This window comes from Manacus vitellinus, unplaced genomic scaffold, assembly GCF_001715985.3.
Source record: "Manacus vitellinus isolate BGI_N305 unplaced genomic scaffold, ASM171598v3 scaffold_69_pilon, whole genome shotgun sequence".
NCBI classification, from domain to species: Eukaryota; Metazoa; Chordata; class Aves; order Passeriformes; family Pipridae; genus Manacus; species Manacus vitellinus.
The window spans coordinates 796058-858917 of record NW_021940749.1 but is presented as its reverse complement, the minus strand read 5'-3'; the positions used below and the strand labels follow the sequence as shown (position 1 = coordinate 858917).

General features: G+C 43.6%; 4 protein-coding genes across 5 annotated transcripts in view; 1 reads left to right on the top strand and 3 right to left on the bottom strand.

The window, feature by feature from the left end:
• Positions 1-2235: 2235 nt before the first annotated feature.
• Positions 2236-24751, bottom strand: ANXA5 (annexin A5). Of its 2 annotated transcripts, none has more exons than XM_018083900.1 (13): positions 24697-24751; positions 21325-21366; positions 14598-14682; positions 13481-13575; positions 12985-13098; positions 10808-10898; positions 9791-9870; positions 9332-9388; positions 7028-7121; positions 6603-6698; positions 6052-6110; positions 3845-3967; positions 2236-2764 (listed from the first exon to the last, which is right to left on the bottom strand). In XM_018083900.1, exons 2-13 carry the CDS (start codon positions 21331-21333, stop codon positions 2702-2704), a joined length of 966 nt encoding a protein of 321 aa, XP_017939389.1. In that variant the 5' UTR covers positions 21334-21366; positions 24697-24751; the 3' UTR covers positions 2236-2701. The 2 variants fall into 2 exon arrangements, with proteins under 2 accessions (XP_017939389.1, XP_017939388.1); XM_018083899.1 differs by lacking the exon at positions 24697-24751 and adding an exon at positions 21470-21565.
• Positions 24752-44617: 19866 nt separating this feature from the next.
• EXOSC9 (exosome component 9) lies at positions 44618-50053 on the top strand. The gene is given in 14 exon segments (XM_029964045.1): positions 44618-44878; positions 45287-45316; positions 45319-45360; positions 45363-45385; positions 45997-46116; positions 46209-46311; positions 46751-46888; positions 46991-47073; positions 47385-47517; positions 47969-48057; positions 48246-48392; positions 48739-48929; positions 49235-49313; positions 49807-50053. Coding segments are annotated over 14 exon segments (1518 nt in total). The 3' UTR covers positions 49886-50053.
• A 2217-nt stretch (positions 50054-52270) lies between these two features.
• CCNA2 (cyclin A2) lies at positions 52271-56548 on the bottom strand. Its single transcript, XM_018083866.1, has 6 exons — positions 56411-56548; positions 55855-56078; positions 55113-55317; positions 54272-54385; positions 53873-54006; positions 52271-53452 (listed from the first exon to the last, which is right to left on the bottom strand). The coding sequence occupies exons 1-6, from the start codon at positions 56546-56548 to the stop codon at positions 53401-53403; spliced, it is 867 nt and encodes a 288-aa protein (XP_017939355.1). The 3' UTR covers positions 52271-53400.
• Positions 56549-59022: 2474 nt separating this feature from the next.
• BBS7 (Bardet-Biedl syndrome 7) overlaps positions 59023-62860 on the bottom strand; it is a 17790-nt gene continuing 13952 nt past the window's right edge. The window contains exons 16-19 of the mRNA XM_018083857.2: positions 62344-62453; positions 62136-62239; positions 60542-60665; positions 59023-59712 (exon numbers count right to left, since the gene is read on the bottom strand). Of these exons, the coding sequence (XP_017939346.2) occupies positions 59576-59712; positions 60542-60665; positions 62136-62239; positions 62344-62453 (475 nt within the window). The 3' untranslated portion in view covers positions 59023-59575. The remainder of the gene's footprint in view (positions 59713-60541; positions 60666-62135; positions 62240-62343; positions 62454-62860) is intronic.

The window sequence follows — 62860 nt, the reverse complement described above, 5'->3', positions numbered from 1 at the left end:
ATGTTTGACTTTTAGATGTATTGAACACTAAATCAAAAAGGAGTTACTGCTTAGAGCTCCTCATGCATAATATTGCCTTGTTCATAAATTATTGCTTTCAAGACAGGTTTGAGTAAATAAATGCCCACAGCAATTCCAGCTGTCAGAGTGTGGAAGTGAGATAAAGAAACAATAAGAAAATAGCACTTCTCAGGAATATAAATAAAGCAAAATCATAATTTCATATGCATCAGTAGAAAACTGAGGGGAAAATCAAGTAAAGAAGTTAATAAAGATCACTTTTCCCCCCCAATACACTATGTCTGCAATAGTGCAAAGATAAAGGTGTGATAAAAGCAAATAAAGAGTTTAATATTTCTCATGGTAAAATAGTAGGTCCTAAAACACTTTCTCCTGTGGGAGGAAGAACGACAAAGAAGGAAGGGCAGCAGGCTCTTCAGGCAAAACAATATTTGATTTACTGAAGTTTGCTTTAAAACAGATTCTTCATGGATAGCAAGGGCTGATTTCAGTGTTCATGCTCCAATTGGCTCCTGACTTAGCAAAGAGCTTGATAGGATTTCTCAACACAAAGTTGTGCCAGAAACCAACAGAACACAGATTTTCATGAACCAGAATTAGAAGATGGAGAGGGAAAAAAACCCCCAAACACACCAATGATTAACTTTTGCCAAAGGAAGTAATTAATTCATTGGCAGCTGTAGCTTAAAGCTCTCTTAGGAATGTGCTGTACTGGAAATACCAAATTCTGTATTCATAAAAGGGTGTGACATACTAGATACTAGAAATATTATAATTCAATAACATTCCTTCTATTTTAATTAGACTTCTTAAAGAAAGTTTAATTACTTCAAAAGGGAATTTCAAACACTTCTGCCCATTTGCATCCTAAAACTTTCTGTAGATGTCTGATATTATACTGACCCCAACAACTCCTGTTCAGAGTTACTACTTACAAATTCTGGCAGTAATTTAGATCGTTCCATTCAAGCCGCAAGCATCAGGTTTGTGACAATGTTCAACCCTTGCTGGAAGAGCTTCACCAAAATCTATAAGAGGACTGATAACAAATCATGAAGATCAGATGCTACTTTCCTAAGAATTCCAAAGGACCTGAAAGAAGCTGAAAAATTAAATATAGTGTCTAATCTCTGTAGCAGTAGAAAGCAGTGCCTTAGCAAAGATTTCTGTGCATGATTTTGCCTTGGCAAATATTAAATCACTTTAAAAAATTACTAAAAACAGTAACCTACAAACCCCCAAATCCATAAGTCTTAAATTCGGACAAAAAGAAGCAGGGTGGAGAAAGAATGAAAGTGAGAGTGCATGAGCAGGAAAGAGGGAGTGCATGTCTGTGACAGAATGGAAAACAAAGAAAGTTTGAGAGTGGATAAGGCCTTAGTTGACATATTTACTTCTAAAAAGAGCTTTCATATTATACATTGAAAACCAAGTACTTCAGTAGAAGGAGATCATGACAGTACTAATTCAGAATTACAATGCAAAAATTAAAACTTTATGTTTATTCAATAGGAAAGTTTTAAAGGCCTTAATAACCTGTGAAGAATCAATTTGAACAGGACTATTAGAAAGTGCAGTTTCCACAGCTGATGTATGGGACTAACTGATAAGCTCAGTTTAGAACCAGGGTGTTCAGCCCTTATAAAGCATGAGACAGAAGCCTCTTTCTTCTCCTTCACACGTGTCAATTTAATTTTCAGTGCCAGTCACAGATGATGAACTAAAGCAGAGAATTTAAGGCAGCCCATGTGACAGGCTGGTGCTTCTCTGAGCCTGTGCTTTGCTCCCTGCTAACCTGATGAGAGTGGTGCTGCAGCCATCCTCTTGTCATCTAAGATCCCTGAAGGACTCATCACTATCTTCCCATCTCTTCTTCACTTGCTTCCATCCCAGAAATCTTTGGCTGGTCCTACAATGCAGCATCTGCTCTACTCTGGCACTGTGCAACAGCTTCCCTTCCTTCCTCCAGCTTTGGAGAAGAGAGAGACAAAGCAGCACAAAATGAGAATGCAATGCCCAGTAAGCATCAGTAATTTGGTTTCCCAGCTACACTGAACAGCAGCACCACCATATACTAGGCTAGACAGGAAGATGAAGAGCTGCAAAACATCATATATGTCCTTAGAAGCCTGAAAAACAGTAGGAAATATTTACCAACAATTTGGAGCAGTGATATCATATGAAAGGGAAAATAGATTCAAAACCACATACAACTGTGATAAGAGGGGAAAAATTTATTGGTCCTTTAGATTTCCAATGATTGCTTGTATTATGTTCAGCAAACTCATTCAGACATTACATACAAAGGATATCTTTGCTTTGGTTGTCATGTTAGAACCAGCTTAACATTTGGTGGAAATGTACGCAAAAAAGGATAATCTTCAAACAATTAGTGCAATACATGATTACTTTTTCCTATTACAGCAAAAACACTTGCAAAGAACTTGGTCCTCAGCGTCCATCTTCCATGAAGATGACTCTCATATCACCAAAGGCACTTGAAACTCCTGTAAGTTGGGATGTGGGGAAGGGATCACTTGGCTAACAATATGCTCATTCCTAATAAGTGCAATGCCAGTATAAATTCAAGCAGCCACAAAGCATTAAGGTATAAAAACTTAGGTAGACATGCCAACTATGGGGTGCAAAGCTGGAGTACAAGAGATCCTGGGTGTCCCCGTTACTCATCATCGCCACCGCAGAGCAGCAGCAGGGCTTTCCTGTAGTCCCCAGACGTGTCTTTCTGTGAACACACGGAGCAGTCACTGTGAGTCACCAACACACACACCAGCCAAGGAGGGCCCCAGCACAGCACACCCACAGGAAATCCACAGGGATGACTCTCCACTCAGGAATGACACGAGGAAACCCTCTGCCTCTCGTACATTTACACGGACAGACTTTCAGAAACATAAAAACCTCCAAAAGCTTTACTGTGACTGAGCTGCCCAGGGTTTATTCAAATGCATTTATCTACAGGGAGGAAGTCCAAAGCAGAAGCCTCAAAGCAGCACCAAAAGCAACACATTTAATGAGCAAAGTGCACCTGCGGTGGCTTAGAAAGGCCCCAGCCCTGCTCCCGGCAATCAGGGGGAAGTTCTGATACAAAATCCACAGGACAGTTGTGTGGGCAGGACTGGCAGTGCCAAAAGCAACTCCACCCAGCCTAATCAAGGGAGCATAATGTCAGGAATGATAACAGAAAATTGTAAAAAGTAGCATTTAAAAGTAAAACAAGAAGAAAATCCCAGGGAAAAAAAGCATTTTGGCTTCAACTGTGCAGCAACAGCTGGTTCTGCATTCCTCACTGGCTCTTTCCTTTCCTGCTCCTTTCTATCATTCAAAGGAGACTATGATTCAGACTGGTTCCACAGTGAAATGCTTTCCACTTGAAATGGTGTCAAAGGTTCCACACCACAACCCAAGATTTTAACCTCAACCTCACAATAATTCAGACTCCCAGCCCTGATGCCATTTTTCTGGAGCCAGCACCCTCTCTGAAGCACTGACTACAAGGCACCCATGCAAGAAAAAGGAAGTGAAGCAGCAGCTAAAAAGGGTGTATGAATAATTGTCATTTCAGAAACCCACAGCATCTGTCCTAGTGAACACTGGAAGGAAACCTTTAGCTTCCCATAAGAAGTGTCCCCTGCTTAAACAATGCAATGTGGTGCTTGCCAAAAGTGCAGACCCACCACATCACTCTGAGTTCAATGTTTCATCCAGCTCGACTCACATCCACCTCCTCCCAAGAAAATACACTGTGACAACAATGCCACCTCAATCACCCCTGTGTTCCCTGACAACAGAACAATCATTTTACCTGAATCATTTGATACAAGGATTTTGCAAAGTTCTTCCTGAATTCCCGCCTAATATCCAACAGATCGATTTCACTCCTGGAAACCATGACTCTGATCAGGGTGTCATCATCAGTGCCAGCCCCCTGCAGACAAGAGATTCAAGAGGATTCAAATATGAGTTTGCTCTGGGCAGCTGCAACAAAACAACAATTACAAACAACCAGGGTACAACAAGAAAGCAACAAGTGGCATCTCAAATCAAGTCCGTATTACATTCCAGCTCCAAAACAGAGAATACTGGGACAGTATCACAAGACATTCACACTGCAACGTGGAGAACAGAGGACTGACCCTGCAGGGTGCTCTAATCCCTGCAATTCTGTCAAGTGCCATGTGGTCAGACCTCTCATTTCATGTTTCATCTCACAGGCTTCAACTGTGAATGCCCAGATACATGCCAAATAACCCAGTCCCAAGGTGACACAGCAGGAGAACTGATCACCACAATCAGCATCACATATAAATCAGCCTTCCAATGTACTCTGAGTCTGCAGAACTGCAGCCAGTTCTGCAATGGGGCACAGAAATCCTGACAGTGACTATTACAAAACATGTAGCATCATACAGCAAGACACAGCAGAGCAACTTGTTCCATGGACCATTCAGCTGTTTATTATGAAGGCAAACTTTATAAACCTTTTCCAACCACACAAACATGCTCCACTCTTTTATTCATCTTGATTACTTCAAGCATTTCAAGTTCCTGTGCTGGCAGTCTGGGCAGACTAAATCCTGCCCCTGTGCTCAGACAAGGCAGACTCCACACAAGCTGAAGCAATACAAATGTCCATGTGCTGACCTGCTCATGCACCTCAGGGAAGGACCTGGCAGAGCCCCCACGATCATCTTCAGGGTCACTCAATCCTTGGACTGGGTGCAATATTCTTGGATTACACCTAAAAATGCCCTAAGGCTGCTCAAAAGTTATGCCATGAGTCCAGTGGTTTCTGAGTAGGATTTGACATTAGAATCCCGTAAAAGCCGAGCTCTGCCCCACCTAATCATGAAACCAAACTCTGCCCAGTGTTGAACTTTGTCATGCCAAACCGATAAATTAGAAGTGCAAACTCCTCTGCCAAAGTAATAATTGATGAAGAGCTTTCTTAGCTGAAGTGCTTAATGATTTTTATTCATTTTAAAAAAATTAATTGGGGACCTCATCAGCAGATGTTCATCAGGCTCCTCATAATAAAAGTGTACAAGAATCTAAACCCTCCAGGAAAATCGCATTCTTTAAAAAATAAAAATGAATAAATAAGAAAAAAGCAATCCTCCTCATACAGCTCAGCATACTGGTATAATAGTTTGTATTTTTCACCTGAACCCTATTTTACATTGGTATCTATAAAAGCAGTAAAGCAACTTTTAAAAATTAAGCCATCATTTTGTGTCTTATCACTAATTCTCATGCTGACACCTCATCAACACAACCATCTGGTGACAAACACACCTTAAGGCTTTCCACCAAGAAGAAGGAGGAATTCCTCAGGGGAGCTGGGAACTTGCCTGAAAACAACAGACTACCTACCTTAGCTTTAATTAATATTATCCACTGGGAGTTAAAAATACAGTTTTCCCTGCTTATCTCTTCCCATCCAAGAGAAGGCAAAGCCAACAGAAACACAGATGTGTTGCTAATGTGATTCCCCTGCATAAACTCTTGTAGCTGTTTAAGCCTCTTTCCTTTTCCCTGATGAGTTTTTTTGCCTTCTCAAAACAGGATGGGTAGTAATTAAAACATATTTCAAAGCTAACTCTGCCTTCAGTCTGTAACTACCTCCCAAACAAAGAGCACTCATTTGCACAGTTTACAGTTTGGGTTTTGGTCATCTTTACTTCCTCAGTACATCCACCACCTGAAGACATTGTAGACTTTATTCAGCTGAAAGTGCCCAGTGATGTCACCAGATATTTTCTAATGTAACAGCATCAAGTCAAGAAACAGCTGATGAGACCATAAATGATTTACAGTCTGACATACCTATGAAGAATTCAGAGTAAACCTTATGAATTGTTTGTATCCTCTCTCACATCTGCATGCCCTGAACCTTTTGCAGATACTTAGTTGCCAACAGCATCCTGTTGGCACTTACAGTGAAAGAAGAAGCTAAGAACAAGCAAAAGGGAGAGGAATTGTAGCTGGAGGAGATGGAAAACATGTACATACCTTCATGGAGTAATACAGAGTCTCAGCAAAATAGGCAGGCACACTTCGGATGCATTTCACTGAGAAAAAGGCAAATGATTGAATTACTGGCTGTTATTCAATACAGGACAACCCTCCACTGCCAAGGCAAGGTGTGTGTTACTGGGGCATTCTCTGCAGTGTGGACAATTAAGTGTCCAGTTGTCACCTGCTCTGTTCCTCTGTTACAGCTCTTTGGGTTCTGGGAGTTAGAATATACCATTTATTTCCAATGGAAAAGATACTTTCCTAGTCAAATTCTACTCCCTGATACAAATTACCACCACACTGTCCTAGATGAGCTGCCAGGAACCCTAAATTTTTGTCTCACATGCAGTTCACCACCTCCCCTCCAGCCCCCCCTCTGATAAAGGAGGAATAAAGGCCTATTCTCTAGATACCAAAATAGACCCCAGGTGATTAACTTCCAAAAGGAACCGTGTTTTCATGCCACTTCCTGTAACAACTGCCATTTAAAGAGGCCTGGCAGTAGGCAAAGAAGGCCAGTTCTAGATCTATTAAGACTTAATTACCAACTGCCAAAAGCAGCTTCTCCAAGTCACCAGAGGTTTCCCGGTCAATGGTCTCTTCAATTTGGAAGCCAGAAATAGTCATGTACTTGTCAAACACTGCAAAACACAAAGTGTCCTCAGTCAGGTGCATGGCCAGCACTCCTCCCTGTCCCTCCCCAGTGCAGGATAATGCCATCTAGGTGTCATTATCTGTCCACTCATTCTTCTCTCTGTCCCAGTTTCCTCCCAGATGGTTAGCACATGACACATCCCAGCACCTTTATTTCCAATGGCCTAAACATCCCAGTCAAACAGACTTATGAATAGATAAGGAGCAGGGGAAAAAAAAGTATTGTCTCTTTATGAACAGCTAATAGAACTATGCACTTATATGTGAGCTGGCTTTCAGCAGAATTTTCCAGGCACACAGGAACCACACCACCTACCCCTCCTGAGGTGGGAGACGCTGCGGGTTCCCAAGATGGTGATGAACTTTTCTTCATCTGTTCCCCATTTCAGCTCCCCAGCTCTAAACAAGACCTGTTGGGAATTCAAGAGATCAAAACAGCAGTATTTGTCATGTGTCCACACTCTCTGTGGAAAAGCTCCATTTGTCTCACTCTAAGGAGCATTAAACTTAGTAACAAGCTATAGCTGGAGGGGAAAAAAAACAAAATAAAATTGCCAAGCACTGAACTCGTCTTAGAAATAAAAGAAATAATCTGGAATCGACTGTGAAAGTATTTACATGAGTAATGCTGCTTAAGGCCCTCAAATTGACTGCACAAAGCCCTGAAGTTTTCTGGAACTGGCATAATACAGCAGATAAAATCTATTCCCAATACTGCTTTTTCTGCCCTTTTTTTCCTTCCCTTTTTAAATCAGACTAGGAAAACTTTGTCACACATGGACTCTTCAGTGGCAGATCCAGGCTAACTTGGCCCAGGAGAAAGTTTTCCAACACGGAGGGGAAGATGGATTCAGAAACAGATTTGTGGGCTGATAATTCTTAGTCATATGAAGCCAGATTTTTATCATTTAATCATTTTAGCACATTCATTGCTCTGCAGGCAAGTAATTCTTGATGTAAAGACCAACCCTATTCAAACCACATTTGTGACTCTCCATGCTCTTTTTAATACCAATTGTACAGAGTAAAATAGGGTTGGAGGGGAAAAAGCCCTCACTGTAAGGATATTTAATTCAAAAAATATATGCTAAGTTCTCCAAATGAATACCAGCACTCTCCATCCAGTAGCAAATGAGCAGTCCCAGCACAGCATTTAGAAATTCCAGGAAAACGTTTCTTTAGAGATACTACAAGTTGTAAATGACATTTTATGCGAACTTTAAGCTTTTACCTGCCTTGCCACTGGGCAATACCCAAAGGGTACTTCAACTGCATAACTTTAAAGAAGTGATATTCACAAAATCTCTTCCAAAAAGTTAAACTTTCTCCTTCAGGCATTCTCAGAAAAGTCCCCCAACTGCTTTGAATTAATATTTATTAATCACAGACTCAAAAAATTAAAAATCACCGCTGAGCAAATATTTTGCCTTCTAATGTATCAATCCTTTCCAGAATATCATGTGACTCAAGAAAAACACTGAAAAGTCAAAAACAGTCTAACATTTGCACAGTCATGCACCTCAATTCTGACCATCTGTACCTGGCAACAGTAATTATAAAATTACTGAACCTGTTCCAGCTCTGTTGGATAGTGAATGTAAAGTCCATTGACTCAAGATCTCAGCTCAAGCCAAATGTACACAGCAAACCACAGAGATCACTTAGAAACCCAGGACTCTTTCAACATTTAGGGGTGGTGCTCCCTAAATTTAGATGCTCATTTCAACTCAATTAAAGAGGCCAAAAGAAATCTGCCTCCCAAGACTGACACTTTCATGAAGCAGTCTAGTTCATGATTCAAACACTTGTCCAACTAATTTTCAAGCTGCAATTTCCACAGGAAATTAACTCTAATAGCAGGAGAACAATGCTTTCTGAATTTAAGTAACAAAGGACAGGCCTGTGCCAGTAAAACAGATTTTGCCAGTCTGTCTCCCCATCTTGCTGTGCTATCAGGGGAATGCTTTATTGATCTGATATTCTGCTTTTACTCCTTGTCACCTTGAACAACCTGTGTATTTTCTTCCACTTCAACAGTCAATCTGTGAGAGCAAAATGTCCACCCCAGAAATAACTGAGAAGAAACGTGCATTAAGAGAGTTGTAACCAAATGGGTGAAATACTGACCATCACTACAACTAAGAATAAACCAAATGGCACCCAGCAAGAGACTGCACCAAGGACACCAATTAGCTGCTGGTGTTCCTTTTCATCCAGAGCAAGGGTTTGGAGAGCAGTCATGGACAGTGAATTAAATTCAGAGAGCAGCTCAAGTCAGATATTAAGGAATGAGCTGTTCATGGCTCTGAGTTTTCCAGCAGTGGGTCCCTCAGCATCACAAAACCTCAGCAATTATAACTCTCCCTTTCCAGTGACCTAATCACTGTTTCATTCAGGCATCTCTTTAAATAGTAAGCAGAACAAGATGTGCCAAAAATTTTGATCCCATTGTTTCAGATTTTCACACTTCTTTTATGCAGAACTTATAAAAGCACAGGAAAACATATTAACAAACACACAGAGAGAACCTTAATTTCTCTCTCACATTTGAATTCTAGCTGTATACCCTCTTTGCAAGATAACTTGTAGAAATGCCCCAAAACCAAAGTCATTCACCCACCTGAGCATCCTGCTCAACAAGACCCTCATCAACTCCAACATCAGGATCTCTGTTCGCCTGAAGAGAATTTTTAAAAGGTGTTAAATTGAGGAATTGAAAGTTAAGTCAGAAGCACACTTATCTGTTATACTCAGACTGTAAGAGTTACTGTGAGAAGTCAACCCCTAATCCAAAATCACCTTATTTCTCCCCTCTGTTTGCACGGGTCTGTAGGAAATAAATGTTCTCTTCCCATTTTGCCTTCAAAACCCCACGTGGCAGCATCTGCTACACCCGTGGGCATCAGTTCAGTTCTGTGGTATGGAAATGACTCAGAGCTCAAGACTGACCCTGCCAGTCAGAGGAAGTGACTCAGCTCCAACCCTGCCTATCACCAGGCCTATCTAGAACCCAGCTTAGAAAGCACAAAGTGACATGTGTCTGTAGAAGGGACAGTCACACACACAGCAAGACACTGACCTGCAGCAGGACCACCAGCATCCTCTGGAAATGGCCTGATGTTTCTCCTGTGATCTTGTCCTCCAGGTTGGCCTCATACTCTGCAAAAGAGCAATACCCACTCACCACCTCACAGGCTTCCTTGCTGTTTTGAGAAGAAAGCAAGGAAAAGCAAAAAGTTCATCTGACTCACAGCTTGTAGAATCATCTATCAGAAACATCTTTAACAGCCAGGACATATTCTGCTTTCACCTACAACCCTACTGTATCAGAGGTGAAAACAGAGCACCTCACCCCTAGTATCAGGAGCAGATTACTCAAAATATTTTACAGTACAAGGTGACATGCATAGATTCAGCTCTTGAGGATACAGATCTGAATTTAGGTCAATATATGGCAGTCTCAACTTACAAAAACCATGAGCCCAGACAAGTCTAGTACTGATAAATTTTGCCCTCAGAGATTCTGAGTTTGGGCTCAAAATTTGTTAAGCCATGAGAATTTCTTGTGTGGCAGGAATCTGCATAAAGGTGAAAGAAATATGTTGAATTAAACACTGCCTTAAAAAAAACAACCCCACAAACACAGGGTAAAAGCACTCCCGTGGGCAGCCAAATAGTTGCACCTGCTTTTGCACAAATGCATTTGAATAGAACACTGAGAAAAAGGCAAAAAATCACTTCTGGTTTTTTATGTAATCCCACTTTTCTGGTTTCCAATTACTATAAATCACCTTTCAGTCAAAAGGATGAAAATAATGGGTAGAAGAAATGCATTTTGAAAGAATTCTAACTATAAAGCACAAAACACCATAACCTGCACTCATAGCCCTGAAATAAAAACTATTTTAGTTTTACAATTTAATTTCTTTTAGTTTTCTCCTTAGTTTCTTTCAATATGAAGTTCTGCAACACAGCAGGAAGAATTCCCTCTTATTGAACACATCCATCTGTTCACAGATAGAACTTATGTGAAAGATGAGCTAAAATCACATTAGGAGGACTGAAGGGAGACCCTTTGTTTTATACAGAAAATTACCTTGCAGATAAACCTGTTTAATCTGCTGCACTTCTGCAGGTGTTCTGGAGGCAAGAATTTCAGTCAACACTTTCTCATTGGTTCCTGCTCCCTGCAGGGGTGCAAGTATCAATCAGTTGATGGAACAGCAAAAGGGAAACACAAGTTTCCTTTGGCAATCAAAAGCAAGCATCAGTTCACGCACTTGGACCAAATAAAGAAAAAATATTTTCTTCTTTCTGGTATATTGTGGGGGTTTTGAAAAGAATTTCTTCCAGTTGTGACTTGACTGTTTTCGAAGCCAACCCAACAATTAGCAAAGGCTCCCTGCTGCAGGACTCAGATGGGCCCTTCCATGTTCAAGCACGGCCTCAGTTCTTTGCTGCCACAGTCAATGAGATCCAGAGAAGTGAGTGAAGAGAGTTAAGTTTCCATCTCAGCTCTAGTTCCTGTGCTGTCTGTCATCAGACATCTGTCATCAGGCAGTACAGATACACACAGAGCCACCCAGCAATGATCCCCACCCTTCTGGGAACTGTGCTGTTAAACAAACCCTCTCTTCCACTGTGAACACACAGAATTGGTAATCCAGATAGTTTAGGCTGCTGCACTCTAATTACAGCAGACACAACAGACACTCTCACTTTTACAAGGATAAAATCCACAAAAGCCAAGCCAATATCTTGTTTCCACAAGTCTGACTCTACTTTGTATGAATAAGCCATTGCTCTTTTGCTTACAAAGGAGTCATTTCACAAAAGCAACACTGAAATGCAATACTGAGCATTTTTTTGCTTCAGTGCATTATTTACAACCTTTCCTGTAAGAAAAGCATCAAGTACTAACTGCATGCAAAGATATGTAACTGCACACAAAGCCATCCAAAATACAAGCCTGCCAGGTTACGTGGAATCATTTCCAAAACACAGACTGTTTCAAGAATGTGCCTACTCACCAGGTGAGGTAGGTACAGTTACATCAGCTCTAATCTAAGGAGCAGCAGTGAAAATTGATGGTTCAACCTTCAGCACAGAGTTAATGCTCACAGTTATCCTGTACAAAAGTCCTCTATCACATCTCCTTTTCTGTTATCCCCCCTTTGCTGAACTGCAGCCAGTACTGACATCCTTTCCTGTGCAGGCACATTCTCTGAAATCGTGTGATCCTGTGTTTAATATCTTTTTTTTTGTAAGTGACAAGAACAAAACCACTCTTGTTTCACTATCTCTATTCTCCCTCCTACATCCACCTGTTCTGTCATTTCCCTCTCAGTCTTTGACTCCTAGATCAATAAGGGGAACTTGGAAATACAATTTTTTTTCTTTTAATTGACAAGGCCCTTATCGGTTTCTTTGTCAGGTGTCATCCCCCCTTCCCCCAATGCACATAAAGACATCACAGAAATGTCCAGGACTGAAGTTTCTGTTGTCTCAGCTACTATTTGCTGGGTCACAGGTTCATGAGCACTTGCTTGCACAGTTGACTAAAGCCTACATATTAACCAGCTGGGCATCAAGATCTTTGGAGTTTACGTGGAAGTGTCATTCAACAAAGCACTACCTTACACTAATCAAGTTCAACGGCCTCTACTTAGATTAATTCTGTGAATAATTCATGGACATGCAATTCCTGAAATTCCACAGGCTGATATCATACAGGGGAAAAGAAAGAAAAAAGCACATGGAAGAAAATTTCTACACATCCATATTGTAAATTGTTTGTTTACCTGGCCTGCACAGAAAGGCACTAAAGGCATTCAGTCAAAGAGAAGTGTTAGGAGGGTAATCCTGAGAGGGCTATCAACTCTTCCCTCTCTATTACTGAAGGCAGCTTTTAAAGCACATTCAATACTACAGATAATAACTGCTCACAATTTTGGTGGACACCAGTTTACACTGGCCCATCAATTTTGGAGTTGTGTTGCAATCCACCGGGGCAAAACACTCTCTAGCTCTAAATTACCTCTGAGTTATTAGGATGAAAAAGAAACCAGGCCAACCCATGGCATTAGCAGGTGTTAGCATAACTTTCCTAACTTTTTTAAAAAAGCTACTTCTATTAGCATTCCCCTTAGCAGCCAGAAGTTCCTCCCAAAAAAACCCCCACAAACAAAGAAAAAAACCAACACCAAACCCCCCCAAAAAACCGGAAGAGTATCAAGCATTTCATGTAACATTAACTCCCCTCCCTCCTCTTACCTTGATGGCATGCTTCAGTGCATGAGCATCAAAAATATATGCTGGTCTCATCAAAGACACCATCAACGTTTCAAATTTGCCAGTAAGTTCCTTTTTCAGGTCATCCACAAGATCCTAGAGCAGAGCAAACAGAGCTGTAATGAAGAAGGACTAACCATTTTAAATGGGTGCACGTGAGTCTGCAAGCTAAGAGACTCTGGAGACACAGCAAAAAAAGCACAAGGGACACATTTTTGTTTTAATTGGTACCTCAACTGAAACAAATAAAGCAGAAGAAAAGGATACATGGGCATAGGGGAAACCCAAAACACAGTGTGATTCTTTTAAGGATATGGCAGGGTGGAGAAGAAGGGGAGACAGAAGCAAAACTATATTTGCTTTCAAGGAATGTTTTACAGTGTTACACATTCACATGATGAATGTGCCTCATAGTTTTAAGTAATCATCTTAAGCCACAACAACCAGCTCATTTCCAGAGGTATTTTCTTCATCTTACCCTGCCAAACAAGGTTTTAAAGGCAGATGCAATTTCTTGTCGCTGAGCATTGTTTCTGCTGGTCAGGATCTTCAGCACAGTTTCTTCATCAGTCCCTGAAGTCAAAAAGCACAAAGAGTTACAAACACACTCTAAAAAACAAACAGCAGTGGCACAAACTCGAAAGGCAACGGAAGATGCTGTGAAAGCAACAGCCTACTGACAAACAGCAGAAGCATTTAAAATAACAAATGTCACCATAACCCAAGCTGAGCCACCAGGTTGGGTGTTCTGCTGTTGCAAAAATATGACTGGAGGACCTATGTGTTGTTTGTTCTCCATCAGTCTCTGTGTCAGACTGTGCTCCAGGCACTAACAGCAACATTTAGTCACAGTCTGTATTCCACACAGAAGCTTTGGGCTCACCAACAATCTGCCAGCTCCCAGCAAAACTCAGTCCAGTAACCCCAAACAGCCCAGAGTACAGAAGTGTGGAGCTATTACCCATTTTATATACAACAGTTTGCAAGGTAGTCCTCACTTTTGCCTGTAGGCTGAGGTGTATCACATGTATTTCCTTCCTTCCCTTCCTTCCAGACGTGGCTCCAAAGAAAGCAGCAAATCAGGATTTGTTCTCACAGGGGAGTTTGGGGCCAGAAAGCTACAGTGTGAGTTTACAGACCAGTGGTTAGTCTGCATTCCTGCTGTGTGCTTGTATTCTTTTTCCTGGGATCTGTAATGTGCTCACACACTTCCAGACCGAGGAGGCTGTTGCAGATTTTCCAAGCAGTTTCTACCATAGTGCCATAATTCTCCACAGCTGTTGCCTGTAAATCCACAGTCGAGCTACTGTGCTGTAAAACTCTGAGCTGAAAAGCCTATGGAGTATCCATTTTTTAATGGGGAATGTGCAAACCACCTTTTCCCCCCGTCATTCTAAGCTAAAAATAAACATCCTTGAGAGCAGCACAGTCAAAACCAGGACACGCCCAGACCAGTGCACTCCTGGGGCTGTCATTCCATGGCATGTAGACACAGGCCTTACTCTCATTTACTAAGATCAAAAAATGAGTTCAGAAAGGATGTTTTTGGAGGAGAAAGAGCCCTTTCCTTTTTGTAAAATACAAATTATCCTTACCCATTCCCTTCATGGCCTTACGAAGAGCTTCTGCATCAGCTCTGGCATCAAAAGGAGAGAAGGCTGTCACGGTGCCTCTCGTGTACTAGAGGGGGAAAAGGGGTCAAGGGGAGAGAGAAAAAGCCATGAAATAAAATATCACATCTTGCAGTTCTCCATACATGAGCTCAGACCAAATCTGAATCCACAGTCCAAAGCTGATAGCATTTTTGTTGCAATTATCTGGCCAAATTGCAGTCTGTGGGTATTTAAACACAGTGCCCTCAAAAGGTCCTACTACAGTTTTGCTCAGTGGTACCCCAGTTAAATTTGGGTATATTTACATGACAGTAGTTTGCAGAATTGGTATTTACAACACTGGAAACTGCGTGCAGGAAAATTACTAAGAAGTTATCATTTGCTGAAGTAGCTTGAAAAATTAGTTGCACAAATCACATATGCTAGGAAAGCTGCACAAAGATCCAAGACGGGTTTGGAAACAAGAACTTCCTGTCCACAAGAAAAACCTACTGGAACTTTCAAGCAGCATCATACTGATTTTTTCTACCACCTTGCAAATGAGACCTACTGAACTCTGCAGTGGCTTTCAATTTTTCATCATGTTGCTTTTGACACAAGCAACTTCTTATACAAGTGACTCAGCCACATCAGTTTACAGCTAAAGAGAAATAACAGTTCAAACATAAGGATCAGCTTGTCCAAACAAAAATAATTCCACTTGGTTTCCATGGAACATGGCTCCTCAGGGATTTTCTCTTTGGATTAAACACAAAAGGATACTCATCACCCTTATGGAAAAGTTTTGCCTTTACTTAAACATGATAGTTCAGGAACCTATATACCATATATATGTATATAGCACAGTAGTTAATTTATAAATTATATAGAGTCAAGCAGTGGTCAAAAGGGGAAACAGCTGGGCTTGGGGAACAGGAAGGTTTTTCCAACAGCTGAAAAAGGGAAATCTCCTGTAAGCATTGCTGTCCAAATGTAACAATCAGTACAGGCAGGGCATTTTTCCACTCTCTAGAAAGAGCATGAAAAGAAGTGCCAAGACACCTCCTGAGCCTGGCACAGATCACTCCACAGGCAGCAGAGCCATGTGGCCTCTGGGCTACAGCCCTTCCTGAAGTCAGCAATTTCAGGCACTCCCTGCCCTGCTCTCCAGTCAGTGTACTCAGACAGGTCAGACAGAGGAGCAGAGAGAACAGAGCAGGGAGCACGAACCAGATACTGCCCCGAGGTGCTCCTGCCTCTCAGACCACCTCTATGTCACTGCCAGCAGACTCCCCACCCCTCCCACTGCAGCAGAGTAATGAGTTACCTTTATTTCTGATGTATTTTGGCAGATCAGAACACAAAGTATCACAGTGTTTAACAGTAACAAGCTTCTTTTTGGTAGATGCTTTCCAATACCCAGCTTTACTCAGAGCGCAGCAATCCCACTGAAACATTCTGCTTTTCCCATTACAAGTGCAAGTTTTTAGGCAGCACTTCGAATTTAGGCAGAGCAATATGTATTAATTGTCATCTTCCTAGCTAATTCCAAAGGCTACCATGAAAAAAAATCTCAAGGATTTGGGATGCAGTTTTATAAATCGAATTTAATTTGGTAAATCAGCTAAAGACTGAAAAGCCTCTCCCTCCTCCTCCCTTATTACCACACCAGTCAGCATGGGGTTATTTACAAGTGGATTTCCCACTGTTTTGTTTCATATCATCTTTACATAACTAATATTACAGAACTACCACAATTCTCCTTTGGAAATCACCAATGTCAACAAGCCTCAGAGGATGCAGTTACTGATCCTTAACTTAAAGTTTTCCTTTGCTTATCTTGTTCCAAGCAAGTGAAATTCCTCTTCACAATTCCTAAGTCTTGTGACAACAGCCCAACATTCCTCTGTGGTCATTGTAGACAATGTATGTGTGAACACTAAATGCTACAATAAATCTACCTCTGCACTACTATTCCCAATCCTTCATAACTCTCTTTTCAACAGCACTGCATGGAAAGCCTCAACACACACCAAGCTTGATAAATAGCTCCTGAAAATCTTCTGGTGCAGCTGAAGTCTGAAGGACTTTCCTTGGTGCCTGAGCACTGTTTGCGTTCCAGGCATTCCCTTCTGATGAACAGCACTGGGCTGATTTTTCCCTACCTGCCACAATCACCCTCAATCAGAACCTGAGCCACATCCCTCTTGCAAGCCAGAAGTAGTGCTGCAGCTCTGCCATCCAGCATAACAAGGATCCACATCACCTGGGTACCAGGAGGGAAGAGCCGTCTCCTCCTTCCCAAACGTGGCACTTTTGGGCCAGAGAAAGAGAGGGCAAGCACCTGTTCTACCCCATCATCACTGACTGAACCACTGCAGGCAACTTGTGGTCACAGCAAATCTGAAACAGGAGCTACAAACCAGACATTTATAGCAAAATAACAGATCCATACGAAAGAGTTTCTGACAAAAGCCAGACACTCATTTATCAAGACAACTCAGCCACAGTTTCAACACTAAGTAGAATATAAACTTTTCTTGAAGCAAAATGGCTCTTGCAGATGGATTGCAGCATCACAACTGCTATGCCATCTAACCCAATATGAAAAATGATTAAATGAAAGACAACTATTTAACATTTTTTTACAAACTTCATATTTTATTCACCTCTAGAAAAATCTATCTGGTTTTAGTATATCTAAAAATGCTCCTTGCCACCTATGTAAATAGATACACAATAACACTACTGCCTTATAGGTCCCTTTTCCTTTGGTTACCAAGTTTGCCATCCAAAAGAACTCAAAGCACATCAATGAAATGTGGAAAACACAAACAGTCTGATAGAAATCCTTTTGTAATCTTGAGCCATCCTTTTATTAAAGGATGGCTCAAGATCACAACGCCCTACACTGGGCAGTTAAATGCAAAGAGAAACACAACACACAAGATCTCCACAGAAAGTGTATCACAAGATTGTAACACCCAAAACTGACCCACATTCTTTTCTGTCTACATTCCCCCATACACTGACTGTTGTTAAGGAATCATGTGTAGTGCAAGTGCAAATTGTGATTCCAAAGTAGAAATCACAGCAGCTTATATGTTCTCCAGACACCTCCCAATGAGACCAACAAAGCCCCTAGACAGACCAAATTAGCATGAAGAGCAAAGGCAGAGGGGGAAAAAAAGAAGGAAAAGAAGACTTCAAAGCAAGAGATGATCTTGCTTTAGAATTTATGCCCGTTCAAATGAGTATATTCACTTTCTCTAGTATTTTTGTTTAATTCTAGTCTAGCAAAAGTTTGCAGAAGGAGAAGATACCTCTCAGGTGAACTGTTTCTAAGGAGCTCAGAGCTAGGTGAACTTCTCCCAAGAGACAATTTGATGTGGCCACATAACCTGGCAACAGCATTATCTGCAAGATCAACAATAGCCACTTAACGAGGTTCCTCTTAATTTTTCTCACCAAGCACACAAAATATTTCCCACCCACAAGATTCCACATTTAGCCACTGTTCAATACAAAGCATTCATATCAGCAAACAAAGGCCATACTTGAACTGATTCAGACTTCTTCCTCTATCCTTGCTCTGTACCCACCACAGCAAGATCTTATCAGTCGGACTTCTCACAGATAAAGAGATATCTCCTTTCACAAGGTTGTTCTGCAGCAACAAAAGCAGCATCTCAAAAATTTGCTGCTGCAAAGCGCAGTGTTCAGTACAGAGAATGTGTTATGAGAGTTCTGTGGGTTTTTTTTAAAGCACCTATCTGTTTACAAGATGGCACAGGAAAACTGTGGAATGGCAAGAAAGGAAAGGGAGAATATTTACCAGCACACAGGTTGACAAAGAGAGAAGGTGTGCTATTTTCAGCAGACAGAAGAGCCCACAAGGTCACATGCTAGAAGAAATGGAAGCCTGTCCCAAGATCTCTTGCACAAGAAGAGCCACCTTGCAGACAAACACAACGCAGTGTTCACTGCTGAGCTGAAAGCCTTTGTGGTCATTGGAGACCACACAGAGATCCCAGTTCAATCTGAGCTTTAAAACTCACATCACAAAAGAAATATCCCATTATTTCATTATATTCTCACCCAAATTTCAAGGGCAATACAATGCAAATTACATTGTGAGTGGATGCAAATGCACAGCTCTAAAGACATCTCTACAAAACACCTCTCTAAGTCCAGCACTGCTTCAGATTGTCCACAGAAACAGGAGTAAGCTCTGGTCAGCAGACTATACTCACATCTGCCCCACTAAATTTAAACTCCTGAGAAAATACGTAATTACACAACATCCGTGTTGAACTCTGAGTCAGTACACCATGGAGATACCACAGACAGGGAGGAGGGAAGCCAAAAACAAAAAAGGAAGGCAGGGGGTGGGAGAATGGGAGAAGAGCAAGCAGCAGCAAGGTAGGAACCGATGGAGGGACTTTTGCAAAACCACTCAAAGAACCTGTCCTCACAAATAACCTCAGCAGAGCCAGAGAGCCACTTAGGGCCCAGAGCTGAAAAAGTGTTTGTACTTTGGAATGTGAGACAATCCCCTGAAGCACTACTGGAGCTGGCAATACTATTCCTGTGCTCCCAAGTCACACGTGCACATTGGTAGAACAGGAACTCCAGATTTAGCACAGAGCAGCCACACCTTCACCAGCAGTAAGGGATCCTTTCCTGGCAGTTCACAAATGGATACACAAAATACTCCCAAGTCCACAGTCAGGAAAAAAAAAATGGGAGTAGCAGACCAAAACAGATCAGCCCCCAGCACGCAAGCAGAAAATAAGCTTGTTGCTCTTTTTCCAGACTTCTGAACTAGCAAACACAGGGTAGATTTCCCAGCTTTTCACTGAGCAGGAAGAGATGGTACCATGCTCATCTATACAGTAACAGAGCACTGCACATACAGATGTGAGAGAAAAGGCAGCTTGTTAGTGTTCCTTCAAAGAAAGCAGAAAAACATGGCCATGGAGAGACCAGTCTGTGCAGCACAGCACAGCATGCTGTAGTTTTCCTACAAAATGAATGACCCTTTTTGTTCTGGACATGGAACACACAAAGTTCCTCAGGTCTTTGGGCAAAAAAAAATAAGAACCTTCCCAGAACTGAGCAAGAACAAGGACTTCAGTGACCAAGACTCCAAATATAACTCACCTTCTTCAAAGATTTTATTCTTCAGTGATGCATCTGGACTAAATTGGACTTTGTGAACTCTGAACCTTTAGTTGTGCACATAAAGGGCTTCTGTCAATTGACACTCAACATTTCATGATTAATGGGCATTTTCATTCTTGCCACTATTTCATGACGCAACAACATTTAGAAAGACACCTGCCATGAGGAGTAGAGTTTCCTCTTCACTTTGGTTTTTATTTTTATAAAATTAGGCTAAAAAGCTTTAACACTCCCAGCCTTTCATGGCTGCCTAACTGCACAGGCAAAGAATACTACTGAAGTAAAAAACATCTCTGAATGTGGAAACTGGAGAACAAGGCCCACCTAGTACAAGACCTCAGGGTTCCCATGACTTTAACCTACCACCATCCACCACAGCTAAAAACCCAGCCTCAGGTGTCACCTCAGGCAATAGAAAATTCTACAATGTGAAGACAAGACTAACTGGTTTGCACTATTGAAGAATGAAATATTCCTTTTAAAAAGATTCAGAGTTAAAGTTGGAGTGTCTGTGGAACAGACAAGAGTATTGCAAATTTTCATACTTTTACTAAAAAGAAGTTACTTTCAAGCCTATAAGCAATGCTACATATTCTGTAATAAAAGGCTTATTGTCCAAGTATATCCATCTGGTCAGATGTCCTGCCCTGGCATGGGTAGGGGTCCCTGTCCTCTTAAGAGGCATCCTACAGACCAGGACTGTTGTTTAAAGAAAGAAAAATCCCTTCTTTATCCCTCAAAAAAAAAAAAAAATCACCAAAACTAAACTTTAAGGATTTAGAAGAATACTATTTAAAGCTTTTTTTCTCTAGCAGTACTCTTTCTTTCTTTATTCAGAACTATATCCAGAGTATGAGTTAACATTCATGGGGGCATTAAAACACCACTAATCACTCCACTCATTAAGTGAAATTACTCTGACCTTTGTGAAAGCACTCACACACTTTAATTGCTTTCACTTCCTACAGCCCTCCTAAACCCGCAAACAAGCCATTAAACTCCTATTTTACTTTTCAGAGCGTATGCATTGGATGCAACTATAGAAACAAACACTGGAGTCCGCATCATTTTCCATGTCTTCATCCAGGCTCAAACCACAGCAACGGAAGGACAAAAAATATCAAACAAAGAACTGCACGAGAGCTCCAAGGCTTCCGGAAAAATTAAAGTTAGGTATGGGAAAACTGGGGACGGGAATACCGAGCCCCGAGCCTCCGCTAGGCACTGCCACGGCAGTATTTTTTCTCCTTCCTCTTTCAGTGGAAGGAGCCTCCACCCAGGCGCGCTATAAACACAGGGTACCGAAAACTTGGCCAAATTAGTGGAAACTGGCGAAAAAAAAAAAAAGAAAAAAAGTTGTGTCTGACGCGCGCCTCACATGATCCCCGGCCCCCGCCCGCCCGCGTCTGCCCAGCTCGGGGATGGAGCGGTTCAAGGGAGCCCAAAAATTCAATCCGTGAGGAGTAAAAGGAGACGGATGAGACGAGGATGTCCCGGGAGCGGCAGGGCAGGGGCCGCCTTAGCCCGGGGCTGCCGCCCTCCTCACCTTCGCCATCTCTGGGATCCTCCGGGTGGGGCCGATCCGAATCTGCAAAGAGAGATGCGACAGTGAGGTACAGGGAGCGACAGGGAGGGACAGCGAGGGGCAGTGGGCGCCCGCCCGCCTCGCCTCCTCCGCCGGCGCCCCTCACCTCCTGCCGCTGCTTGAGCCGCTCCGAGCCAGCGGGAGCACCGAGTGAAGGAGGAGGGAGCAGCGCCCGCTCCAGCCCCGGCTCTTGCCTCACCCGGGGGCCGGGCCAGGCCCCACCCGGGGCGGGAGCCGAGGCACGGCCGCCTCCCCGGGACCGCCTGGAGGCCGGGCAGCGGCACCCTGCACAGCCCCGGGGCTTGCTCCTCCATCCCTGCTATGCCATGGACGGGTGTAATTACTGCAGTGTTTCTTAGTCGTCATAAACGTTTTAATAGAAAAGTTACAATGTGGATAGATAGGCTTCAGCAGGTCCTCGAGGCCCCTCCTGATGAAATGGATGTAGAAATGAGTTCCCGTTAATCTGAAGGGGATCATATCCCAGCACTAAAGGGCAACTCTGAAAAGAAGACATTTAGTAAAAAAAAAGCAGGCATTTCACTAGCCGACCTGGGTTAGCCTCCAAGTAAGCCAGGTTAGCAAAACAAGCACAGCGCTGGAGCAGAGTGTAAGGGCTGTAGCTCCAGACTATCAGCATGGCAAGAGTTTGGGGTGATGACAAGGTTTACTTTACGTCTTCCAGCAGGACCATTTCACCAACCCAGGTACAGAGAAGATATCCAGTTTGCGAGAGCAAGGCGGATCAGTCTGCATGGCCACTGAATGAGCTGTTTCATCTAAAGCTGCAGACCTGCTCCCGCAGCCGTACAAGCACAATCCAGCTGCGTGTCAGATGAAAGGAGGAAAAGTAACTGCAATGCAAATGGAATTTACTGTCTGTGCCAAAATAAAGCACGAACATCATCCTGCTGTGTCAGCATTTTAACGTGTTAACAGTCAGTTCTGTCTTACAGTGAGTTGTGTCTACCTCAGAAAACACCGACAGAAATGCAGATCGTGGCATAAATTCAAATATTTTGTCCAGCATTTCTTGTTGTCCCAGAAGTGCACATTCAGTTCAGCAAAACCACAGGATCCACCCAGCTGGCTTCCTTTGCAGGGCTGAGAATCAAATGGTTTGCTAAAATGTCCCGATTTATTTATTAAGGTCTGATTTGAATCTAATCCATTGAGGTAGCATTCCACACATGCTCAAAGGTGCATGAAGGGAATAGTGAGCTGCTCATAACATGCATGTGGAAATGCACCTATGGAATAGTGTAGAATAACAACATTAAAGAAAACATTAAGGATTATGCAGTGGTTTTAAAAAAAGAGCAGTTGACATTGAAATGGGTTGCTTTTAGTTTAAGCACAATCTTGCTCACTCACCCAACTCTTTCTGCAAAATTAAGTCTTTTTTTCCCCTTACACATTATATCCAGAGCCAGACACAGGCCACACTGGACCATATTCCAAGCTTTACCATCTAGAAAGGGCACACATAAGGAAATGCAGTGGGATCCAACTCAGCCCTGTTTAACACACTCCAAAACGCTGTCAACCAGAATGAGGCACATAAACACAGCGATAACAAGGCCTCCAGTGTCACAGGTGTGAGCACAGCCAACAGAAGCCAAGCCTCCTCAGTGACTCAGATGCCAGATAAGGAAAAGTTATTGGGTAATGTGAAAATTTGAAAAAAGCTGTACCAGTATCGCATGAACAATTAATAAGACTCTAGAAACTAATAAAGCTGTAGTCATTGCCACTTAGAAAGAGGTAAATAGAATCTCTACTATAGTAAGTACGTTACTTTTCCTGATACAAATGTATTTATTAAATTTCACAAATGAAACAAACCCTTGCATAATTTGGAAAAAGGTGTCTATTTGTCTAACATTATTTAGCAGCTAGCATGTGACCACAGGGAATGTAACTGTACTGCCTCAGGAAGACAGCAGGCTTACCTCCCTCCCCTCCCTCTCCTTGCTGCAGCAAGCCCCTCCTGGATCCCAGCACTGCAATCCAAGCTTTGAACCCCTGGCTCCCTATAATATCAAATATAGTTTAAAGCAGGCACTGCAACACACAGTTTCTGCTGTCCCAATGAAAATGCTGCAAGTGTGTCATGTGTATAATAGGACATTAAGAGGTAAAGGGGAAAAGCTTGTTTTCTCACCGCCTCTTCTCATACCTTCTGATTTAGGATGGGTTCTTCTGGATTGTAGGATTTTTGCCTCCAATGCCTTATTTAGTATCCTTTCTATTTTATAGCAACTCTCAAATTTAAGGAAATGGTCAAACAGATGTATTGAATTCCATTTTTCCCTTTAAACTTTGTGTTGGGGGTTGTGGATTTGTAATCAAATTAACACATGCCTTCTATTCCGCAGTAAGTGTCCCTGTGTACACTTTGCTTCCCATTCCCAGTGGCAGAAGTCTACCTTATTTCAATTCAAGGTATTTGAAATGGTTTTCCACTCTTCTACCTTTGAGCATCTTACACACAATAACTCACCATTTTAATCTCTGTGCACAGTCTTACTCTTAGCCAAGCATGAGGTAATGTTCAGTCAGTGGAAGATAACCTTGGGATTTCTAATCAGTGAAGGACAGAGGAAAGAGTCTTGGATGTGAGAACACAGAATATTTTCCTGCTCTGGAAGGGGTCTGAAACACGTGATCCAAGATGAATTGCAACAGTAGGAAAAGGTTAATCAGACCTTCTTGCCAACAGATGACGTTAGGAGTAAAAATCTACTCCAGTCAATATAAAATGTTATCAATGTGTGTTTAAGCACAGAAATATTTGCATAACTTCATGAAGCAAGGAGGCCTGGGGGAGCAGGGGGAAATGCTGCAGTGAAATCATGGGAAAGATTTACCAGAGCATTCAGGAAGAGCAGAGGTTTGAAAAGAAAACAAATCTGATCATCACAGCATTTCAGCCTTTGCATCAATTTGAGCACAAAGGGAAGAGGCAGGAGTAGCTCATGAGCAAATCCAGAATGAACCTGAAGACATGAACAAAACTAGAGGGAAATGCATTTTGCAGTGACTGCCTTCAGTGGAAACAATTCAAGTTCAGCTAAAACAGTTAGAGATGGTGAGTCATAAGCACCAGATGACATGGTGCAAGTATTTAACCCGACAGCAGCTCTAGTGGTCAATAGTGTTCAGCCACAAGCCAAAAGTCAGCCTTCTAGATTTAGTATAATTCTTTTTCTTGTTTTTTTTTAAATGAAAATAAATTTTCACACAAGGAAAAAACCCCCAAAACATAGCAGTCTTTTCACCTTCCAAGCCCCTCCCTGCTCTTTGTATCTTAAACCACTACTAAAATCATACCAGGATGTAACAGTCTGCTTCCCAGGGCTGCTGCTGGCACAGTGCACTTCCAATTCTTCTGTGACACAGAGCTGCAAACACCTGGAATGAGAAATAGCAATAAAATATGAGAAACAAAGTGGCAGTGCCTTGATGATGTATTTTGCTCTGGCACACACACTGTAACTTTGCAAGTAGGGCCCTGTCAGTTCCCAATCCACTTCAAGGCAAACTTCTTGTCCATACAGAATGAAATTCTGGGGTTGGTCCCAAAGTTACACTTTCAAAGGGAAAGGAAATGCCGAATCCAGGCTGAATGGGCCTGGATTAAGGGAGCAGGAAGTGTTCAGCAACCAGAAAGCTGAAAAGCCAAAAATCCCAAACCTCGGGATATCCCGCACCTCTTGGCCTCAGTTCAAGAGCCTGTGGGCAGGATTGCACCTTACAGAGGACAGAACGAGTGTGCACGTGCTGCCCAAAGCACCATGAGCTCAGCAAACCTTCTCACTGCTGTATGAAATTCAGACATGCAAGCAGGTCTAGGCATATTTATTTAAAGTAAACAAGCAAGTAAGTTTTCCCTGAGTGCTGATCATATTAGAGAGTCCAAAATCGCCATCACACAGCAGCTACCCGACGCAGTTGTTACAGTTGGAACTGCACAGATATATGAAATAATTAACTTGGTCTGGGCTTTCTAATAAGAGGCTGGAAAATGCTTTCAAAGTCTGGTTGTAGCACTAAAACACATCCGTGTGTTTTTCCAGAAACAACGTAAAAGTCTTAGGGGCTGAAAAGTTAGCACAAGATCAGTCCATTTCAAAAGCATGCCCTCTTGCAGTTGCTGTCAGCAGCAGACTGCCAGATCATGGAAAGACCAATAACTTCAGGTTTTTTTAATAAATAGAGATGGATGGTTTGCTGTCTCAAAACAGTCTTCCAGTGGGTGTGCTCATCTCCTGCCCAAATGCACCATACATCATGTTGCTATCAATACTATCTCAGAGCCATTATGTGACTCTACACCAGCCACCTTTAAATGCATTACAGAAGAGAATAAAAGAGCAAGGCCCATTTAAAGGCAACTTTGCTCTGCTGAAAAGGGAAAGGTCCTTCAGTTTATCTGATAGAGCTGGAGCACAGGAATCGAGTTAGAGCACTCTTCACACGATATAGAAAGGCCAAGGCCTGTTGGTGTCCTACTTAAAATATTTTCTCTTAAAGGAAATCCTACTGCAAAATATTTTAAAAGCCTATTGTAGAGGCACTGAAGTGCAATAGGCTTACTGAGGGAGATTTTCAGGCTTGGGAAATTTCATGGAGCAGACAGTTTCCATATGGACTTATGACCGAAGATCAATCTGAAACGCTTTTCCACACTTTAATGTCTCTTTGGAATTGAAACAGTCAGAACTGCTTGATAAGCCACAAGTCAGAAGCAAAGGTGAAGGAGGGAAAAATAAAGCAATTTCAAGTTCATGCTTTGATTAACACTGACAGAGGAGAAATGGCTTTTGTTCCAGTCTGGTGCCAGTATATGGCAATTTCCCAGTGCCTCGTTTCCCTCTGCTCCTACTCAAGGAGAGCAAACAGTTCAGCACAAATGGAGAGCTTTGTGCTGCACTCCAGCACCTTGAGGGGAAGGTATGAGGAGAACAATAAGCAGTAACACTATGAAAATAAGAGAGGAGAGAGGAGGGTTTTGCTGCTTTACAGGCAGGGTAAAAAGTTCAGATTTTAATGCTGACAGAAAGTTTAGAAAATTCTTTCCATGCTGCACGTTCTGGCATCAGGGGGCTGCTGAAGGACAGGCCAAGAGTACAAAGCAGAAGAAGATTATCTTGTTTGGGGTTTTTTTAAAGCACTTTGAGAGTTGCTTTGGAGACTAAATATTGGTTTATATTCCACCAAAGACAACTTCCTGTAAGTGATTCATTACTTCTAATCCACAACCCATTACAGAGCAGGGCTCTGTCAGATTCTTGGTTTCTCCTGGGACACCAGTACAATGTGGGAAGGTTAATAGGAGGTAAGAGCATTCATACCAGTTACAGCATCGGGCAGCTGAATTCGTCTTACTGGCAGACAGTGTTATTTTCCTTTAGTCAGAGGAGGTGAAGGTTTCTTTGAAATTGTCTTTAGACTAAGACACATCACAAGGATGTCATCAGTGCAATAATCTCAATTCAAGCAAAGACAAATCACTTGAGCCAGATTCTAGTCCATACCTTAGGCCCTGGATGCTAATCTTGATTACCAGGACAGCTCTGCAACACTACACTAAGGCAGGGCTTGATCTCCAGGCTGCCTAATCCGGCCTGAGAAACACAATTTGCATCCCTAATGACCAGTGATAGGGACTCCTCCTCTGGGGCAAGGGGACAGAAAAAGAGCCAGGGGCTTTGGTTATTTTTCTGCACTTCCAGCTGTTCTGCACCACAGTTTATCTTGAGCACATCACTTAGGGTTTGTGCTCTACACACCTCCACACAGTGATGGTGTATGAGGGCACAGCCCATCAATAATAGCAGAACACTTGCCCCCATCCAGGAACTTGTGTGCAGATTTTAAGAGCCATTGCAAATCTTTGGGGGAGCACTAAGTAACTATCCAGAGTAAGAAATGCAAGTTCAGAAAGTAATTTCCTTTAAGCATTAGGCCATTACTTCTATTTAGGAAAGAGGAGCAGAGAGAAAAATAATTGAGTTATGTTAGCTTAATGGAAATTTGAGAAATCTGAGGGAAGAAAATAAAAATCATCCATGAGTGGTTGTGTCCCTCTCTGTGGAGGAGAGAAATAAGAAGTTTAGTTGAAATACTAAATTCCTAAAATACTTCTAAGTGAGGTCCTGTAACAAGACCTTTCTCATGAAGGGGCCTCCCATTAGCACCCCCCCACGAGAGTCTTGAGACACAGGAACACCATTATCTTAATTTCCAAATGGAGAATCCAGGTAAGCTGAGGCTCAGTGGTTTCCCCAAGGTCAGAGCAGCTGCTGGTAACTGAGCCCAGGTTTCAAGTCACAAGCTACTGACTTTGCACTGCTTTGTTCTTTCTCCCTTTGCTTTGCCAAAGGACCTCAGTGTCACTGAAAGCTGTCTCCTTGGTTTACATATTGACTGATGAAGAAGAAAAGAACCCATAAATTATTCTAAAGATGCCAGGAGAAGAAGCACCTCCACACTCTGCATGGCTGTTCTTATCTGAAACAGCACAAGGCTTGATTCCCATAAGTAAGAGCAGAATCAGGCCCACAAAATTTGAGTTTGATTATGAGGAAATAACCAAACACAGCCTACATGGACTTGTTTTCTCTTCAGCCTTTCATTAAATTTCTAAAACATGTTGATCTCAACCTTGCAAGTAACTAATTCAGCAAAACCCTGAATAACAGAGTGCTTTGATTGCAGACTCTGTGGAGCCCACACCACCACCTAGATATCCCAAAGTTTTATCAGGAGGCACTAGTGTCTTACAGAGCTTTAATGATTTGTCTGTGAACATAATTTCATTCTTTCTGTCCATAACTTCCCCTATATCCCCCAACACTGGATGCTCAGTGCTCCTGTAAACACAAGAAACACTTCTAGCACTTAGCTTGAGACCTCTAAAGCCCCTTTCCTGGTTTCTATGACATGTTTTGATACCTGAACTAGGACAAATCTACCTAAACTGCCAGCACATGAAACGTGTTTCACTTGCTCCTGATAAGTCACTGCCAATGCACACCCAGACAGAGACATTCCAGATTAAAATTGCTCCATTTCTTTATTTCATTTTGAAACTTTCAAAGGTGAGCAAGCCACTCAAAGGCTTAGGCATGGTCAAAGCCATATGAACATAAGACTTTGGGCATAATCCTGTATAAGAAAAAATTCCACAAACCTTCTCTCACTCGCTGCCACACAAGGTCGAAGGGCCTGCCACAGTCTAAACCCCAACCCTGGCCTCAAGAAAATGTTCAGAGACATTTTTAAATAGCATTTCTTAGCATTCTCCTGTTCCCACTTTGATCATTGCCAGGCACGAGGTGTTTTTTTTCTCCATGGATTGCTGGTCCTACTGTTCAAAAAATAGGACATTGCCAGTAGTTTAAATTTCTCACCCCCATGACATTTTTAAGAGCTGACTGTATGTCAAAATGTTTCTATTTTTCATAAACTAATTATTTGCCTGAAAATAAGCTATAAGTTTGGGAGAAATGTCTGTGGTACCATTCCTCTAAAAAGCCTCTGCATCTCCTCTTTTGGTGGAGCTTTTGTTACCCTTATTCACATTTTCAAGCTTAAAATGACTTATAGCATCCCAAGAACTTTAAGTAGTGGTAATCACAGCAGAGCTTTAGGTGAACTAGAGCCAAGTTAGGGCTCAGGAACACAGCAACAAATGACATCCTGATGCAAACTGCAATTCCATTTACTGAAAGGCGTTCCCACTCCCCACTCTCAGCAATAACTTTTATTTAGCTGTTATTCAGGTATTCATAAAGGAAAAAACCTAGTTTTCTTGATCATATTGACAGCTTTTTGTAATGCTATTTCTTCCAGAGAAGAGGGATGAACTGATAGTCAGGGGCTGTGGGTCCTTATCAAGATTCACTATTAGGCTGCTATGAAACCCCAAATCTATTTTTCCAGGAATGATACAGTTTAAATAATATTTACTCTTCATAAAAATGCCTTGATGCAAACCTCTACAGAAGAACTAATAACAAGCAGTAAATCCTATGCTATAGATTGAAATTGCCACATGTCCCCAACCTGTTACCAGACCAAAAGCCAGAATGGTTTTTGGCATTCAGATGCAACAGGATAAGCACATTTGCAAGGGCAACTAGAGACTGCCTGATGTTAAATGTCATTCCCTGCCTCCTGCTTGCATGTCTTCAGCTTGTCTTTTTGTTGTATCTGTTTCCAGTCAGTGGATTGAATGACTTCTCATGGATTGGCTGCTCACTTGACCATATCCCAGGTAATCAGACCACTAAAAATAAAACTTGCTCAAAAAAGACAACACCCAAATGCAAACATGGAGATAAGAAGGAATGAGCCAGTCAAATCATCTTCCCAGAAGGAGAAAAGAGAAATATCCAGACCTCACTATCCCCTGGGATATTTGCCTGCACATGTAGCATCAGATCAGTGAAACTGAGGTTGGAGAGCGCTAAAGTTGTGACACAGCTTTCCTAAACACAGCAATTCTTGCTCCTCTCTAACTGCACACCTCCCAGTTCTGGACTGGGGAGAGGGAGGAAAAGGGGAGGAAATTCCTGCCCTCATCCCTCCAACACTGTTAAAACCTCCAGGCCCTGCAGTGGCAGGATCTGCAGCAGCAGGCTGTGGGCTGTAGGAAAAGGTGGCACAGTCACATCTGTGCAATGGCTCCTGGCAAACCAGCACCATTAAACTTGGCATCCAAACTACCAAACAGGAGCAGATGCATTTTGTTCCTTTAATAGCTAACCTTTTTCCTTTCCAGTGTTCTATTATTTGCTGAAGACAGCTGCAGACTTAAATTACCTTTTCTGCCTTCAGCCAAAATAAATAAATATTTATGGCTAATTAGGACTTCCTTTTCAGGGTTGTGAGTGCTCACCTGGCTGAGCTGCTGCAATAAGAGGCAACACCTCAGGTGCCAGAAGTGATCCCAGCTGCTGTGCCCCCAGCACAGGGGGAAACCAGGAAACACAGACTTCACAGCACCACCAGCCTCCATCTGCAGCATCTGTGAGGGCAGGAATCCCATCCTGCCCCACATCATGGCTCTGGGGGGCAGAGCTGCAGATACAGCTTCAGCACGAACTACAAGGGCTCTCAGGACAAACTTCCAGGGGCTCTTGGCAAAAGGATCAAGAAACAGTCCTTTGGTTTGTGCTGCCTATTTTTGGAGCCCTAGTGTATATAATCTGCATGAGGGCAGCACTGAGTGTCACCACCTGGTGGTATTCCGCAGCATAATTCCCAAGCCCTCTGCTCAGACCCGCACAGAGATGTGACATACGGCACGATTCAAGCATAGCTTTGCCTCAAAATTATTTTTAAACCAAAGGAACCCACAAAAAAGCACTTTATGCCAAATACCTCCCACTGTTAGTAGCTACAGAGCCGAGGGCTTGGGTTTTGTCCAAGGTTTCATTAAGATGTGTATCCCAGTACAGCAGCCGTGCTATACAGCAGTTCAATACCAACTCACCGCAAGTTATTCTGCTGAGTGCAGCGACAGAGAAGGATGGATGCCTGCAGTTCGTCAGACTCCCATTCCCAGTCACCGTAGGAATTTTAGTTAAACCATGTTAAACCAGTCTTAGTAGCAAATTTTTCAAAAAGAGCTACGGTAATAGTCAAAGGGGAAGTGAAAACATAAATAATGTAAATGCTGACTTGCTGAAATCCCGTATTTCAAACACGAAGTAGTTCCGGGGATTCTGAAAGCAGTATAAACCTCGTAGAAAAAGGGACATCTAGTGGCATTATCCGGGACTTGCAGGGGGAGAGACGGGTCAAACACTCCGTGAACACTGTGACAAATCAGAGGGATAACAGTAACTGCACATAAGAGTCCTCCAAAATCCTGACACAGGATACAATTTTAACCCAGGAGTTCATGCGAAAATTACCCTTTCTAAGTAGTTAAAAAATACCATCAAGTGATCAGGCAGGTATTCCACTTGGTGGGTTCTTCTTTTATCATGCTCTTGCACTTTCTTTCCCTTTTTCCCTCAAAACCAGCCAAAAAGTTTACATTATGCCATCCTGCTGCATCTGAACTATGGATTCACACTTGGAAGCACGATGGTTTTGCAATTACTTCTAGTAAGTTAAAGGAGAGAGTTCTGGCATTGGGAAAATTTTTTATTTGATCCCAGAATACTTTTGCTAACTAAGCATTCCCAGCAGCTGGAGGCAGATCCCCCACCAGCTCTGTTCTGTGCAGGATGAAACTGTGAGCAGGTTTCTGCAAGTAGAATGCTCCATACTGGTGGATAATCTCATGCCAAGAGTTTGTCTTTAATAGTGAGGAAAGCTCAGCGCCGAGCTGGAATCCAACACAGTTGCAGTAGGATCAATACGGGAGAAAAAAAAGGTCCTGGAGTTTTTTGGGGTTTTTTTGTCATCGATCCTTATTAAGATTTACATTTAATTTTGGGTTAGGTGTTACTGTTGAGGAAATCAATGTCATGCCCAAGACACTGCAAATCCTACAGTTGTGATGAACAAATAAAGAGAAAAGAGATCAGTCAGATTATTTCCATGGAACTGCAATCAAAACCATCACAATTCCTAGAAGCATTTCATTTTGTCCTCTATACCAGCACTGAATAGAGTTTCAGTACTTTCTATTATTCAAATAACTCCTTTCAAAGGAAAGCTGAAAGGGGGAGGATTTTCACAACAGTGAACTATCTGTACAATCAAAGCCGATTTTGGTCAGGCAAACTTTTTTTTAAAAGTTTGATATTCAAAAAAGACATCAAGCAAACAGCTTTCAATTGGCGAATGAGAAATCCAGCCAGGACTGTGCTCCAAGGATTGGACACAAGTGAAGATATCAGACTTTCAAAAAAGAAAAAAATTACAATTTTTAACATAATTTCTCTTCAAATTAACAGTGCACAGTTCTGTGACTATACATTTACTTTAAAACTTGAAGGGATGATGAATTAGGTAAACAAGATTTTGCCAAAACCAGCTGCCAGGAGAGGAGCAGCAGTGCCCACACCGACCAGGTGCAGCACATCTCCCTCCCAGCTTTGTGAGCCAGGTACAAGGTGACTGATTTCAGCAGAGCTGGAATGAGTTACGTGAATGCAGGACTGGTGTAGAGCAGCGATGAATCATCTTTTCCTTCGTGCTTATTCTGTGCACAGTAACGTATTGCAGAGCTCTAATTCCTCTGCTAAACATCCACAGTCTTCTGCCAGCTGATGAGTCTCCAGGGATTACATATTTGAATCAGGACAACTGACACAGACAAGTCCATTAAAGCAGACTTCAGTAAATCAGAGTTAAAAAATTTAAAGACTTCTAATTCAGCCAAACGGTGGATTTTAACAAAGAAGTGGTTTATATAACTTCAACTACTGACAGATTATCATGTCACTGTTAACAAGATCATTTCATCAGGGGCTTGTGAAAAGACCATCAAGATACATTGTCTTTTTTGCCCAGTTTTAAAGCAGAAGAGAGCACCTGTCCCCAAGACAAGATACAGCTCCCTCAGGCAAGAGGGTGCCAAGCTGTGCTCACAGACAGACACTGACACCCCTGAGGAAGTGCTGGGGAGTGTGTTAAGAGACCTCTCCATGGCTCCCCATGGCTTGGGCTGTCCTTGCTACATATAGGGGTGTCAAGGGCCTCCCTTTCATTCCTGGCACATGGTTACTGTTCCCTCTTTGAGGGTCCAGAGGGGAAGATGATGGCAGCAAGTCCCCTGCATAGGCCCAGGGTCTGTCTCATGCCCAGCTTTGACAAAGCATGAGAGGTCTCATCATCTACTGCCTTGTCAAATATCACTGTTCTCCTGGAAAGTATTTGGCTGAGGAAGGCAAAAAAAGCCCCATAAATACATTTCCTTTCCCTCTATAGGGAAAGGGCTTCTGTGCTCCTCTTTCCTACACAACAGAAACCAAGTATAGCAAAATACATAAACATGCCATCTGCTTTTCCTGGGCCCCCCCATCTCCCTACTTCCTTACCTGCTTCTCTTGAGACACCCACCAAGCTGCTCCAGAGGGTATTGCTACTGCCCAGGTCAGCAGGCAAGACCTGGGACATCCTCCCCCAGCCCTCACCTCTCTCCAGAAAACCCATGCAGCTGCCTGTCCCACTCCTCTTAACTTCTCTGTTTCCACCCCCTCCTGCAAGTCAACCAGGCTCTACTGGCCACACCTGTGTGTTGTTCTGCTCTCTCTCCACCTTCTGCCCGCCCCTTGCTCCCCACACAACTCCTTCTGACTGGCAGAATCCCACAGGGCTCACAGAAGAAGCCTGAGTCCATCCCAAAGAATCAGCAAGCCATCAACACTGTCCTAATATGAAGATCTGAGCTGGATTTGGGGAGGCTTTTATCAAATTCAGTATGGGAATATCAAGTTTTCATCACACGTCCGATGTTACATGGCATTCTCATCATGTGGAGAGGAACTGGTTTGAGTACATCAATCACCCCAAAGGAAGAGAAAACAAAAGAGGAAAAGTATACTCCAGTGATCCTTTCTTGCCAAGCAGAATAGTTAAACTTGTCTTCAGCAATCAATCAAGGCTCCAGCAAAACCAAAGACAGATGATCTTTTGTGAAAGAACAGATACCTCTGAAAACTTCATTACCATTCATTAAGACAAAGAGTTGCCTCTTGACAAGTGTCCTTAATGCAGCATAAATTTTAATAAGGCCTGCACAAACAGCTACAGTGCAGCTCACAGGCTCTGCTGAGCCTTAGGAAAACAGTTCTCTATGGCTCCTTTTCACCTCCTGTCCCAGGCCAGACACACTCTGGGGTCAGAAAAGCTAAAGATGAGAGAAAGACCCTTGGGTGAGACCGGTCCAAAGCACCAAGCAGGTGGTGGGAGACAGGCAATGAAAGAAGCCCTCACCTCATGCTTGCTGCTATTGTCTTTTAACAACCTTTCCAGTTCATATTCTGACTCCTGGATTCGCTGTTGACAGTGAAATCAAAGGCAACTGAGTACTTTTCACTCCCCATCCTTTTATCCTAAACAGAGCTTTCCTTGCTGACATGGGAACACAATGAGCTTGTGTTTGCAGCAGTCTGGAGAGAAAGGTTGTGTTAGGAGGTATTTCACTAACTGCTCTGGAAAACAAAAGCACAGGGAAAATAATATTTACAGCAAGGAAAGTGAGATTTCGTGCTCAGCAGGAGATGCACGTTAGCACACACCACTTCCCAGGTGTTAAATAGGTGTGAGTTTGCCCTGGTGATCGCAGCAGACTCACAGTTCATTCAGCATTTAAAGATACTGAAAACGTTATATTGAATCTTTCCCGAAGAGCAGAAGGGCCACTTACTAACATAGATTAAGTAAAGCCTTGTGTACAAAGGCTGGAATGAAAATTAATTTGTTTTTCTCTATCATCTGCCATCTCCAGCAAGCAGGGACTTGTCTTTTAACCCTTTTTGCAGAGTGCTGTTTCTGTCAACACAGCTTCAGAAAAAGTACAAAACATTCTAAAAAGAACACCCTAATGACAGAGATAATGAACTAAATGGACTGAGGACGTACATTTTATGCCTGGTTATTAAAAGCAGTGACCGAGAAAAAGTGGAATATCATTTGAAGACCATTGCTATTGCTATGATCTCTTCTGAAGACATTTATTTTTCTGAAATCAAAAATAAAGTACATGCATTTTCATAGAAAAGTCACCTGGAGCATATGTTGTGGAATTTCACTAAAAGTCACACTGAAAGCATGGAACATTCTGATTTGTGAGGCTTTCCATAAACAATTCCTCCAATCATTATCTAGGTCTCTCATAGATCTGAATCATACTTCAATTTTCATAACTGCATCAAGCAATATATTCCCCATGCTCTAAAACTTTCAGTCACTACCATGTGGGAAGCTAAAATATCAATTTAATAATAAAAAAAAAAATCCTTCTGCAAGCCCAAATCAGGTGGACCATCATATTCTGCACTGAAAGCTTTGTCAGCTCAGATGTGCCTGTGCATCTGAACAGAAAACCTATTCAGCTGAAGTCCCCCTAAGGCACCTTAAAAGAGATCTTAAACGACTGTCAGAGTTTTGACAGCCCTCCATAGGGGTGGATTTTCAAAGTAAGATTGGAGAGATGTAACAACATCTGAAGGGAACCAAAACAGTAAAGAGTTTCTCGGGAATGCCAAGAAATTAAAGGTACTGAGCAGGTCTTGCACAGCTGTGGCTGTGAGTGGAGCTACACTGTCACTGTGAAAATACTCCAGGTGAACCATGAGAAAAGTAAAATGTTGCTGCATTTGTTTTAGAGTATTTTCAAATGCCCAAATTAGGACATTTCTGGCACAATTCTTTAGGCCTCACTGGAAACTATTTTGGTCCACTGAGCCTTTGTGTCTTTTAACCTGGAGATGGGAAAAGCAGTGATTACATAGTTAGTGCCTCTTCACAAAAGCACAGCATTATTCCCTCTCGTGCACTGATTTTCAACATACAAACATTGAGCTTTGTGCATCTTCTTTGGGAGATTATTTCTTGATTTAACACACCATGTTGTCAAGTACTTTTTCCTGCTTTTCTTTTGACTAGTCTCTGTCTGTACTCTGTAGTTATGCCTAGTTACAGGTTATGCTAAAAAAGTCATCTTCTCTCTCAGTGCTTATGTTTTCCAAGTATTGGCAGATAATTGCATTCCCCTATAGCTGCCAGGTAGCAAAAACATACATATTTAACTGTTCTGTTCTTTCCTTCTGAATTCCCCAAAGGCTTTTCATGGCTCTTATCTGAATTCCCTGTAGTTGCCAGCAATGGCCTAGTAATGAGATGTTCTAACAGGTGTCCCAACACCTTAGTGCTGAATAGAAGGAAAACCTCCCAGGACAGGATACCCTCAGCAACACAGAGGACTCGGGATTGACTACTAATGATTCCATCTTGTATTTCTCTCACCCTGCAGTTTGTTTCAATCTTTCCAAGATGATCCATCTGGCTAATCTTTTAGAGCTTTGGCTTACTTCTGACTACTTAAAAGAAAGGATGCACACTTTGGGAATTTAGAAACTTCCTAGAAGATCTCTGAACAGTGGGAAGGGAACTCTTTGCACAGGGGGCCTGCCCTACTCTGCACAAGGGGCTATTGACGGCATCAATCTTTATTTGGGAAAGCAATCAGATACAACATCAGCACAGAAGAACCATCTTCATCCATCTCCTTCCACCTTCCTGCCCTTTGACAATACCAGCAGAGGGGAAGGGGCTGCCTCCACAGCTGTGCCCTAAAATACTTATCAAGAAACAGCAATCCATTTGAACAGTGCAGGTGTTTGATGCCACTTGGGGGTGTGATGCCAAAAAACTCCTCTGCTTGTCCTTCAAATTGTGCTGCTAGTGACAGCATTGAAACATGGAACTTACGTAAAAGGAGCACTCATCTTGGTCATTTGGGGTATTTATTCCTACACTGCAGGTCTTTGTGAAATTAGAACATTTGAGATGCGTTACTAGTACCAAAACAAGACAAAGAGATTATAATCCTCTGACTTCCAGATATTTCACTGAGTAGCCCCCACAAAACTTTCTATTGCACTGCTGGTGTAAAATGCGTATTATGTCAGAGAAAAATCATGTTTTAGTTTTCATTTTCTAGAGAAAGGTAACTCAGCCTGTCAGTCATGCTTGTAAAGTCATTACAAAAACTGTTCCACACAATAAAGTAAGTATGAAGTGCTTCTGCAAAGCCAGTTATTAAAAGTGCCCCAACCATTCACAAGACCATTCACTTATCTGTGGAGTCAGCTGGGTCTAAAGATAATCTCTTTGTGTTCATGCAGAATATGCTTCACAGTTTTATGGCTACTTATATTAATTGAGCAAAACCATTAGTCACCTTCTTTCTAATCACCGATGTGAGGCCAAAGTCACTCCCACCATTTCCACAGAGAAAGAACAAGAAAACCATACAGATAAGAGGCTGATGGGTCGCTGGCAGGGAAACCTGTGCTGTATTGTTCTCTCATCGTTTTCCCATGACTTTGAAAACAAACAACCAAGAGTGCAGAAGGGCAATTGAGGCACCAGGAGGAGGCATGGCAGGACTAGAGAGAATTGGGGCTCTGGCTCTCGCCTGTGCACCCACCTTCTGGGAATGTGACAGATACAGTTTCCTTCAACTGAGCTGAATTTGTCCGTGTCACCCTGTGCACTGAATTCCCCCTGGTGCAGGAGCATGCTGGCCATGGGGGAGCACAACTGTTCCTGCCTGCATGGCCCAGTTACGGCCCCAGGGTCCAAGAACCTCAGAAGAGCTGCCATGGGTAGTGGAAGCCACAGTCCTGACTTCACCAGCTCCTGCCAGCTGGCTACAGACCCCAAATCCTCATGTCCTGAGGTATGTGAGGCAGGATGGCATCAGCTCCAAGACTCCCATTCGAGTAGCCCAAATGTCCTATGTCTTGCAAAGTCCCTGGAAAGCAGAACTGAGTGTTGGGACAGTTTGTATAAGAGATGACTGGGTCTATAATGACCAAATAAAAGATTGACACAAATCACAGAGTGTGCACCCATTTCAAAAGCTTGCAATAAAAAGCCACAGTGAGCCATCCATGGGGAGAGGTCAGCCATGGGATGTTGCCAGGTCTGTTTCCACCCACAGGGAGCGAAGCCTGCTTAGCATTTTAGCTATATGAGGGAATAACTCCTGCAGAAGAAAACTTAAGATGTGTTAGATGTGAGTTAGATGTGGTTAAAGTTAAGAAAAAAAGAGTTATTTTAAAAGGTATCTCCTTCTGCACTGGAAAATGCTAAATTTAAAAATGCTCTACTAGTGTCAAATTCAGATCTTTGTATGCCAAAGTAAAGCCAACATAAATCCTCTCGGCAAAGAGGGACTGAGGGGAGTTCATAATACTTTGCTACAGAGTAAAAGCTGCAGGGCGAGCTCACCTTCAAATTTCCCCTGAATTTCTCAAGGCAAAGGTAGCCTCTCTAGAGGGAGCGGGGGACCGGAGCGCGGTCGCGGGCAGCGCTTGAGCGGGGATGCTGGCGGAGTACGAGAGCGATGCCCTTCTGGAGGTAGCCCCCCGGCCCTCCTTCCCCTTCCGCGGACTCACCTGGAAGCGATGGTCGGCTAGGGCTCCCGGCTCCCCGCAGGGCCAGGCCCAGTGGCTGGCGGCGGCCGGGGGCTTGCTCCGGGGGCGCTGCCCGCCGACCCCGGCAGCTGCCGGAGGAGCAGGCACCAGGCAGAAGCAGCAGCACAGCAGCAGCAGCAAGGAACAGCGCCAGGTAGAGGAGCAGGTTGAACTCCCACTCCATGCCGCCCGCGCTCGGGCTCCCGCGGGACCGCCCGGTGGCCGGAGCCGGAGCCGCCGCTGCTCTGTCCGGCCGCCAGGCCTCCTCCCCCTGCGGCAGGGCGGCGGAGAGGGGCACCGGAGAGATCGCGGAGCCAGAACCTCCCGCAACCCCCGCCTCTGCCGCACCTCCCGGCCCGGGCAGCCCCGGCCCGAGCTGGGGCGCCTTGGCCGCGCTCCTTGGGCACAGGTGCCCTGTCACAGAGCTGATGCTCCCAGACCACCCGCCACCGCCAAGAGAAGTTCGCCGGGCTCGCTGCGAGACCGAGCCTGCCATCCGAACTGAAGTGCCCATAGAGCGGTACTCACAGGCAGCATGCACCCTCCTGCCTCCCCACCTCACATTTCACACAGGCCAACCAGCTCTGAACTCCATGGGTGCCAGAAAATCTCTCTTCCCTTGAAGACATTTCAGAACCGTCCCCCGGACCAGAAGCGCAAACACTTGCCAGATATTGCCATGGCAACAGAAAAGTTATTTAGGTTTTCGGCCACTTGACTCAGATTTCGGTGAATGATACAACTGTAGTGGCCCCACCATGACTTTGACTTCGAAGGGGATGAAAAAACAGACTTTTAAAATCCCAGCTGCCTTTTGTTGTACCATAGCACCCAGATCTGGCTGTCGGTCAGGCAACTGAGCCGAGGGGCACACTGGGGTGGATCTGGCATGGCCTGGTGGCTCCCACAGGTGCCTTTGGAAACACTGCTAAATGCATGAGCCTCCAGCCTTAGCAGACAGGTTACTGAGAAGCACAGTCATATTTCACACTGTCAGACTATTGCACCTGATCCCCCTGCTCCCCAAAGAGCACTAATGCAGTGGGGCTGTGGGAGAGCAGATGAGCTGAAGGGGTGGAGGGATGTCACCTTGCTGCCATCCTCAGGGAAAACTCTGCTTGTACTTTCACCTGTCCACTTGCCCACATGATTTGTCTCTGCTCAAGTCACATCCCAAATGCCTCCATGGATTTATAAGCAAGGGAAGTGAAATTTTACAGAGGAAACACAAGCCACTGATGCATATCTTGCAAATTTTGTCAAAGCCATACAAAGTGTGTTACTTCCTGAAGAAATACACCCAAAAATGCAAAAATTCTACTTCATCAAGCCTCCCAAATTCTTTACATAAGCATCACTGCAAATCTGAGATAAGGAGACAACTACATATTGGGTTATTATTTTACACTGAATCTTCTTTCCTTATTGAACCTCTGAATAATACCTCATAATAATGCTCAGTGTAACAACTGGAGGCAATTTGGGAGAGTGATCATTCAACTTTTCTTGAAGTAATAAAACTGAAATCATTCTGACAACTTCATCAATACTAAGGAAGACATCATCTGGTGTAAAAAGGAAAGGCCAGCATCCATCATTCTCCAGAGCCCACATATTCCATCCTGGTTCTGTGTTCTCTGACACAATAATTGGCACTTTCCTACTTCGCTTGTATTAATATGAGGAATTCAACTCCTCATAACACAGTTTTCTTACAAGCATTTCTTGATAAGGAATGAAGAACTGGGCTCTTTGAGAAATATGGAGAGATTAGCACTTGCACGGGATACACACAGAATTTGTCTCAGAAGCTCCATGGGAGACATATCTGCACGAAATACCGGTGATAAGACACCTTGTGAGTGGCTGTTGTACACAACAGGAGGCACTTCTAAACCAGGCTTTTAGCTTCTAACAATGCCTGTGTTTTAAAATACAACTGTAGATGGGAAATTGCATTTAAAAGCAGCTGAATCAACAAAAAGATACGTTGTTTGGGGGGTTGTTTGTAGTTTTTTATGACAGAATTCTGAAATTTCTTAAAGTTGCACAGAAGAGAAATTGTTCATCTTCTTTTATTATTTAAATGTTTTGCTTTATCCTATAACTAAATAATGCAGGAAAGAACAATCCACAACCTAAGAAAGCAGGTATCCTAGAATTCCTCCTCAATCCTTACTCCTCATATCAAGCAGCAGTCAGGCTCCACAGAAGGTCAATAGAATTACTCAGAAGAGGCATAAGCAGAAATTTTCTAAATTGTATCTCCTGATTTAAAAGAAGCATTTTAGTATCAAGATTTATTAGTCTCAAAAGAGATTGTCCATGCAGAACAACAAAAAGACTTGATTGGAAAAGATTATGACTTTCAGCACTTCAAGGCAGTCAGGATTAATTTCAGCTCTGCAACAGAAGCTTGGAAGCTGAATAAGCTGGAAAAATAATTGAAAAAAGCCGTTCAGATTTAATGGTTTGACTCGATTTTCTGGTTTTTACCCTGTTTATCCTGGGGCTGATACCACTTTTGCTGTGCTTGCATCATGACACACTGCTCTGAGGTGGTGGCAGCAGCTCGTGCTGCACGTGCATAGCCAGCTTTTCCTCGCATGTTTGTAACCAAACACTCGGGTGTCACTCCTGGATTTCCTCTGAGTTGTAGGAGTACCAATATGTGGTATCAGCAAACATTTTCTACCACCTTTTCCAGTAGAAAAAAAAATAGATATTCACTTCATTTTCACACTCCTGAGTCCTTGTATCAAGCCAGTATTTAATATGTCCACTAAGTAATATTTAAGACTAGGATATGAGAAAGTGCCTCTTTTTTTTTACAACAATTTTGGTTTATTTTTGCCTATGCTACATGAAAAGAAGCATAGTTTTTACTCTAACATGGACATTTGTTACTTCTGAAGAGAATTTGAAGATGCTTCTAAAAGGTTTGAAAATCTTAACACTAAAATCTGAACCCAGACATTGGTTTTGTGTGTTTAGAGCCTTCAACTATAGCTGTAACTATTTTGGCTTCATGTGGCACTTAACTCAGCAACTGGTTGCAATTGATGCAAATGAAATCATGGACACAGTTTGCCTGGAGACAGAGAAACTGCAGGATGTGGAGACAGTGGGGCTCTTGGTTTTTAGCTATTGTGCTGAGACTCAAAGCTGCAGATGAATTGACTGCAGGGCAGCTCTGGCCAGTTCAGTAGCTCTTGGGAGGACTACAGGGTAAAACAGGCAGCAGCAGCAAAAAAGGAAGGAGTGTCGTTTCTCTCCCCCTGACTTTGTTGCTTGTCTAGAATCCAGCCTTGCAAATACTTCCCACTTGCCCAAAAACGATTGCTGAGAGCTGAGGCAGTGCTGAATGCAGCACTCCCCACAGGATTAGAACTTTTGGCAGGACTCTTTGGTGCAAAAAACTTGTTTCACAAGAGCAGGAAACCCCAAGAGATGATGTGAAGACTAAACATGGGTGGAAACAGCAAGAATATTTTGGGGGTTACTCAGAAATCTTGCCTATGAAAGACGATTAAGAAAACATCCAACAAGTAGATGAAGCAGAAGTTATTACCAACTTTCCTTAAGCTGGTGTTTGGATGATTTGCTGGCAGCTCTGGATCCCTTTTTTTGGAATAAAATTATTCATACATATATGAATATATATGTATATATATATGAGCATATACACACCAGGCAAGTACTTTCCTAAATTTTAGCCATGTAAGCTGTGACACCTTTCTTCTAATAAGTAAGGGACAAAGGTGCTTTATCTGTGCTTCAGATAAGGAGCTTGTTTAAGTGCTTCCCTGGATCCAGGCCAGAATACCCTATGCTTCACTACAGCAGTGCCTTGCTTGTGCCAGCAGCATTGCTTCCAAGGATTACCTGCCCTCCCACCCCTGTGGAACTGTACCTGCAAATTATAAATTAGATTATTACACCTATGCAGAGCCTTTCTTCCCAAACAACCTTATAAGCTGAAACACATATAAGTGCACACATCATGCCATGCAGAGATGTGTAAATGGGTGCACTGGAGGCACCAGAGAGCAGGATGTGCAGCTGAACAGCAAAGGCACATTGCAGTCAAGGCTGCTGTGAAAGGAGGAGGTCCTTTTTAAATTTATTTTTATTAGGCCATAAAACCTGTTTGCTGGAAGGTTGCTGTCAAGATTCTGAGATTCTGATGCAGTTTGGTTTTCTTTTTCAGTCCCCCAGTGCGATTTTCCCTCACGTCTCAGTTCGGGAAGATAATCCAATTCAAGCATTTCAGCCTACAGAGCATTCAACTCAAATGAAGAAACGCTCCTATGTGGGCACAACAGATCATTAGGACCTTCCTTCTGACGATTCCTGCTTTAGACTAAGTGCCTGTGATTTATTCACTCATTTATTCACTTTGCACTGCACGACAGTCACTCCTTCTGAACACACAATTTCCATTATTTGATTACAACTGTAACTCTGCCTTTCACTGTACAGAAACGGAGCAGTTGCTCAACTTCTATTTTGTTAACCTTTTATATTGACCTCATTTGCCATGTGCCCTCCTCCTACAGATTTCCAGCGCTGTGATTTTATGCCCCCTTAATTTGTGCAAGGAATTCTTTACCCTTCCTGGCACACGTGCACACACAGAAGCTGCAAAGTGGACTTTGGATCAAAGGACACAGCTGATTTCCAGCCCCAACACACGACTCGGTTCTCCTGGAATCACATCCAGCTCCTCCTGAATTTCACCATCAATTTCTCTGTCTTGAATAGGACCAGCATCAGAAGCAAAAATCCAGACTCTCCAGCAAAAAAGGGTATAATTAACACCTCTGGAAGTGCTTCTGACAGAACACGTGTTAATACAAGAAAACCCTACGCAAAGGAATGACAGGACTGTTGGATGTTCTGGCCTAGTTTAAAAGTGATTCCTTTGAAAGTACTATGTCACTGAAGCATTTATAAAACAGTTCACCAGGAGAGCAGGTACAGGAATTTTTCCCACTCTGTCCCAAGCAGAAATCTCAGCATATGCCCAAGATGACATTTTTTGTAATTGTTGGAGACTAACATAGTTTGGAAGGCTCCCACAAACAACACAAACCTTTCCAAGGTTGCTGATAGTAACTGAAGAGTTTCAGAATTTAACCCCAACCCTTCACTAATAACATTATCACTGAATTTACACAATTAAAAAAATTAAAATTGGACAGAATTTCTACCTAAAGACTGCCAGTAAGACTCCAAGGAAAATATGCAATCCACATATCCACACAGCTGTGACGAGAGAGAATGTTATACCAAATGTTATCCTATTTGTGGCTAAAGTTGCAAGTGTTACATAATTTTGTTTCTTATTGATGCTTCACACTTAAGTGTCATTTGGGAAAACTATTTCCTTGGTTTTGTCCCTAGAGGAAGAGGGTCTTTTGTAATCTCATCAATACTATTTACACTGAATATTTGTGATTCTATTTATTTATCCCAACCTGAAAATATAAAACCAGCATGGGGAAAATCACATGGTGTTTGTCCTCACTTGCACAAAATTGGGAGTTTCCGAAACAGGACTCACTTTTTAGTTTGCACTAGAACTGGAGTGTGTTAGCAAGGTTTAAAAAGACAGTGTGACGTATTTGAAGTTTTGTGTGAGGCAAGTCGGAGTGCCTGGGGTTTAATGCTGGCGAGAAGATACAGTAAATGGTCTTTTTAACTTAAACTAAGCATAAAAGCCACTTGTAAGGGCCTTTTTACTTACGGTAACACCTCGGAACCTCAGGGAGGGGCTTTCTTCCGACAGATTTGACGCCGTAGCTCCGTTTTTGCCTGCACTGTTTGTGCGCCACAACAGCGCCAACCACTGGATAGGTCTGGGATATGTGTTTGGTTTCTTTTTTAATTAAGCTATTAGAGAGCGTCCAAAGGAGGGCCGCGGGCGTGGTGAAGGGTCCGGAGGGGGAGCCCTGTGAGGAGCGGCTGAGGGGACTTGCTTTGCTCCGCCTGGAGGAGACTGAGGGGAGACTTCATCGAGGTCTTCAGCATTCTTGTGAGGGGAAGAGGAGGGGCGGGCATTGCTCACTCTCACGACCAGCGACAGGACTCGGGGGAACGGCACGAGGCTGAGTCGGGGGAGGTTTAAGTTGGACATGAGGAAAAGGTTCTTCCGACAGGGGGCCGTCAGGCACTGGAAGGGGCTCCTCAAGGCAGCGGTCACAGTACCGAGCCTGAGAGCCCAAGAAGCGTGTGGAGAACGCTCTCAGGCACACGGTGTGGACTCCTGGGTGTTCCTGCGCAGCGCAGAGCCGCACTGCGAGTGTCCGAGGCTCCCTCCATCCCGGGGACACCCCTTCGCTCCGCCGCCCTCGCTGAGGCCGGGGACCCGCCTGCGCTCGAAGCTCCCTGCGCGTGCGCGTCTGAGCGCCCGCCGCCGCCGGCGCGCGATGAACGCACGGGCGCGGCGCGCGGGCCACTCAGCTCCACGCCCCCCCCCTCCCTCTCCGCCTTCCGGCCGCGCGCGCTGGCCCATCTCACGGCGCTGCCCTCTCACGGCGGCTGCCCTCTCACGCGCACGCCATGAAGGCGACCGCCGCTCTTCCAACTGCGAGCGCGCTTCCTCCTCCGCGCCATCCAGGAGAGGAAGGTGCGGCGCCGGCACCCCCTGCCCTGGACCTTCCCCCCTCCCCTTTCCCCGCACCCGGGCAGCGGGGACTGGCGTGGCTGTACCCCAGCGCCGCCCCGGCGCATCCCGTCCCATGCCGGGCGCGGCGCGTTAACCCCGTGTGTGTCTGTGTGCCTGTCTGTGTTGTCCCCGCAAGCGCCTGGACGGGCGGCAGCTGCTACGACTGACCGGAACATCCGCGTGTCCTTCGGCCCGGACGTCGGCTGCTTGGCATCGTGGAGCTGGGCAAGACCAGGTGGGCGCGGGGGCTCGGCCGGGCCGCGGCTCCCGCGGGGCGATGGAGCCCCGGGTTCCCAGACCTGCCGGGGCGAACGGGGAATGTCCCGCCTGTGAGAGCCCGCGGGGATCGCTGTGCACGGATTTTAACTCCCGGAGCCCAAAAGTCGTAGTAGTTCAAGGGTAGGGCCACAGAGGAGTAGTGGTTTCCATGTTGGTTGTGATTACAAATAATTTACAAGTGGCAGAATTACTCCAGTTTTTCATCCCCTTATTCGCTGATTTTGCGTTCTTCCGCAAATCAGACGACTCTTTTTTTGCATGTGGAAAAGTGAAATACATCCCCTTATATAAGTATTTCGTTAGAGTTTCTCATGTGTTGGGAGTCAGTTTTTAATCCATAAAGGACAGCACTGTGTTCTAATTCCTACATTTGGTTCTTCCAGTTGTTGACCGGAGTTCAAATATGCATGGAAAGCTTTGAATGAGAAACTATCAGGACTGAGAATTACAAACTAACACCCTAATTTCGTGCTTTTTTTCCAAGTATGCTATTTTGTTTGTAGTGGTAGAAGATTTTTTTTTTTTCCTGATAAGTTCTGTGACCTGATGGTTTATTTACATTTGCAGGGTTCTTGCACAGGTCTCATGTGAACTTGTTTCCCCCAAGCCAAATCGGCCCACAGAAGGTGTGCTCTTCTTTAATCTGGAGCTCTCCCCCATGGCTGCACCCGGGCTGGAGCCTGGCAGGTAGGGAGCTGTCTTAAAATGACTAAACATGGATGATAGAAGAGCCACTGTTTTGAAGCATGATCGTATTCAACTTAATTTTGTTTTAACAGGCAATCTGAGTTATTGGTGTCACTGAACAGACTACTAGAGCGATGCCTGAGGGATTCCAAATGTATAGATACTGAATCTCTCTGCGTTGTTGCTGGTGAAAAGGTAGGAAAACCTACGAATTTAAAGTGTTTTTAAACTAATAGGTGCATGTAGCTCAAGTTTTAAGACGATTTCTGTCTTATTTTGGAAAGTAGAAATGCTGATTTTAGGTTGATGTAAAGTTCCACACACCTGACTTGACAGGTATTTTTAGCTTGCATATGTGCATAGGTTTTCTGAACTGGTTGGGACCCTACACACTTGAACATTTCTTTGCAGAATAAAGTGTAAATTGTACTTAAGTGTTACCTATTTTGTCGTAATTAAATCTGGTGCCCTGGGTATCTTGGGATATACCGAGGTCTTTCATCTTCTTAAGCAAAGACCTGAGCAATGTATGCTGGTTTTTTTTTTATGGCACAAAAAATGAACTTGTTTTGAAGAACAGCAACTTCTGTAGAACAGTGTCTCGGATTGCCAAGCAGTTCTGTACTTTTCCCAGGTTTGGCAAATTCGCCTGGACATGCACCTGTTAAACCACGATGGGAACATCACTGATGCTGCCAGCATAGCAGGAATTGTAGCTCTGTGCCATTTTCGCAGGCCAGATGTGTCTGTGCAAGGAGAGGAAGTAACCGTGGTAAGTTTTATTTCATTTCTTTCAATATCTTTGTACAGTGTGACCTTTTAAAATTAAATGTGTTTCATAAATAACTGTATTCTGGGCCGATTCCTTTCAAAGTACACTCCTGAGGAACGTGATCCTGTCCCCCTGAGTATCCACCACATGCCCATTTGTGTCACTTTTGCCTTCTTCCATCAAGGGTAAGATTTTGAAGTCTTTTGACACCAACAGCTTATTGTTAATTAAGCAGAATTTATTTCAAATGTAGAAAAGTCCTTAGAATACGTATATTGACAAGCTGATTTCTTAAAAGATTTTATCTGAGGGGAAATGCCAGGGGGAGATATTTCTGTGTTCTGCACAGTGTAACTAACAGCAGCTTTCCACAGGTCATGTAGAAAACTTTCAGGGGGAGTTTACCCATAGTTACTAATACATAAACCAACTCCTGTGTTTAATCAGTAGCAACTTGCCTCAAACTTTTACTGTTGCCTTGTATTCCTGATTCTAGGACCTATTTGTTGGTGGATCCAAGTGAACGCGAGGAGCGTGTGATGGATGGGCTCCTTGTGATTGCCATGAATAAACACCGGGAAATTTGTACCATCCAGTCCAGTGGAGTGGTTATGCTGGTGCAAGACCAGGTAAACCTTTGCCTTGAGCAGTTCCTGTGCTGCAGTCTTGATATGGAGATATCCCTGACGTTTGGAAGCTGAGAAATCAATCTTTTATCGGAAAAGATTATTTATTTTTAGTCCTAGTGGAAGAGCATAGCACTGTGTACCATGCTGTGGAAGAAGTGTTGAAAAGGCATAGTTTTTGGTCTGATTTGCATCTTTTTTTTCCCCCCCCTGTGATTTGGCTGAGGGAATCTGTAAATTATTTCCCATTGCACTCTGAGGAAAGGCTGCAGGGTGTGTATTAATCTTTTGCATAACTGTTAGTGAATCCAGTCCCTCATGCCGAGGTGCCATACTTTAAGTGTTTTTAATTCCTGTGATTTAAGTGTTTGTGATTCCTATGATGTTCCACAGTTTTAGTTAAAAACACCTTGCTTTCATGGTCTTAAACTGTTGTTGTGTGTATAACAAACAGATTCTGAGATGCAGTAAAATAACAGCTGTTAAAGTCGCAGAAATAACAGAACTCATTCAGAAAGCCTTGGAAAACGACCACAAAGCCAGGTGAGTGTTTTGGGAAGGGATGGAAATGGGTATTTCTAAGAAATGCACTAAAAAGTAACCTGTAGTTTGAACAGCAAATCGTTTACACTTGCCTTTGATTTAAATAGCAAGTGTGTTTGAATTTGAAAATCAGAAACCATCTTTAGGTGTGGAACATCCTGAAATAATGCCTGTCCCTGAATGACTAGGAAAGAAGGTGGGAAGTTCGGCTTCGCAGAATCTATCTCGAACCAAAGGATCACTGCCTTCAAAATGGAGAGTGCTGCTGTTGACACCAACAACGTGGAAGAACAAGCAGGAGAGATCATCGCTAAAGCTGACCCTCCTTCTGAAGTGTATCTTTTCTGGGGTATTATCCAGGGGAAAACCAGGCTTCCCATCCTCTGTATTAACACTGCTACAAGCTAAACACACATCTGAGATTCCTCACAGATTTGGGAGCCTTCAGAGGAAACATCCTTGGCATCTTGGGTTTGGTTCTGACTGCTTTTAGGGACCTTAGTTCCTTGTATAAAGTGTAAAACTGTGATTATTACAATAACTGGAGAAGTGGCACTCTTAACTCCCTGTTAAGGCTGTTCTCCACCAGAGAGAAAAGATACACCTTAAAAATCAAACTGGTTTGTTCTCAGGATACAGAGTTTTACCAGCAAACACCAAGATTTTTCTTGACTCCTGCAGTTTTGCCAATCCAATATTGCACACTCCTGGGACAGCCCAAATTGGGGAAGGAATAGAGAACTCCTGGGGAGACCTTGAAGAATCTGAGAAGGAAGAAGCAGCAGAAGAGGAAGGTGAAAGTGAAGCAGCTGCTTTTGAATGTCAGAAGACAGAAACTGAGGATACAAATATGATGAAGGAAACTAAGGAGGGCAAGTATTTATTGATCTCAATATCAGACATGCCTATTATATCACTTTAAAAGTCTAGAATTAAAATGTTAAGATTAAAATGCTAAGAAGTTCTTAGCAAGAAAAAGCCACCTCACACATTTGCTGTTTCTACTTCACCTGGTCACTTCTCTTCAAAACTTGATTCCTGTAGTATAGGGAGGGCTCCAAATGAATCAGTAAGCCAGTCTGAATGTTTGTTACTTTGAAAGTGGCTATTAGTTACAGAAGTTGTTTGTACAAGACTGATCAGCAGTTTATTGTTGATGGGGTTGTTTGTTTTTTAGATGAACCTATTTTGCTGTCTGACAGCGAGGAGGAAGAAGTTGTCATTCTGGAACCACAGGAAGTACCAAGGAAAACAAGGTAACCATCCTGTGAAATTAGGAGGGAAGAGGAGTTTGTAAGGAGTATTTCCAGGAAGGACAGGATTTCGGCAAGGCCGGGGAAGGTTTCAGTTGATCAACGGGACAACAGAGAGAGCTGAGAGCGAGGAGGTTTAAATCTGGGCTAGTTCACTCCTGTCTGGGGAGGCCAGAGCCTGGCTGGCCTTCAGCTGCCTGGAATAGTTATAGACAGACTAATCTTAATCATTCCAAAGAGATACTTCAGAGATTCTACATGCTACACTAGAGCTAATGTTAAGTTTTATGTCCCAGAAGTGAGGTTTGGTGCTGTGTCCCTGCACTAGCCATGGAAACCCTGGTTGCTGTGTGCAGTGCACTTCCCAGAAATTAACTTAGACCTTGGCTCTGAGCATGGTGGGTGGCTGCCCAGTTCTGGATGATCATCGTGTGTTCTTTTGAAATAGTAAAACTATTCAGTACATTCCTTTGATACAAATGTTGTTTGCTCACAGAACACAGACCAGCACAAAACCAGAGAATACAAGTAAGAAAGCATTTAACAAAAGGAGAAGAAAGAAGAGAACTCGATAAAGCCGTCATCCCTCCTGCAGAAATGCTGTACAATATGGAATTTGGTGTATTATTACTGAGATTATTTTTGTAGATAATTTTATTTTCTCCCCCCCCCCATCTCTGGTTCTGCTTTTATGTTTATGTTAAAACTATTGTACACAGCTTTAAATAAAAAATTGCCTGTAACTGAAATTGCATGGTTGGCATCCAGCTGCAGTAAAAACTCTCTAGTTATCTTGAACTAACTTCCACAACCTGAAGGGCAGATACAAGATGCATCATTTTCTTAACAAAACAGCCTGTGCACAGTCAGAGTTCAGGTGGTAAAAGGAAAAGTTTCATTCCAAGGTAAAGCTTCTCTTAAGGTAGCTATTGCCACTCCTTGGGAGTTTGTCATTCTTCACTGGGGTAGGTGATGTGCTGTGACTGAGATCATCTTGCCCATGTCCCTGCACGTGTTACCTTTTACTCAAACTGCTTTGTATAAAAAGCAATATAAATCCATGTACTTAACAAACTAGCAGAGAACTTCTGCAAGATAATAGAGAAGCAACTCATACTTCAGCAGTGGAGTTTCTTAAAAAGTTTAATTAAATATTACATGCAACAGACAGGAATGCTTCTTGAACTTATAGGCAAAGAATTATGCTCTGAACTTAGAATTGGGCAAAACAAAGAGATGAGGAAGGTTCCAAAATATCTGATCTGGGTGCTTTGTTTGAAAACAAGTCACACTGGAAACACACACGTATTTACAAGAGCAAAGGAGGGCTATTTTACATGTGACCTCAGTGTTACATGAGCTGTGAACAGAAGTTACTGTTGCAGATGTTGCATTCCCCAAATGAAGTTAAGAATTTAATGTAAAAGAAAATATAAAATTGCTCCCAGCCATGCAAAGCTTTAGTCAAGTTGTGCTCTTTTAGAACGGGACCAACACACAAAACCTTTTCTCTTTCCTTGTTGCTAACCCAGTGCATTTTCTTAGTGTCAGTTCTTCCAACCCAAAGTCACTGTCCTGAGTACAAAAATGGGTGAAGATGCAGTTTCTTCTTAATTCCATGGTACCACTGGACTGTAAACTTCTTCAGAAAAAAAGAACAGCCTTTGCACTGCTATTTCTCTCTTCACATAAAACATCACTACATTCCTTAGAGCCTTCTGTTTGAAAGGACTAGAAGTTAATGATTAGGCTTGACAGTAGTACAGTACAATTTGTTCAAAGCTTAGTAGCAAAAGCTGGAATTGTCCCATATTAACTTCAGAAAACGAGGCAATGGAAAAAAAGATAGTACTTACTGCAGCAGCAAGAGCTGCCAGTGAGGAAGGAGGAACATAGTCACGCTGGGCAGAGGTGCCAGCCCAGGACTGATGCTTTTCTGTTAGGCTGTAGAGGAAGGCATGCTGATATGGCAAGAGTAAAGCTGAGGGAGCATGGAAGAATTTTTGTCTCTGTTATTGGAACAGTAACAGAACAACTTCCTTGAAACTAGAGCAAAGGTGTTTCATTAGGCAGTAGATTAACACTGAAACCCCCTGAAGGCCGTTCACCTCAGTACTGCTACTTGCTCTGTTCTGGGGAAAATAATTCAAAACCTTCCTTTAAGTGACCCTCTTTCCAAAGTTGATATTTCTCAGTAGTCTTGGAATACACCACTAAAAGGAAAGGGAAGACAGAACCCAGTTTCTCAGGAAGAGTGCCGTGGCCTGTTGTCTTCAAGTAATAATTGCCAGTCAGCATTGTGAGTTATCTTTCCAAGGTCATGAGCGTGGAAAACGCATTCCTGTATATACAAACTCTCACTCATGCAAGGCTAGAGTGTTTCCAATCCTAAGCACCAGACATGATACACTGTGCAGGCTGCCCCCAGATAGTTTCAGCTTTTACAGTGGCAACCTACTGAAATTAGGCTAAAGGCTAGTGACCAATGAAATACTGTTCTCCCATTAAACATTAGAACATGCATGAAAGTCCAAGTGCATCTTAAGAAGCTCATATCGGCCAGAAAGGCCTCCTCTGCTGCATATTTTGACAGGATAAGCACCACTCAATAGTTTTGTAACTGAGGTGGTTCACAGAGGGCTCAGACTGCAGGGGTGGGGGCAGAAAAGTACGTTTGTAGTTACTGAGATGAGACCTGTGAGTTGTCTCACATTAATGTGCTTGCCAGCTTGACAGAGGGCTGATGAGTTAAAAAAATTTAAATAGCTCCCACCCTGACAGCTGTTGGACATCTGTGGAGAGTTTATACTGCTCACTACTGGGTGCCCAGATAAGCAGACAGACAACTTAAAGTCAGAGGCAAAGGTTTCACCTTGCCAAAAAGCTTTAGAAATGAATGCCAGTTTAAGATGGCAGTACTTCTCCTCAGTGGTTTTAAGGTATTAGCAAGACCACTAACATCAGATACAAAACCTGTTTATTGGCCAACCTGGAAATGGCTTAATTCAACCCCACTTCTGTGCACTCACTGCTTTACATGCAGAGAACAGCAGGTGCAGGGCAGCATCACTCCATTTACACAGGCTGAAGGTAAACATCCATTGGATCTAATGCTGATTATGTTTGCTCATGTAACAGAGTTCCAGAACTAAGGAAAAATACAACCAGTTGGTCTGCATTTTTGCTGCAGAGGAACTCTCTCCAAGCATGAGGGCTGTACAGAATCCATACAGTTCTGCACGTAGCCCATCCATACCAGAAGACATTTCCTCCCCTTGAGGGCACAGAGCAGTAGTTCACCCTCCTGCAGTTTAATCCCTCCACCACCCTTAAAGAGGTACAAGGTAAGCAGACTGAAGACTCATTTTTTTTAGTAGGTATTGATGGGCTTTGGGGACAGCTAACATGTCCCTGGGAACTCCGTGGGTTTATTAGTATCAGTTTTACACATGCACAAGAAAACACCTGTAGCAAGACCATTTTCTATGTAGTGGCAGTGAGAAGTATGAACTGGTGTAGGAGTTTTAACCGTGCAGCCCCTGCAGCAGAGCATTCAGCCTGATGAAGCTCTGGCACTAAATCACAGGGCACATCCTAAGAGAGGCTCACGAGTCCATTCCAGCAAGGTGTTCTCCTCACAGCCATATAGATTCTTCCGGTATAATAGACATGAAGCCACACTTTGGATCTATGCTAAGTCTCAGTTTAAACTAGACAGTATAAAAATGCTACAAATACTGCTGTGGAGCCCAAGTCTTTCTTACCCAGAAGGAGAAAAAGCCCCACTAAAATAGTGCACCCCTAATATTAACGTTTAGGCTATAAGTAGTTAGGCAGTCTCAGACCTCACACAGTCTGCATGGTTAATTCTGTGCCTGAAGAAAACATTTGGATAAAAACACGGTTAAAACTCTTTAACAAGATTGCATGTACAAAAGATTTACATTAAACCCTCATAAAACTAACTTCATAATTAAAGTCATCAAAGCCTGTATTCTGAGTGATCACATCTAGAATTCTGAACCATGTTTAAAACTGTACATCATTTCCTGGTAATATACATCTCTTGAAAAGATCAGTCTCTTGATTATTACAATAAGTTTAGTGTGTCTGGCGGGTCAATAAGCGATACTTCATGGTACCTAGAGAGGGAAAAAAAGATGCAGGATGTCACCTTGCTCCAGTGCTGTCTGCCACAAAGAGCAGCACACACACTGCAGCAACACTGCCCACAAGGCAGGAAACACTTTGGGGCTTGTTGGTGGCCGTGCCCACAGAGATTTTTAGCAGCATCAGGTATCACCAACTGTAGGAACATCAAGAAAACTCCTCCAGTTTCCACCTGACGGTTCTGGCAGAGACAGAACACCAAGTATTGCTCAACAAACCACCGTGCAAAAACCTGGGGAAGTCTCATCACCATTTCACTGAAGTGGTGGGTTTGGTGAGCGGAGCCTGCCTGAAGGCTCAAGGTGCACCCCACACCCTGACAAGCAGTTACGTGTCAGCACAACTCAGGTGTAACACCCCTGGCTTCTCCCAGCATCTCTAGAGATACTCACTTTGTACTCTTGTACTTTTCCCTTATGGACTGTTGTGTGTGCTGGGCTGCTTTGAGGTAGGTGTTGTGTAGGTCCATGAGGCAAGGCTTGATGTCTTCAAGGGTGTAGCCAGTTACTTTGCACAGGGATTCAGGCTGAGGGAAAAAGGAAAGGAAGAGGGATATTGGAACAGTTCTGTTCGCTTATGCTGACAACCTCCAGTGGAGTTTTTGGTTTGTTGTTGAAACTATAACACCCCCCATCCCACTTTTCAAATACCAGAGGGAGCAATCCCTAATTAACAGCCCAGGAGCACGGAGGAGCTGCAATTCCTGCAGCCCAGCCTCAGCATTCAGAACTGTGTACAAATACACTAAACACACAAAGGCACATGAGGGCTCACATTGGAGTGCTACATACCCAAGTTCGTCCAGTGAGTGTGTAGTCTGCTAAAAGAAATGCTGCAGCAGCAATAACTGATGGCAAGTATTTCAGGTAAGGATCAGCATCAATTAGACTCAGCTCCCCAAGGTACTGCAAGGGAAACAAGAAAGGGAGTCATCTACTTCCAAAAGGAAGGGGAAGATCATTTAACAGTGGCACCAGAACCCTAATTTAAGCTTGACAATCCTACCATCAGTTGGAGCAACAGCTTTTACTAGTTTCTACTTACTTACTCATTTATCATCCCCTGCTAAAGTGTTCCCAACACATGCTTTTCCAGCACATTTTATATTTAGGGATATATGAGAACTAGAGGAAAGAACGTAGTCAGGTCTGACCTTTGCACAGTGAGACAAAGGCTGCTGTTTTAGGAGCTCTGGTAGCTACCACACAGCTAGGATTTATTAAAACTTTAGCTGAAATGTTATGTGTGCTCTGCTTTAGAAATTACCCTCTGGATTTAGAGCTTGCTGCTTGTTGAGGGGAAAACCAGAACAAAAGTCCTTATTAGCCAAAGTGGGTGGGTATGTGTGGCAATTTTGGATAAGAGAGAGGGAAACTTCTATCTAGCAGTGAAACAACCCCCAATTTAAAGTTCTTTAATCTCTGCCTGCTCTGAGTAAGTGTGCACGCTTGAGCCAGGCCAAGTGCCAGCCTCTGATAAGAATGGAGTATCCCAAACAGCACGTGCAACAGGAGCATTAGCTTCCAGCAGTGTGGCACCACTTCTGGAGGAGCACACTTCCTAATGTGTATATATATATATCTGCAATAGAACACTCTAGTGACACGGGCTGAGCTGGTAATTCTTACTTACCATTGAGAGGCTCTCCATTTTAGCATCTGTCTGCTGATGTAAAAAGTACTGGGTGAGGAACTGGTTGATTGTTGGAGCTGCCAAGTCAAATGACAAAACCTTCAAAATTAAGTGCTCCATCCTTAGAACCTGCTTCTTGGTGTAGGTGTCATCTGTGATGTAGACAAACTCGGCTACTTCGGGAGGGTAGATTTCTTCAAACTTTCTGCCAGGAGAAGTAGTTATGAGTAAATAATCAAGTACTAGAAAACCAGATAACCAGCAACATTTAATGAAAGTGAGCACACTCGTTTAAATTCTGACTTGGGAAGTAGCTGGGCAGTGGCACCAAACAAGTTTCCTGCACTTGGTTCAGTGGCTCTTGAATCAGCAGAACTTGAAATTAGAGAGCTACAACAGCCTGATATTTTAGGACTAAGCAGTTTGGGACTTGGAGTTACTGAAATTCCAGAAGAACCCACTAAACTAGTAATTGGTGCAAGCCAAACTTTCTTTTCACATGCCTTATGCATATGCATACTTCAAATACTCTTTAGATGCCTGCTGCTGCAGCTGGAAAGGACGAATCCTCACTCTAGGGCAATCTACAAAGACAACTGCCAAGCTTTTAGGTGCAAAACTCCTGATTTTTATTCTAGTGTGGAGTCAGCCCCAGCTATAGGCAGCAGAACAGTGATAGCCACAAGATTTCCATCCGTGGGAGACCGGCAGGTGGAATTTGAAATGAAGTAATTTCACTTACGATGCAAGCAGCATGGCTGCAGTACCCACAAGCTGAAGTTTTCCTCTCAAAACAGACATTGAAGAAAGAAACCTATCAATGTAATTTACAGCTAAGTGCAGGGTTTCATTCTGTAGTTTGTATTCTTCTCCAACTTCCACCAGCCAGTCCACAAGAATAGCCCGCATGTTGTTTGTGATGTCAGGTTGCTTCCTCATGTAGCCTATTTTAGGCTTGCATTTCACCTGTAGATTTAGATGACAGACAAAGCTGAGTTTGGACCAAGCACTGGTGGGGAAGCAACTGTTTAAGCTCAATTTTCCACAGTTTAAACAAATCAGAAGTAAACAATGGTAAGTTCAGGATCAGTAAGTTATGTTTCTGTAATCTTGCTTTGCAGCTTCCGTTCAGTGCGTGGCACAGTAAACCGGTCTTATGCCTACAGCATCTTATTTCTCCCTTTCTAGCAAGCTTTAATTTAGTCACTATAGTAGTAACTCACGTTTAGATGCATTTCTCAAACCCAAAGCCCTCCCCCATAAGCTGTAAGCAAATTAGAAAAGAGACAGCAGCTCACCTCCATTTCCCTAAGGTACGTATGGATTTCGCTGATATAGTCTGGCACATTATTAACGTTTGGTTTTGTCTCTTCGGTTTCTGAGGTTATTGAAATATCCATAATACTCGGAGAGTCTAAGCAGAGGATAACAGCCATGTTAAAATGGGCACCATCAGAACACCCCCTCACAGCACAGGGAACCTTGTGTAGGCTCTCTCAAGTAGACTGGGAGTTGAGGAGGCTCTAGGGAAGCCAAAATGTTACGGCAACAGGGATTTTTCCCCTTCCCCTTTCTCTTCTTCCCCCTAAGAATAAAGGGATGGAAAACTCTCTTGCAATTATGTAGTGCTCAGTCCACCCGTTACCTTGCTACATAGATGTGGATCCTGCAACCTTAGAGTGTGGCTTAAAACAGGGCTGGAGTCCCAGAGCTTTTTGTAGACTGCAAAGTGGACCACAATGAAGTGACCCCTCAGATATTCACACAAGTCTTACAGAAGATGGATCTGGCAGCTCCCATCTTTTATATAGTGGGAAGAAATACTCGCACCTCTACAGGGTATTTCCTGGGAGAAAAGTCTATTACACCTCAGGATCTGACTGAGTGAAGTCCCCTTCGAACTCTGTAGCGGTAGCAAAGGGCAAGGCCTTAAGGCCTGCTCTCGTCTTTAATCTGGTTTTCTCTCATGAGGTACTGATAGTTAAACTTACAGTATAAAATTAAGAGTATAAAACTTCCTGGAACAAAAGCACAGAGGCTCAGGCCATGGACTGAAGAGCTGTTGTATCATGGTGACCAGCTCGAAGGAACCAAACCGGCTCCTGAGGCAAACCAGACCCGTCTGTGTCCCGAACTGCTCCGGGACCCGCAGCCCCCCATTTCGCTCTGGAAACCATTTCCCGGGTAAGACCTCGGCACGACCCCCCACGCTTGCCGAGGGCAGGGCGCTGAGGAGAAGGCAGGTGGGAGCCCAGGGCACGCCGAGGCGGCGCTGCCCTGCCCCGGGGCCGCGGGATGTCACGTACCGAAGCTCAGCTCCATGGCGTTGCCCAGGGGGGCCAGGGGCCGCCGCTCCCCCAGGACACACAACGGCCGCACGCAGCCCCAGCGCCCGTCCTCCTTGTGCCCCGCCGGGGCGCCCGCGGCCGCCGGGGTCCCTTCCCCATCGGGCTCGTCACATGGATGGAGAAGGGGCTGGTGCCTCCCCGCCGCCGCTGCCATGGCCCTCGCAGCCGCCCCGCGGCCGCCTGTGGGGAGAGCGGCCGTCACTGCCCGGGCCCTGACAGCCCCCGCCGCGCCCGGATCCCCGCCCCCCCCCCTCACGTCCCGGCCCCCTCACCTGGCGGGAGAGCCCCGGGCGCTCCTGCGCGCCCCGCAGCACCCCCAGCGCCACGCGGGGGCCGGCGGGCGGCGGCGCCGCTTTGCCGCCCGGCGGGGGGATGGTTCTCTGGTTCTCCTGCTCCAGCATGGCGGCGGCGGCCGGGGGGGCCGGGAGGGGCGTGCGGGGACACAGCGGGGAGAGAGCAGGCGGGGGGAACGCCGCGGCGGGGCCGGGCCGGGCGGCGGGGCCGGGACCGGGCGCGCCTGGAGCCGCCCGCGCCGTTCAAGTAGCCCGCGACTATTGAACGGCCAATGGGCGCGCGGGGCGTCACGGCCGCGCCGGATGGGCGGAGGGGCCGCGCGGGGAAGGACGGAGGGAAAGAGGGGGAAAAAAAAGGGAAGGGAGCGGCCGTGACGGGGAAGAGCCGGGGCTGAGCCGCTCCCCCGGCCCGCGAGAGAGTGAGGGAGGGAGGGAGGGGAGCGCTCGGGCCTCGGCCCCGGGAACGTGTGTGGGAACGTTGCGTGTCCAGCGAAGGGGCGACAAGGCTTGCGAAGGGTCTGGAGGACCGTGTCCAGGAGGAGCGGCTGAGGGAGCTGGGGGTGTTTAAGCTGGAGAAAAGGGGGCTCGGGGGGACCTTTTCGCGCTCTCTGCCGTTACCTAAAGGAAGGGTGTAGGGAGGTGCGGGTCGGTGTCCGCCACCCCGCCTGTGGTGAGGGCTCAAGGGGAAATGGCCTTGAGCTGAGTCTCCCCGGTCTCAGCTTATCACAGAATCACGGAGCGGTTTGGGCTGGAAGGGGACCTTACAGACCAACCAGTTCCAACCTCCTGCCATGGGCAGGGCACCTTCCACTAGCCCTGGTTGCTCCAAGCCCCATCCAGTCTGGCCTTGGACACTTCCAGGGATGGGGCAGCCACAGCTTCTCTGGGCAACCTGTGCCAGGGCCTCATCACCCTCAGATCTTAAAAATTTTCCCTGTTAGGATGGTCAGGCATTGGAATAGGATGCCCAGAGAGGTAGTGGAGTCTCCATCCAAGGTGGTGTTTAGGAGGCATCTGGATCTGGCGCTGGGTGACATGGCTTAGGGGTTACAGTGGCAGTGCTGGGTTGATGGTTCGACTTGATCGAGGATCTTAAAGGTCTCTTCCAACTTTGATGATTCTGTGATTCAAGGTCCCTTTAAGGAAGTTGGCATTTTTTACTTGTGAACAGATCTCCATATTCACAGGCTGGTTCATCTCTTCTAATTTTAAATAAAACCAAGTGAGAAGTAATCGGGAGATTTGAAATGAACCACAGGGATGCTGGAGAAGCGTAGAGAAAGTTTAATGCCATCCATCATTAAACAAGACTTAACGTGTGGCTTTAAATGGAGCTGTCTTCAGTCTAAAATTCAGAGTTCTCCCCCCTCTACCTCAGCTACATCAGATCTGGTGAGATCTGAGATTCTCAGGGCAGCAGGCAAATACCACCTATCTTAGGTATAGCTTACACACACAAATTTCTTCCATTCAAGTCTCTGGAAACCAGTTTCTTCATCCATTCTTGCAGCTGGAACAGAGACTACTCCATGTTGTCTTTAACAGTAATGAAAACATTTTTGCCAAAAGGGTATTTGGTACTTACATCTGATTCTAAGTTTTCTTCAGCTGTTAACACTGTACATGGAACCTCTGTGAGCATTTAACATACACAACAGTTTATATGAAATTTACTACTGTATCCAAAATGTAATAAATATGAATAAAAGCTAAGAGCTGACAGTACAACAAAAGAGTAAAAGTGCTTTTCTTAAAAAGTGTTTTGGACTTAATATTGAAATGCCTTGATTAAAACCAGAAAAATTACTCTGCTTTTTCCTTGTCAGGCTGCAGCATCAAAAAAAGCAATTAATCCATCTTGATCACAGCCATCCAGAATTTCCAGGAGGAGAGGAACTTTAGTTTTCACATTGGTGCCTTTAAATTTAAATTTATCTATGAAGAGATCTGTGATCATACCTGCAAAGATAAAATTCCAGGAATTACTATTTGCCTTGTTTTCAGTAAGAGATATCCCTACTGTTAACTCATTATTATGTACTAACTATCCTAGTTGTTACAAGACTTTTTTAACTTCATGTTTTAAATAGTGGTTTGATTTTAAACAAACACAAACCACTGTGAGCCCGGATTCCAGATTCATTCCAAAGTGTGTATTTCTGCCTTAGAACTACCCATAGCTGAAACACCAAAAAGGAAGGAACTATCACAGGACAGGTAACGAGGACTCTGCTTACACTGTACAAGCTTATTAAAGTGGGTGTCTGGCAGACATTCCCTGGGCTGAAAGATGTATGGGAAACAGCAAAGAATGTTACAGAATTTCCTTTACTAAATGAGATCATCTTCTGTGAGTCTCCCTTCCCACTCCTCGTGCATTTTTTTTTCCCCTGATGTTTTGCAAAACTTCACCCCTCAGAAATGCTCATTTAACTTGTACCATTCTTAAATGCCATCCTGACTTTGAACGCGCTCCTTAACCACGTCCATGAAGACAAGGATCACCCAAATATAAGCAGCTGTCTATTAAAAATTTAAAAAGTGGACAAGTCAGTTGCAGCTAATCCTGGCATGTTCATTCTCAGTGATATGCTTGTGTGCTCCAAGCCCCATCCTTGAACACCTCCAGGAATGGGGAATCCGAAAAACCTCTTGCTGAAGCTTCCCATGTGTATCCACTCAAAGTATTTAAATTCTGCTAATCCTGACTTCTCAACTATTCCAGCCATGCCCAGGGTGCTCTCTGGACGTGAAATCACATTTAAATAAAGTAGAATTATCGACAAACCATAAAGTCTCTCCAGATGTGCAGGTTGTCTCTTGTATTCCTCGAGCAGCTGATCTGCCTCTTCCAAAATGGTGCGGTATTTCGGGAGCAGGAAGTCCACATTCCCTTCGTGAACTTGTAATTCCTCAAAGACATTTTAAAATCGTAAGAACTAACAGCAGATAAGTATCATAAGAGCATAAAAGTAAGAAGAAATTAAGCTTGGGTCTGACAGGAGGAAGTACTTCAAAGGGAACATAATCTCCTTTTACACTAGCAGAAGTTATTTTCAGAGTGCCTCAATTTGCTAGTCTTCTAATGAAGTGTCAGATGTTACTTGTCACTTCATAGACTAGATTCTCAAAATCCTGTGTATTACAGCTTCCAGCTCCAAGTCCTGCCAGAATAGGATCACACCACAGCCCTGCCCCTACAGACTCAAACCTTGACCATATCTTCATTTTCAGAATAAGTGAAGTCCTAAAAAATTGTAGCACATGCTGAAGTCTGAAGGTAAAAGTGGACTCTGAAAGTATCACTCAATCATGACAGCAAAGAGTTTTGAAGATCTGTTCTAAAATGCCTCAGTCTACCACCAGACCAATCTGAGGTGGTCGATAGTATAGATCTTTTTATCCTCCACAGAAAGACTCTTCTAGAGAAAAGTAATTATGTTGTGCATTGTGAGTCTGCTGGGATAACAGCTTTCATCAATCACTAGATTATTTTACTGCCTATCACTAAGTTATCGTCCAAAAAAATGAGTGATTAAAAAAGTCGAAGATCTGCTGTCTAAAAAAAGCCTAAAAAAAGCAAGATATGCAATGTCATTATTGCACAAACATAATATGCATTAAGAATAAATTCTCTGTTATTGTTTACATCCCTGGTTTGCCAAACCCAGCCCAAGTAAAACGCTTCCAGTGATAACAAAGATACACATTATTTTCATTGGTAGTCAGCTTTTCTACTAAGTAGAGAGTTCTGACAACAAGTAGCTGATTCCCCCGAAGGACAAGAGAGAATTGGCTGTCCATTTTCATCTCCTCTCCACCTAAATAAAAAATACCCAATTGATGACAGCAAGTTTTTGACAGTAAAGTCCTGGTTGTTGGAAAAAAGTCCAAGAACTGAGACAAGCTAACTGTTGAGGAGGGCATTAAGCAAAAGACTGAAAAGCAGATAATGCAGAAATTATGAGACACTGGGATGAAGTTCCAAAGCAAGGAAGTTGCATCTGGCCTGGACGATCAACCCCAGATCTAAAAAACCTTTAAAGGTTTGTGGAAAGAGACACAGAAGGAACTGGAAAATAACAGCAGGCTAGGAGAGAACATTAGATGATAAAGCTGGCTGCCTTCTACTGTCCCATTTCAGCCTTCTCAACATCAGTCAGTAATCCTACGTGTTAATCACTAGTTATATAACAAAAATGGGAATTTTCCTTGAAAGAAACCTGTCCTCTGGACATTTAAAACACATGATTTGATTTAATTCAGGGGAACAGCAGTGGAACAGATCCCCACATGACACACATCTGATTTGAGCCACACAGCTTGGTATCTGACAGCATAATCCCCCATAAAAACCAAACCATGACAGTTCAGATACTTACTCTCAAAGCATCTATTAAGTGAACCTTCTTGGCCAGCAGCTGCTGATACTCTAATTTAGGGTGGATGAGCTTTAGAGTGTGCCTCACAGATTCTTCACTGACATCTAGCAGGGAGTGAAAAGAACCCCAACAAGCAAATGAATACTCTTTCTTCCACTTACAGGAATATCAAATGAACTCAAGGACTAAACAGAGAAGAAATTTTTACCATATGATATGTTGAGATTAATCTTTCTTTTAGTGGCTTCTTTGGAAAGCACATCTTTGAGGATGGATATTGTAGAAATGTTGTCAGACTTAAAATATCCCTCACCTTTTCTAAAAAGGAAGAAAAACTTCAAATGAACAAACTTACAGATTTGTCCCCGTGTTAAAAAATAAGGTCTGCAAATTAATGCCCGTTTTTGTTTGCATGAGCATTAAATGCCTTTGAAGTTATTTCTGCTCCTCAATACAAACAAATGGAAGTTGGAAAACAATAATATCACTACATTAGCCAGCCTTGCTCTTTATATTCTAAAAACCAAGCCTTTCCTACCTGGTGATTTTGGGTTTTTTGGACTAATTTCAAGAGAAACCATATTCAGGTTACAGATTGCATCATTACTGGATAGCTCTCACCTCTGGTAAAGTCTGAAAATCCTTTTTAAGAAAGATTCCTGCTCTCTTTAGGGGGAGTTTTGAAGGAGCTGAGGGTGGAAGGGTGAACAGTAGGATGAGTGTGA

Bases quoted from the DNA above. Each gene is read 5' to 3' on its own strand.
- ANXA5 (XM_018083900.1), bottom strand. The intron at 13,099-13,480 runs GTAAGATGAAGA...GCTCTGCTCTAG, and splicing joins TTAAAACCTTGTTTGGCAGG to GATCTTGTGGATGACCTGAA. The intron at 7,122-9,331 runs GTGGGTGAATGA...AATTCCCAACAG, and splicing joins TTGTTGAGCAGGATGCTCAG to GTCTTGTTTAGAGCTGGGGA.
- CCNA2 (XM_018083866.1), bottom strand. From the start codon at position 56,548: ATGGCTGTTATCCTCTGCTTAGACTCTCCGAGTATTATGGATATTTCA. The intron at 55,318-55,854 runs GTAAGTGAAATT...TTCTCCTGGCAG, and splicing joins GCAGCCATGCTGCTTGCATC to AAAGTTTGAAGAAATCTACC. The intron at 54,007-54,271 runs GTATGTAGCACT...TTTTTCCCTCAG, and splicing joins CACTCACTGGACGAACTTGG to CCTGAATCCCTGTGCAAAGT.